The sequence below is a fragment of the Impatiens glandulifera genome, chromosome 6, assembly GCF_907164915.1.
Source record: "Impatiens glandulifera chromosome 6, dImpGla2.1, whole genome shotgun sequence".
NCBI classification, from domain to species: domain Eukaryota; kingdom Viridiplantae; phylum Streptophyta; class Magnoliopsida; order Ericales; family Balsaminaceae; genus Impatiens; species Impatiens glandulifera.
This window is the reverse complement of record NC_061867.1, coordinates 9,338,195-9,410,283: the sequence shown is the minus strand read 5'-3', so window position 1 is coordinate 9,410,283 and position 72,089 is coordinate 9,338,195. Positions and strand designations below refer to the sequence as shown.

The following is a 72,089-nucleotide window of genomic DNA, read 5'->3' as shown; positions in this document are numbered from 1 at the left end:
AAAACATGAGGAATTCCGTAGATTCATTGGGTACAAGAAATGATGCGGGATGTTTCATTATTTTATTTGAATTTGTCATATTTTATTACCGATTTCATTTTTTAAAAGAGAAAATAAATGATGTTTCTATATTTTATTTTATAATTTTAATTAATTTATTTCAATGAAAATGACTTATTATAATTTATTGATGTGTATTTATTATTTTTTAATTAATGTGAGCTTTTGGAGGTCTATAATAAAAAGTAACATATTTTTTCAATACCAAATAAATTAAATAAATCTCCTAAAAACAATGAAGGGGAGATAGTAAAGATGGTTGACAGCACTACAGAAATGGTGCAACTTTTTTAGGGTTTTAGGATGGTAGTGTTCGTGCGTACTATAATAATATTAATTACCTATTCTCATATAATTAATTAATTACTAATCATTACTTCATGATTGAACTTATATATTATTAAACAAACTAAAATTAAGTTTAAATAAATGCATTTATTGAGAAAGGTTTCAAATATGTTATAAACCTAACTTTTTTTTATGTCATGATTTTATCGGTTATCGTTATGTTTAAACGATTTTCTATTAAATGTATCATTTAAAAAAATAAAATTATAAAATATTTTAAAATAAAAATCAAACATGCTGTTAAAGTATGTATGTGATGTGCTCCCTTAAACTAGGAATTCCCATATACTAAGGCCTTTAAATTAATAATTCATTTGATATAAAACTTTATAGAGTCAACTTCAATAAGATGGTTAATCTTCTGTCATTAAAATTTTAATTATTATAAATATATTATATTATTTAAAATTTAGGATTTTATTTATTTGTTTTAATTTGGTTGACATTATTCTTCAATTTAATTTTCTTTTTTGTGTGTAACTCTTTTTTTTAATTAATGAAAATTATTTTATTTTCAAAAAAAAACTTTTTGGCTCAATTATTTTATGGGCTCAAACTTTAGACGGTTTTATCGTATGAGTCTCGAACTTTAATTTGAGATATAAGCCGAGATAGAACCAAAGTATGTTTTCTAATCTACTCTAATTTATAGCTACAATGATTTTTTGAATTAGATGTTCGGGTTATATATATATATATATATATATATATATATATATATATATATATATATATATATATATATATATATATATATATATATATATATATATATTATTGTCTTGTCTTAGTAAATTAGAAATAAATATGTTATTGTTTATACTTAATACTAATATAAATATTTTAGTCGCTTAGTATTAAATCAAGGATATTAAAATTTTATTTTTAAAATACTTTAATCTCCTATTCTTAGAAAGTTAGTAATTGATATGGTAATTATTAGATTCTGAGTTTAGAAATTAATATTTAAGATTATGCTATATATAAATAATGTCATTAACATGTTTGTTGAATTGCTATTGGCTAAATGTTATGAAAGAAACTTGTTTTAATATAGGTATTTTATGAGTTATATATGACGAAGAATACAAATCAAAATAGTGTGAGGTTTTGGCCATTTCGAAAACAAACTTCCGAATCTTATAATAGATGAATCAAACGACGAAATGATGTAATGGCAAACTCACTGGTGGTCTCAATTTCTAAATTATTCAATGAAAAAATCAAAGTTCTATTCTTTCGAGTTAGAGTCTTAGAAATGAAGACATAAGTGACAAAGAAAATGATACTATTAGAGATGAAGAAACAAGTACAGAAGAAAATGATGTCATTAGAGATAGATGAATGTGATAATGAAGAAGATGATACTCTTTAATATGAGGTTTTTAAACAACTTACAAATGATAATCTTAGAGATCAATGTGTCAATGAAGAAAATGAAAAGGAAGAAGAATGTATCGATGAGGAAGATGTTAACGCGGATTACGATGATGAATGTGTTATTAATGATGTGAACTACGATTTGGGGATGAGGGAAGTATTAATGACAAAATGAAAATAATGTTAGTTATTTGAGATCCAATTAACATCATAAAAGAAAATGATGCATTTCCAAAAGAAAGTGTTTGAGGGAGACACTTTTCATCTTTCTTTATGTATGTCATCTCCTAAATGGTGAAAAGAAAGAAAGTGACTTGTGTACTCAAATGAGTTGAATAAGGTATTTTGTTTTTGTTGCAAGTTATTCAAGGATAAACCAATGACAACTAGTTTGGCCGAATATGGAATTAATGATTGGCATAACCTTCCATGGCAAATTATTGAAGGATAAACTAATGACAACTAGTATATTATTTAAAACTAATAATTTTTATTTGTGATTAAAAAAAATGTTGGGTCTAGGGAAGCCCAACATTGCGAGTCGGCACTGAATGTATGAGACTCTAACTATCTAATTTTTTATGTGGTATTAAACAATGTTTGGTCCGTTTCTTCTAATTTTTTACGTGGTATTAAACAATGTTTGGTCCGTTTCTCTTACTTGACGTGATATTTTTTTTTCAAATTATATTTCACTTGAATATTTTTGAAAGAGATATAAAAAGGAATTACAAGCCCCCTCACTCTTCATTTCTCATTTGGAAATTGATATTTTTGTTGTCAAATCTCATTAAAAAATCCCATAGTATCTCATTTTTTGAATAATTATTTGTTACACAGTTGTGATTATTAGATCATGATCAACATGAATTTCTTTTGAACAAAATAGATGCTGTTTCTCTATTAGTTTTCATTGTCATTGATAACCACAAGTCTTGTTTATGTAACTTCTGAAGGAAAAATATAACAATAATCTTGAAATTCTGAGGACAAAGCTTGAATTAAGAAGAGTTCAGGAGGAGATGTACTGAATAACTGGAGGAGAAACATATTCATATGCTTGTGAGACACAATAGAGATGATCAAAAGCCCGTTTATTAAAGAAAGCCCTAAATGTCCAAAGATTTGATAGTTGGAACCTCGTATTACTCAAATTAAATTTCGAGACAGTTGGTCATTCAAGAAGCTTTGACTAGCCAACTTGACTTATGGAAAAAGAATAGAAGGAAGAGGGGAAATTTAACGAAATGACCCTAAAGATTGATGTATTTGCATCCGTGGTAACCCACTAAATTATATTACTCTGGTGGTCACTTTATTTTTTTGGACGAAAATACCCTCTTCGTGTAATGTGAAGGGCTTCGCGTTTCGCGAAGTGTATTAGGGTTTGTATAAATACTAAAAAAAAATCATTTCCTTTCTCTCTCTACTCTTGTTCTCTCTTTGACGGCGGCGGCAACGGCGACTGCGGCGGCGGAGGAACACAATACAGATCGATGATAAAAACTCTAACCCTAAATCGATTTATGTTCATCATATAGATTTATGTTCTTATTTCCATGATCTTCATTTCAAACCCTAACTCTAAATCGATTTATGTTCATGTTTCCATTTTCTTCATTTCAAAACCCTAAATCATTTTATGTTCTTATTTTCATTATCTTCATTTCAAAACTCTAACCCTAACCCTAAATCGATTTTGTTCATCTTATTATTCATATTAGTTTTACTATTTGTTGTTCATATTGTCGATGATGATATTTATAAATAATCTCGTCGATGATCATATGGGTTTTGTTTCAGGGAAGATTCATTTTTCGCGTTACGCGAAGCGGCACGGTCGTCACGCGAAGGCACATCGCGTTACACGAAGCGGCATAGAGTTGTACTTAGATTTGTGTAAAACATCAAATTCGATTCCTATTATTTTTTAACTGAATGAAGAATGTATAAAAAGATGATTTAATGAGTCACTTTCTTGTTTGTTATTGCATCATCAGGTAAAAAGAAAAATGCCCCTTTTTTGGGATGATGATTACAATTTGAAGGTTTCTTCATGAAAGGGCGATTATTGAGAAACACATGGAGTAAAAGAAGTGAAAGAAATTAAAAAATTATTCATAAGAGGAAGGATTGTTTGTCTCCAGTCTCCTGTTATGCTATCCAGCCCTAACCATTCTTATCACATTAACCGGGCTTAGTGTTTTTAGGCGCGGCAAATTTTTTTTGTTCTTTCTATTTGCGCTTGTAATGTTTTTAAATTTATAGTAGTTGTGAACCAAACCACATTCGAAGCAGAGATGGATCATTTTGGATTTGACATAGTGGGGTTTGAATGTTTTCCTTTTCAATTCATGTCATTTTTGTTCTTTTGAAAATGGTCAGAAGACTTCAACTCATAACTTCTTGATCGTGTAACTCTTGACTTTCTATTCATGTAACTCTTGACATAACTTCTTATTTGTAACTTGTAATAATAATTCCATGCCATTCTGCTCTATTTAACTCATGACAAATTTGTATTTATTTTGTTAAATTTTCAAAGAAGATTCAATTTTGTTGCTGACAATTATTGTAATATTGAATTTTTGTTGTATTTTTTTAGTTATGATTTTAAAATAAAATCAATTTTAACGTTAATTATCTTTATTTATCTTTTGGCTTCTTCTATCAAGATAAAAGAAATTATTTAACAATGTTAAGATAAGGTAAGAAAGACAAATATGACTGAATATGAGCATATGACAAATTCTTTAATCAAACAAAACAAAAAAATGCATTCTTCATTCAGCTGAAAAACAATAGGAATTGAATTTGATGTTTTACACAAATTAAGTACAACTATGTGTTTCTTCGCTTCGCGTAATGCGATGTGCCGCTTCATGTGCCGTTTCGCGTGCCGAACGTTCCGCTTCGCGTAACGCGATGTGCCTTCGCGTAACACGAAAAGTGAATCTTCCCTGAAACAGAACCCATATGATCATCAAAGAGATTATCTGCAAATATCATCATCGACAATATGAACAACGAATAGTAAAATCAATATGAACAATAAGATGAACAAAATATGAACCAATATGAACCAATAAGAACAATAAGAACAAGTTAAATCGATTTAGAGTTAGGGTTAGGGTTTTGAAATGAAGATAATGGAAATAAAAACATAAATTGATTTAGGGTTTTGAAATGAAGAAAATGGAAACATGAATATAAATCGATTTAGGGTTAGGGTTTGAAATGAAGATCATGGAAATAAGAACATAAATATATATGATGAACATAAATCGATTTAGGGTTAGAGTTCTTATCATCGATCTGTATTGTGTTCCTCCGCCACCGTGGTCGTTGTTGTCGTCGCCGCTGTCAAAGAGAGAACAAGAGTAGAGAGAGAAGAGAGAGAAAGAAAATGAAGGAAATAAAAAAAATGAAAAAAATTGAGTATTTAAACAAACCCTAATACACTTCACGAAACGCGAAGCCCCTTCGCGTTACGCGAAGAGGGTATTTTCGTCCAAAAAAAATAAAGTGACCACCAGAGCAATATAAATTAATGAGTTACCACGGATGCAAATACATCAATCTTTAGGGTCATTTCGTCAAATTTCCCAGGAAGAGTGGTTGACTGTGGTAAAAAAAATCCATGTGAAGTTTATACTTTAAATATATTTAATGAGTAATGGATATAATGACATTTAATTAATTTTGAAATATATTTCTATATATGATATTGTTTTAAATTACTTCTTATATATTTATACTTTTTGAAATTGTTTCTTGTACATTTATTTTTGTTTAAAATTGCTTCTTATTTATTTATTTTTGTTTGAAATTGTTATTTTATATTTATTTTTGTTTGAATTTATACTCTAAATATCTAAAATCATTTAAATGTTATAAAAATTATTCATTTTGTTAAAATATGCACAAAATTTTCTTATACATGATATATCCCTTCTTTTATTTTTCTAAGCCCTACTTTTAAAAAAGTTTTCACCTTCATTCTTAAACGTCAACGTATCTACACTTTTCTATTTTTACCAACAATGTTGCAGACTAAGGCGACGACGACGAGATTGTTACTCATTCGTCTCCTCTATATTTAGATATTGTGTATTTGTTTTTACTATTAAAATCATATCTTAGCAATAAATAATATTTATGTTGAATGAAGAATATATATATCCGATAGTTATACAAATAAAATATAAATAATATGATAAATATTACGAATATAAAATATGATATCGTAATACAAAACTTATAATACGTTTGACCCGACTAGACATGACTTACACTAAAAGACCAGTTATCCCCTCAATAAGACTGAGTTGAGAGTGAAAAGAATTTAATTTGATTTAAAGATTAAATAAGTTTATTAGTCAAAAATAAGCTCTATTTAAATTTTAAAAACACAATCTAATTGGTGATTATCCATTTAATGAGAATGAAAATAAATGTATTTTAATTTGTAGACGAAATGAGTTTATTATTAGAAACACAACTTAGTTGAAATTTTAGGCGATCAATAATCTTTAAAGAGAGTTCAAATTTCGACCCTATAATAATAATTTGTTATCCTTAGAGAGTTAGAGTTAGAGTTAAGTTCTTCATTTTGTAATGTTTGAAAGAGCATAATTATTTAAAACAAAAATAAAAGTACAAAGAACAATTTTTTTTGGAAAACAGCTAAATGTAATTTCATTAAAAAAACCTAAAAGTGGGAAAATAATTTGAGAGTTATGATTAAACCTAGACAAGCTTTAGCTTTTACAATGAAACAAACTGGAATTACAAACAACAAAGAGGATTACAACAAATAAAAATTGTCTAAAGCGTTTTGAATTTGATTTTGCTGGTGATTATTCCATAGGAGATATTTCATCTTTGGCTTAAGCTCTAATTTTCTTCATTCTTCTGAATTCCTCTCCAAATATGAATTAGTGCATTATCGTCTGTATAATCATGGAAATTCAACATACCCCAATTGATAATAATATTTATAATTATAAAATAATATTTTGAATTTTTTAATTCAAAATAACTTAGAGTGAATTAAAATCAAATAAGGATTAATTATTGTAATAATTAAACTATAATTAGAAAAATTATTCAAAAATCTAAAATAATCTGAGGTTAAAATATTGTATTTATTTTATCCAAATTAAACTCAAGAAGGGGTTCAAATATTTAAATATGATTTAAACCTAAATTATGTATAATTTATGGTTTAAAACAATTAAATAAATACTCCAAAATTTCCAAAAATACCAAAAAAAAAATTAAAATATGAACATAATTTTTATTATGTTTCCAAAAATATTTTTGTGTAACTTTCGAGGGTTAAAAATCTGATTTCAAATAACCTTTTATTAAATATATAAACTGACAATCCGGTGTAGCAGAAACTATTTTTAACTTTTGTCACAAGAATGTAGGCCATTGGATCATCGCTGGATTTTCATCCAGCGCCCAGAAGTAGCTACGCACCCCGCTCAACGGAAGTAGGCGCGCCCGGGCCACGCGGGATTGGCTAACGCCCGTTAGTCTAAACGCCAACGAACGCCAACAATCAAACATAATGCCAATGACGCATTCATTTGAGCAAAACAACGTCATTTTGTTCGTCTTCCTCGCGGAGATATCGTGAACGCTAGAGGTTCGCGATCGACTTCGACAATCCTTCTAGAAACCATATCGCATATGTTTATCAATCTTATCCCCTCGTTTTTTCACCCTCGTGCACGTCTCTTCCCCCACAATCATTTCCCCTATGATAAGATTTCCAGAAACCAAGAAGAACAATTTCAGAAGCCAAATTGAAGTTGAATTCAACTCCAACAACTAACCTAGCTCGAGTATAAATAGTCCCACGGTGTTCTTCTTCCAATCCATCAAAAAAAATCTGAATATCACAGTATGTACGAAGATCTCAACGGAGCTCCGGTGAATGGTTTTTGTATAATCTTCTCTGACGTTCTAAGCTTCGATCCTAAGTGCTGAAAATATTCTTTAAAGTTATTGGAGTGTTCTCCAATCACTAGTAAGCTTCAAGACCTACTCTAATTCAAGTTGTGATTCAAAATTGAATTTTTTTTTTTAATTTCAATCGAGTTGAGCTTATTTCATGATCAATTTCGCTTTGTATAATCGAAATTGATCCTAAGATGATTTCCAAGCTTTCTATCGAAAGAGATTTCATTAAATCAGACTTAATCGAAAAAACCCAAAATTGATTTGAAAATCTGGAAATTTTCGATTTGGTGTTCTTGAGCTTTTAAGCTTGAATTTGATTCAAATAGTTTCCTAACATGTTTGTAAACATGTTTGGATTATTTTTAAATTACAAAACATACATCCTGATCATGTTTGCTCCAACTAAATTTTTTGAAAAATAAAGTTTAAATTTCAATTTTGAAAGTTGTTATAGAGCTTGTATGATGTCCTTGTTTTGATTGTGTTCGACTATAAAAATCATATGCAAGCTGTTGGAACAAGAATTAGGCCTTGAGATGGCCTAATTCAAAAGTTCTCAAATCTTGCCCTAGAAATTAATTTGAAAAATTGATTATCTTCGGGCTTGATTGATGGATTTTAGGATTATGAGTTGTATTCCCTATATCCATATGAACTCATAGCAGCTTACCGATCACGATTTCGTGATCTGTATCAAAAAACTGCAAACCTGCAAGCCTCCTAAACTCTAGGACCGAGTTTCTTAAAACCTTATGACCGAGTTTCTTAAAACCCAAGACCGATCATCCAGCCTTGGGACTGAGCCTCCCAAGTCCAAGACCGATAAATCCCAACTAAGGATCAAGTCTCTCCCGCACCCCGATCTAGGATCTCCGGTCCCCTGACCGAGAGCTTTCTCGGTCTGGATCGAGCCCTTCCGATCTAAACTGGTGAAAATAAACCCAAGCCCTAGGACTCCGGTCATAAGGTCTGTTTGGTTCCACTTTTTAAAATCCAAAATTATTTTTGTAATTTTAGGACTCAAATTTATTTTCAAATAATCCCAAGAAGTATGAAAATGATTTCAAAATATTTCTCAAACATATATTTTGACTAAGACACTATTTTATATTTATTTCTAAACTCTAACATAGTTTTCAAAATATTTCTCAATGACTAAAATTAACATCTTACTCTACAATAAATAAATAAATATATATATATATATATTACAATCTTTATTAAATTGTTAATAATAATTTTTTATTTATGAATTTCATTTACAACATATTTAGCAATATTTTCAAAAATGACAATTATATTATTTGCAATATTATTTTTTATTTTTTCTGTCATAAAATTAACAATTTTTACTACCACGTAATTAGTGATATTATTTAAATTGACCAAATATATCTAATAGTTGTATTTTCTTTTTATAATTATTTCTCTGTTTAATAATAAATCATAAATAATCCAATTGAAAATTAGCCTATATAATCATCAAAAATATTAGTCAAACATGCACATTCAACCCATCACATTCCATACATTATTAACCATGCATGTTCAATTACAAAATCATTTCCAAACTGTCAACAAGTTCTAAAAAAAATTGAACTATATACCATAAAAATTCATCTACATTCATTTCAACTACACAAAAGATATGATATTTAGGGGTGAGCAAATGGGTAAACCCAACCCATATTCAACCCAAATTAAATTTACCCAACCCATAATTCAACCCATATTATTTACTAATATGGGTTGGGCATGGGTTGGGTTGAGTATGGGTTGGGTAACCCAAATTATTTTATTTTTATTTTTTTATTTAACATGTATTTTGACTCATTTAACACATTTTTATTCGTTTAACACGTTTTTCATGTTTTTGACATCTTTAATATGTTTTTCACACGTTTAACACGTTTATGAAACATTTAAAACGTTTTTGGCACGCTTAACACATTTTTGACACGTTGAACACGTTTTTCATGTTTTTGGCATGTTTAACACGTTTAACACGTTTTTGACACGTTTGACACGTTTTTGACACGTTTGACACGTTTTTTCACATTTTCGACACGTTTAACACATTTTGACACATTTTGGCACGTTTAACACGTTTTAACACGTTTGACACGTTTTGACACGTTTAACATTTTTTTCACATTTTTGACACGTGTCACATGTTTTTGGCACGTTTTGACACGTTTAACATGTTTTCCACGTTTTGACACGTTCAACACGTTTTCCACGTTTTTGACACGTTTTTTCACGTTTTCGACATGTTTAACACATTTTGACACATTTTTGGCACATTTAACACGTTTTAACACGTTTAACACGTTTTCCACGTTTTCGACACGTTTAACACATTTTGACACATTTTTGGCACGTTTAACGCGTTTTAACACGTTTAACACGTTTAACACGTTTTGACACGTTTAACATATTTTTCACATTTTTGGCACGTTTCACACATTTTTGGCACGTTTTGACACGTCTAACACGTTTTCCACGTTTTGACACGTTTTCGACACGTTTAACACATTTTGACACATTTTTGGCACGTTTAACACGTTTTAACACGTTTAATACGTTTTGACACGTTTAACACGTTTGTAACATGTTTAACATGTTTTCACACGTTTTGGCACGTTTAACACGTTTTGACACATATTCCACGTTTTTGGCACGTTTAACACGTTTTCCTCGTTTTGGCACATTTTGATACCTTTAACACGTTTAACATGTTTTTCACATTTTTGACACGTTTAATACGTTTTCACATGTTTAATGTCAAACGTGTGAAAAACATATTAAACGTGTCAAAAATGCCAAAAACGTGTTAAATATGACAAAATGTGTTAAAACTTATCAAAACGTGTTAACGTGCAAAAAAATATGTTAAACATGTCAAAAATATGTTAAATGTGTAAAATATGTTAAAATGTCAAAAACGTGAAAAACGTGTTAAACATGTTACAAACGTATTAAACATGTTACAAACATGTTAAACGTGTATAGAATGTGAAAAACATGTTAAACATGTCAAAAACGTATTAAACGTACCAAAATGTGAAAAACATGTTAATGTGTGAAAAACGTGTCAAATATGTCAAAAACGTGTTTAACATGCCAAAACGTGAAAAACATATTAAATGTGTGAAACACGTGTTAAACATGTGAAAAACGTGTGAAAACGTGTTAAACATATCAAAAACGTGTTTTAATGTTAAAAACGCGTTAAACGTGCCAAAAACGTGAAAACCGTGTTAAACTTATCAAAAATATGTTAACGTGTTAGTTATGTTAAAAACGTGTTAAACGTGCCAAAAATGTAAAAAAAATGTGTTAGATTTGTCAAAAACGCGTTAAACGTATTAAACATGTCAAAAACATGTTAAACATGATAAAAACGTGTTATTAGTATGAAAACGTGTTAAACATGTCAAAAACTTGTTAAACGTGCCAAAAACATAAAAACGTGTTAAACGTGTGAAAAACATGTTTTAAGTGTGAAAACGTGATAAAAATATTAAAAACGTGTTAATCGTGTGAAAAACGTGTTAATCATATCAAAAACGTGTTAAAATGTCAAAAACGTGTTAAAATGTCAAAAACGTGTTAAACGTGCCAAAAACATGAAAATCGTGTTAAACTTATCAAAAATGTGTTAAATATGTTTAAAACGTGTTAAACGTGCCAAAAACATGAAAATCGTGTTAAACTTATCAAAAACGTGTTAAAATGTTAAATATGTTAAAACGTGTTAAACGTGTCAAAAACGTAAAAAACGTGTTAAACTTGTCAAAAACGCGTTAAACGTATTGAACATGTCAAAAACATGTTCAACGTGACAAAAACGTGAAAAACGTGTTGTTAGTGTGAAAATGTGTTAAATATGTCAAAAACGTGTTAAACGTGTCAAAAACATGAAAACGTGCTAAACGTGTCAAAAATGTAAAAACGTGTTAAACGTGTGAAAAACGTGTTAAACATGTGAAAAACGTGTTAAACGTGTGAAAAACGTGTTAAACGTGTGAAAACGTGTTAAACGTGTGAAAAATGTGTTAAACGTGTGAAAAACGTGTTAAACGTGTGAAAAACATGTTATAAGTGAAACGTGTTAAAAATATTAAAAACGTGTTAGATGTGTGCAAAACGTGTTAAACGTATGAAAAATATGTTAAACATGTCAAAAACGTGTTCGACTTAAAGTTGGAAGATCATTAGTTTATATTGGATTAATAATAGAGAATTAAACTAAATTTATATAATTTGGGTAACCCTAACCCAACCCAAATTAAACTCAACCCATACTCAACCCAACCCATACTCAACCCAACCCATATTAACCAACCCAAATTAATATTTTGGGTTTGGGTTTGGGTTAGGGTTGGGTTTGGGTAAACCCATATTATGCTCACCCTTAATGATATTATTTCATTTCAAAAGTTGCACACATATCCATTCATACCTTTCACCAAAATTGACAATTAAAATACTAATTGATCAGGTACCTTACATCAACAATTGAACTTGACTAGCTAATTAAGTACTTATATATAGACAAAATTATATGCTACATATTAGCTGTAAATTTACAAGCACAATCAACATACCCAAAGTGTCCTATCCAAAAAAACAATTCAAGTCATATATAAATTGTTAGCCAAACTTTTAAAATTTATTGAATAACATACAATCAGAACACTCGTTTAATACTTCATAATTGAAATCATATAATTTTTCCGAACACAAGAATTAAATTATAATCCTAATTCTAATTCAAATTATACACATCCAAACATAGTCCAAAGAGAAATAACAGATCTAGGTTTGGTCTGAAGAAAACCATCATAAAAACTCGTAAGTCTCAACTGAACATGGATCCACATTCATACAAATTCTTAACATTAAACATCCACTGAAACACGGATCCACATTAATGGACAGATTGTCAAAATCTACCAACATATAGAATCTACCAACAACATTAAACATTCCTTGTTCTTATATCCAAAAATTAAAATTTGAAACTAATCATAAAGATAAAAAGCAGATAACTACATAAACATACATCAGAACTCTCAAGGATGGCAATAAAGATCTCAAAACTCTATTGTTAAAATCTAATTCATATTCATATTACAAAAGTGAATAACAGACAGAGTGCATATGGGGAGATGAATGAAGGAAAGAACGAAAGAAAAATCAAAAGAAGAATCATCTGGCATGCTTCTTTGAAGACTTGATGACTAACATATCAAGATAGAGGTAACATAGTTGTTGAGACATGATTATACATGGGGTCAAATGTTTCCCTAGAGAAATTTGATATTATTTAAGGAAGCTGATCACCTATTATTTTGGAAATTTCACAAGATCAAAACAAAAATCAGAAATCATTCATTAGTATTCACTTCATCTAAAAAAACATTGCATAAGCATACAAACATAATGTTGGTTCATAACACATTTCAGAAAGCTAAATGTATGCTAACTGTCATGATTGGCAAACATCAATTCATGTGTTTCACATCAATTAGAGCCAATAAAGTAATGATTCTTTCAGAAGCAAAGATAAATGTGTGTCTTAGTATAGGTTTGTTTCTGACAGCTATAATATGTCCAACTATCATATATAGATTCATGTGTTTCATATAAACCAGAGACCAACAAAAGTTATAATTCCTGCATATAGCTAGGATTGTATGGTGATCATCCTTGGACTTGGAAGCAGGCAGAGATGTATATTGCGACTAATATTGGAGAAGAAATTAGAGCCAAATTGTAATGGCTATAGGAAAGTACTTTTTACTCCAAACATAACAAGTCTAAATTTTATAATAATTTAGGACAATATATATGTAACTTTTTTTATATATAAAATTGAGTTATAGAATTGAGACTATATTGAACACAATATTAGAAAATATAGATTGTAATTATATTAAATGAAAAATTATTCACAATTGTGTACTATTAGAAAATAATTTTATAACAATGGAAATAAATAATTTTTAACACAAAAAAACGAAACACGTCACTGAAATAAATTTTACAAATTATTCACTCTTTACCAATATTTTTACTGAAAATTCAAATTTTCAGATTTGTATAATTTGTGTTGATAAATAAAAGGATAATATTTCTAATATTTTGCTTAAAAATTACTTAATTACTTGTAAATTGTTAAAATATGCATTAATCCCATTTTAGTTACAAAAATTAGCTTCTATTCAACTTTTTTATAATACAAAGGATGAATTGGTGTCGGTGATTATCTTAATAAAGAGCAATTTTAAACATAATTAAATATAAAAAAGAACAATTTCAAAATAAAGAAAGATATTAATTAAAACTTAATTAAATATAAAGAGAATCGTTATATCTATTGAACATTGATACAAAGTAATAATTTGGTGTCATGAACTTAAAAAATGAAATTTAACTCTCTTATTAGATTTTAAATCATTTCATGTTGAAACATCATTCTTACACTATAAAAAAATGTGGTCATCATTTTCACACTATACACTTGTAAAAAAATTGTAAAAAATTATTACCGTTTTATAATCATTCTCATTTTGTATTTACCTCATAACTTAAGGGACTTATTTTTTATTTTGTTAGTACTTATAATGAAAAAGCTCTCAAAGAACAAGTGTGGGTTTTCTAATCTCTCAAAACTTAATATCTAAAGCTCTCAACCATTCACCATTTTTGCTGATTGTTTAACATGATATTATAGCACGTTGGTGAAAAATTTTAATAGACAACTAAACTCACCATGACTGGAAGTGGAGCTGTAGGAGAAGGCGCAACGGGAAGCGGAACAATAGGATCGAGCAAACCAGAAAAGAAAGTACAGTATTGATCCTTTGATGCTCCATATTGTTGATAATTCGAACACCATTCTCTACTCAAAACTCCTAACAATATTCAACTACTTCAACTGGTGCAAATCAATCAAATTAGCCCTAAAAGCTAAAATTAAATTAGAGTTTTTGGATGGTTCATGTCCTAAGCAAAAAATTAAGCTGATGTAAAACAATGGAGATAGTTGATGCAATGATCCATTCTTGGATCGTAATTTCAATATCAAGTGAGATACAATAAAAATTTATAAGAAACTGAAACAATTCAAGAGCTATGAACTGAGATCAAAGGGCGTTATATAAAGAACAACGACCATAGAAAATTATGAGTAGAAAAGGAAATCACAAATATGAAACAAGGTTCGCTAACTCTAGAAAGGTATTACTCCAAGATCAAACTTTTAGTCAAAAGGGTTAAAATTAACATTCCACTGTCAAGATGGAAAATGCATAGAACATCCTGCTCAAAATGATGAAGATGACAAATTTCTTCAATTTTGATGGGACTCAATAATCGTTATGAGCACATCATTGATCAAATCCTTGTTATTAATCCATCTTCTAAAGTTTACAAAACATATACTATGCTTTTGAATGTTGAGATGAAACGAGAAATTGATGAAAATAAAATAGAGAGTTTTAGTGCTCTTCACATCAAAAATGAAGAGAATAAAAGTCTTGACTTTAATAAAAGTGTGTCTCTTGCCGTTGAAAAAATAATGACTACTGGTCAAGTAAGGAACTATAAGGTTGGAGCAGACAAAGGAAAAACTTCTCAAAATTCTTACAAAAATACAGTTTGCAAACATTGTGGATTGAAGGTTGTTTCAAACTTATTGGCTATCAAAATGGTTTAACCAATCCAAAGAGCAAAGGAAGAAAACATTTGTGAATGCTGTCAACACTCCGTATGATGTCAACAATAGCCCCGATAGTGTAATTGTTGATGATTTTAAGCTGTTCCGAGCTTTCATGAAAAATATGGAAAAAAATGAAAAAAAAAAACAACTTGGAATTTCAAGCAGATAAACATTCTAACATTGCATTAAATTTTAGTATGAATCTTAATAATGTTGATATTTAATATAACTTGGATTATTGATTCTGGAGTTAGTGCTCTTATTTACAATAATAAAAAAGTTATAAATAATATTCATACAATTGCTAAACCATTAGAATTATTTCTACCATATGGCAGTAAAAAGGAAATTAAAGAAATATGTACAATTATTTTAAATAAACATCTGCATCTCAAACATGTTATATTTTCTTCAAATTTTAAATACAACCTTATATATGTTGCACAATTACTAGAATCAGATAACATTAAATATTAATTTTCTTCAACATATTGTGTTTTGCATGACCTTGAGAAAGATTTAATATTAGGAAAGGGGATTAGGGTGAACAACTTGTACTATTTTGAAAATAATCTGGATGATTTCAATGGTGATCTTTTTGTCAAAATAAAAATCAATCATTCCTTTTGTAAACAATGTAGTATGACAACTTCTATTAATGCAAATGAAAAACTTTCATTTGTAATGAGTAGTCTATGACTAGATAAAATAAGGTTCAAGTTGATTGTAATACATTGTAATACATTGCATTAAAGACTTGGTCATCCTTTTCATAAGGTTTTATAAAAAATATTTCCAAATATAAAACATGAACTTAAACATTGTAAAGTTTGTCCTCTTTCTAAAATGACTAGATCACCTTTTTATACTAGTCAATACAAAACTAACTCAATTTTTGAATTAATTCACATTAATTTATGGGGACCATACAAAGAGTATTCAATTATTAATACTCCGTATATGTAAACCATTGTAGACGATTATAGTAGAACTACGTGGACTTTTATGTTTTTTGATAAAATAATGGTTTTAGTACAATAAAATTATTTTTTAATAAGGTTCAAACTCAATATGAAAATTTTGTTAAGATTATTTGTAGTGATAATGGATCTGAATTTATTAATTCAAAATGTTTTAAATTTTTTTTAATCTTGGCATTCAACATCAAACTTCATGTGCTTACACTCCACAACAAAATGGAGTTGTGGAGCGTAAACATAAACACATTACTCAAATGGAAAGATCCCTAATGCTTCAATCAAAATTGCTTGTTAAATTTTGGTCATTTTCTCTATTAATGGTTACTCATCTCATTAATAAGTTACCTAGTAGTGTTCTCAATCGGCAAACACCATTTTCCTTATTTACCAACAAAGAGATTGACTATAACTATATGCGAAGATTTGATTGTTTTTGTTACATGCAAATATTCAACCTTATAAAGGTAAATTTAAACCTAGAGGTAAAAAATGTATTTTTTTGGGGGATATCCTCTTAATAAAAATGGTTATATAGTTTATGAAATGACTTCACAAAAACCTGTAACTTCTAGAGATGTTCATTTTTTTGAGAATATCTTTCTACTTGATCAATCAGGAGTTTTAAAATCACAAGATAACTTGGATTCTCCACGACATTTCTTTAATAATAATAATAATGAGAATTCACCTTGTTTTGATTCTGATGAGTTTGATACTTCTGATGAAATTCAACTTCACGCCTCTATGGAAAATCAATTTAATGATTATAATATTAATCTGCATAATAAAGAACATGTTCAACCAACTAGTTTTGTTTCTAGAAAAGGAACAAGAACTCGAAATAAGCCACACTAGTTTGATGACTATATGATTAAGCAAACCATGGCTACACAAAACACAAATCATATGCTTCCATATACATTTCCTTTTATTTCTAATTGCACAGATACTATTTATAAATGTTTTCTATCTAACATTTCAAATAGTTGTTAACCACAAACATACAAAGAAACATCTCTTAATTCTAAATAGATCAGAGTTATGAATGGTGAAATTCGAGCCTTGAAAGCCAATAAGACTTGAGAAATGACCACTTTTCCACATGGTAAAAAGACTATTGGCAACAAATGAATTTATAAAACCAAATTAAATCCGGACAATCGACAAATTTGAAGCACGGTTATATATATAGGGTACAAATATGCCTAACATTTTTAAAATAAAGAAGTAAGCCCATTTTCCAATTTGAATTATATGAAATAATTTTCTACAATGAGCAAAACGTCGGGCCAATACAAAACCCTTTTGAGTTCCAATTCGCCCAATACCTTTAAGACCAACACAAGAAACCCGTTAATCGGCCCATCAATTTTGAGCCCAAAACAATAAACCCTTTTCTCATAAAGAGAAGTTGTATAAGATTATGGAGTCTAATATTTTTAAGAAAATAAATTTTGTTTAAAAAATACATTTATTACACGACTTGTTCAAATTTGTAGGTACTTTTTTTATTCAATTTTTTTTATAATATTTCAAACAGTTTTTTTTTTAATTTTTTAAAAAAAAGTTTATGCATATTAAAAATAGAAAAAATCATTTAAACATAATGGAAAAAAATGACATTAAAATTAAAAAAGTAAATAAATAAAAAGAAAAAAAAGTACTCAATAAGTTACATAGCTAGTAAATTTTCGAAATAACGACTAACTTCCGACAGAGTTTACTAGCTTTCTGAATGAATATAAAAAAGCGTCAAATAATTGTATTATGAAGGATACGCATCGAACGACTACGATCATTAAAAGTTCAACAATTTATCTTAGTTCACCAAAAAAAACAATTGGGATGTTAGACAAAATATGTTTATTTAACATATTAGCCGCATCTATCTAAACTTTCTACCAATTACCCAAATATTCGGTCATCTCTCAATAAATTTTAGTAATTTTTTTAAATAGTTAAATAATAAAAATATAATGAATATTGAATAAGACAGATTGTGAGAGTGGTTGATTTAAAAAAAATATATTTATTAATAAAAAAATATAAAGAATATTATTATATAATGATAAAATAAATTTTATTTTTTTTAAATAGAGAATATTTGTGTGAATAACTGAGTGACGAATTTTATAAAATTAAAAACAACCGAACAAGCTTTAAAAATAAAGTAATTTTTTTTTTAACAAATATGGCTAAATACAAAATAATTTTCTACAATGCGCAAAACCTTGTGGGCTAATACGAATACCCTTTTGAGACCAATATTCCAATCAACCCAATACTTATTAGCCCAAAATAAGAAACCCGTTAATCAGCCCAATAATTTTAAGCCCAAAACAAGAAACCCGTTAATCAGCCCAATAATTTTAAGCCCAAAACAAGAAACCCTTAATCAATCCATCGGCCTCCTTTATATATAAAGAAAATAACTCATCTATCTTCAGAATAAGAATTAGGGTTTCTACTCAGATTTGGATTCCGCCTCCCTCTCTACAGCCGAAGATCAACTTCAGATCTTACGATCATGGCCGAGCAGGTAATGATTCACTCCCCGTTCATCTTTCCCTTACATACTGTTCTTCCATTGCAATGTATTCACCTCCTATTTCTTAATCTTGTTTCAGACCGAGAAGGCGTTTCTTAAACAGCCCAAAGTGTTCCTATGGTACTTACTTTAACTGGATTTCAATCATCATTCTCTTTTTTATCTTGTTTTTTGTTTTAAATCGTTGTTTTGTTCTATGTTTTAGCTCGAAGAAGACAGGTAAGGGGAATAGGCCAGGGAAGGGAGGAAATCGCTTCTGGAAGAGCGTTGGTCTAGGATTTAAGACTCCCAGAGAAGCTATTGAAGGTTCGTTTAATTAGATTCCTGTAAAATAGTTTAAATTTGATATGTTTGCAAAATTGTTTATTTTGATATGTATTTTGGAGAATAGAAGTTGTCATATAGAATGGGTTTCATTTGGAAACACTATTTATGTATATATCTTGATGTGGATTTAGATTGAATCATGTTATAAAGCTGAACAACCTCATTCATTGAATCAAATATTTGTTTAGGAAATTATAATTGCTCAAGTAGTAAAATGTACATGTTTTCTGGAGAAATAGAAGTTGTCATATGTCATGGATTCATGTGGAAACACTATTTCTGTAGAAATCTCATCTTGATGTGAATTTAGATTGAATAATGTTGCAAATCTGAACAACCTCATTTAGATAGAATCTAATATTTGTGTGGAAATTTTAATTGATTTCTAAAATGGGTATGTTTTCTGGAGAAATAGAAATTGTTGTTTAGAATGGATTCATTAGAGACACTGTTTCTGAAGATTTCTTCATGTGCATTTAGATCGGATCATGTTTTAAAACTGAACATCCTCATTCATAGAATCAAAGATTTGTGAGCTAGTAGTAACAATAACATTTTTTCTTCATGGGTTTGTTCTAGGTACTTACATTGACAAGAAATGTCCCTTCACTGGTACTGTGTCAATCCGTGGACGTATTCTTGCTGGAACATGCCACAGTGCTAAGATGAACAGAACCATCATTGTTCGTCGTAATTATCTTCATTATGTCAAGAAGTACCAAAGGCAAGAAAGATACTTTCATGATCATTAATCAATAATTAATGTTGAAAAGAGATTGTTTTTAATTTTGTGTAATTTTTTTCATTACAGGTATGAGAAGAGGCACTCCAACATCGCCGCACATATCTCACCATGTTTCCGTGTCAAGGAAGGAGACCATGTTACCATTGGCCAATGCAGGTTTGTGAATCGAATTGGAATTTTGATTCATTATTACTTAACCCCGTTAATTTGATTGTATTATTTGTATAATTGTTTCAGGCCTTTGTCGAAGACAGTAAGATTCAATGTGTTGAAAGTGCTTCCTGCTGGATCTTCTGGAAGTGTTGGAAAGAAGGCATTTACTGGCATGTAAATGTTTTATTTAGCTCTTTTTACCTATTATGTTTGACTGAAACATTTATGTTTTTGAAAATTTGGTTATGGGTAGGTAAAATATTACTCTGTTTGATGAAGGATCTTTGTTTTGTCCCAGTTTTGAACTTATAATTTATTGAAATCTATGTTTTCTATTTCCTTTCACTATGTTCTTTAGTTAAAACATTTTTCATCAGCATCATAGAAGAACATATGCTAAGAGTAAGAATCTATTGCCATCACTATTGTTGGTGCTTTTTAATATTGTTGGCATATATTCTGTGTTTTGTTGAAAGCTAGTATGGATATTTCTTAAATTATTCTTTAATGTTCATGCTGGTTTTGTGTGTGAGAAAGAAGCATGATTCCTTAGAATATCATTGACCAATGAAAGATACTTGTTTCTTGCTTTACATGTATATAGTTTTTAATACTATATAATAGGTCTTCTTTATTAAAATATGTTTCAATTATTTGGTCTTAAATTTAGAGGGTGATATGTAGAATGGATAATAATTGGAAAGGCCAGTTCAATAGAATCCAATTCATTTATTTTAGGTAGAGTAAGTTAAACCATGTGGTAGTTATGACTACTTATATATTTTTATTGAAAATCATATTTGAGATGTTTGATATTAGATAAGATTATTTTCACTTTAGGTACCATTTTAACATTGGCTATAGAAAATAAGTAAGATCTATAAAGGTTTTATGTGTTGGTTAGCGATATAAGTACTTTATGACTACTTATATATTTGGTTAATCCTCCACGAAAAATAGTTAAATTTCTGAATTTATGGTAAGTGAAATATAAAGCATCAATTAATTATTTTCATTTTGTAATGTTATTTTATATTTATTTACTAACTTTGAATTGAGATAATTTATTTATTTTAAAAAATTATGGAATAATTTGCTAAACCAAAATCATAAATCTCAATTGAAAGAGAGTAACTCAAGATTTGAAACTCATGTGAAATTATGAGAAAAACATTTTAAAATTACATCTTACCTAAATTAAAGGTGAAACAAACAATTAGAGATACCTATAAAAGTTTAATTAAATTAAGTTTTAATTAAGTTTAATTATTTACATCTCATTTATTATTTATAAATTCATTTGTTATTAATAAGGGGATGATCTTTTAGTACGAGTAAAAAACAACTACTAAGAATATTATTGCGATAAAAAAAATTTGAGATGAAAAATTCAGTTCGGTTAAACATAATGTCGAATAGAATAAAAACAACATTAACTTAAATCTGAGCGGTAAAAAGAAAAACAATAATACTACTACTTAAAAACTATCAAACGGATAATAAATTCCTAATAAAAATTAAAATTTTACAATTTTTATATATATGTGAATTTATGTTTACACTTATTATTATATTTTATAGTTAATTGAGTTAGAATAACTAAATTGGTAAGAATCAAATTTTAACTTATTTTTCTTATTCTACTATTTGATAGTGACACACCTCCAACCGATGCTTCTAGTTCTAACTTCTAGGTCTGGTCTTGTTTTTAATTTTTTGTGTGATTGGTTTTAAAGATTACCCTAAAAAGAAGAAAACTTGAATAAGAATTTGTTTGATGATGATGATAGAAAACATGTATAACAAACTACCCAAGATGTCTATTATGCGATCCTTCCTTTGCCACGCTATTTACAGAAAAATCTGGAACTTAACTCCTCTTCCTCTTCCTATCTCCTCCACAATTTGTTTGCATATATACTACTAATATGCTTACGCTAATTGCCTTTTAGAGCAAAAAGGGGTCATCAATCAACAACCATTATATTCGAGGAATCTTCTTTCCTGTCCACTCTATCTCTCTTTCTCTTTTCCTTCCATACTTCTCTGCAAAACCCACCCACTGCAACTTGTTCAATCATGTGTGTACAAGACGCGGACCAAGTAGTTGTTCAATCAGAAGAAGACATGGAAAATCTTCAGGGTTTCTCAGGCCATAACATTTGGCCTTCAAATGCCCAACTTATTAATGATAATAATCAACAGAACTCGACTTCTTTTCATCAGATCGGTTTGCTCAATTCATTTCCTGTTAGTATTATTATTCTTCATTTCTGGGTTTTCTGTTAATTGTGTAATTTCTTACTTAACTTCTTCCATTCATGGCAATTATGGTCTGTTTGGGTTGTTGAAACCTAGTTTGTCTAAGTCTTGTTTGTAATTTGTTTAATTTGTTAGGATCTTTATGCTACTTAGACATAGATTATCATCATCATCACTTGGATAGTTTCTGCTACTTGTTTTCCTTCCATTTCTTTCTGGGTTTTCTGTTAATTGTTCAATTTCTTACTTAACTTCTTCCATTATGGTAATTATGATCAGTTAAGGTTTATGAACCCTTGTTTGTCTAGGTGTGTTTTGTAATTTGTTTAATTTGTCAGGATCTTTATGCTACTTAGACATAGATCATCATCATCACTTGGATGATTCAGATTTCCTTCACTCACTTTCCATTTGAAGTAAGATGTGTAATTAGTAAAACAGCCAAAGTTTGGACTTGAGAGAGATCTAAAGATAGTAACTTTTTGGAAACTTAAGAGGAGTTTGAGATTTTTCTCTTTTAATAAGATTATAGTGAAACCCTAGTCAAATTGCATGATTTTTTAGCTATTCTTTCAGATTCAGGAAACAACTATCCACCTTTGTTTTTTTTTTCACCATATTGGGTATTCATGAAACTGAAATGTCCTGGGATCGAGCCCGTTAGGTTAAGTGTGTTTGCAGGCTATGTGTTTAACTTCCTTGTGGCCACATTTTTATTTTTCCCAAAACTGAAATTTGTTGCTGAAATGGGTTATAAGTAAGAATCTAATGTCTCAATATTGACATCTTTTGCAATTACCTATAACCTTGTCCCATATTCCCATATTAGAATAGGTTAGTTTCCATGGTTTTACCAGTTAAGATGACTTCATTTGAAACTGTGTGCATCTACCAATTGCATGTGGATCTGTATTGAGAAATTCATTGTGGTTTTCGTCAAATTCTGATTCAAAATGTTTCCAAATTGAAGAGCTACCTTTTATTATGTACCAGACAGACAGACATACACCAATTATTTTCTCTTTTGTTCATAATTGTAGCTAGAGAGCATTTGTGAAGAGGCTACTGTTTCAGATAGAAGGCAAAATGTATCGAATGATTTTGTTCCTACCCTAAGGTCAGGTGATTGGGCAGATATTGGAGGTCGTTCCGAAATGGAAGATACCCACATATGTATTAGCAATCTAGCTAAGAATTTCGGTCATGATTTACATGGTAACGAAGCAATCTCCTTCTATGGTGTAAGTTCTTTTTATTCTGTTATCAATGGATTAATGAGATATGAACCAGTCTAGTTTAAATCTATAGCTGATTAATGAATCATCTTCAAAAGAGTTTCAAAAAAGTCATAGTTTTTGAATTGTCAGAATTTATTGGTGTCTACATCAGCAAATCAATGTGGATGGATATATAGGTGTTTGATGGACATGGAGGTAAAGGAGCAGCTCAATTTGTACGCGATCACTTGCCAAGGATCATTGTTGAGGATGCTAATTTCCCTTTAGAACTCGAGAAAGTAGTTTCGAGGTCATTCATCGAGACTGATTCAGCTTTCGCTAAGTCGTGTTCTCTCGAGTCCACGTTATGTTCTGGCACCACTGCCCTTACTGCCATGATTTTCGGGAGGTGAGATTCATTGGACCTTTTTCATCGTGCCTTTGCTGAATTTTAAGTGCGAAATGAGTTTAGTATCTTGTTTCATACGAACAGATCACTTCTTGTTTCAAATGCTGGTGATTGTCGGGCTGTGCTGTCACGAAATGGAATGGCCATAGAGATGTCAACTGACCATAGGCCATGTTCGAACGAAGAAAGAAAAAGGATCGAATCTCTAGGTGGTTTTATCGACGATGGTTATTTGAACGGTCAGTTGGGTGTTACACGTGCAATTGGAAATTGGCATATCAAAGGACTTAAGGAAAGTAGCGGGCAAATTGGGCCACTGAGTGCCGAACCGGAGCCCAAATTGATAACACTAACAAAGGAAGACGAGTTCTTGGTAATTGGAAGTGACGGAATATGGGATGTTTTTAGAAGCCAAAACGCAGTTGACTTTGCGCGGAGGAGATTGCAAGAGCACAATGATGTGAAGCTTTGTTGCAAAGAAATAGTAGAGGAAGCTATTAAACGAGGAGCGATTGATAATTTGACGGTTGTGATGGTTTGCTTTCATTCCGAACCGCCTCCTCATGTTGTCGTGCAAAGGTCTCGTGTCAAACGTAGCATTTCTGCCGAAGGGTTGCAGAATCTAAAGTTTTTGTTGGAGGGTCAAAACCAAAACTGATGATTGAAAGTCGAGATTCCACGATTAATTGATGTTGTGTAGAACGATTATTATTGTTTATTGAGATAATTTTAAGGAGAACGAAAGCGATCGATTAATTTTTTCGATTCTCTTTAGGTGAAAAACTTGTTTATGTAATTAATTTACATATTATTTATTGTTATAGAAGTTGAGACTTCTATCAAACTTGATGATTCTGTGTATATTTATTTGAATTTGTAGCTTTTGATACTCAATAATGCCATAATATGGACAAGGAGGAGAAATTATCCTTTATTTACAATTTGTTATAATTTGTCTTTTGAAAATTATGAAAGTATAATTGTTTTAGGTATATTTAAACTCAATTTTCTTTTGTTAGTATAGTCAAATTTTTGTGTATTTAAGTTTTATATATTTCAAAACATTTTAAAAATAATAATGTGTCGCAGCATCCAGATCGACTTCGAAGTTTTGTATTAACTGTTTCAAATGTCGTTAATTTATTATCTATATTATATTAATTAATAAATAAATAAGAGACAAATGTCACTAATTTTATTATCGAATTTCAGCGACAAGATTTTGAGTATTTGACCATTATTTGAAATTTGATAGTCAAACTTTTAATTAACTGAAATTCGATAATAAATTAATATTATGTATCTCTTATAATAAAGTTTAAAATTATTAAAACAAAATTTTGTTTGGTATAAATAAATAAGGTTTGAAGGAAGATTTGATATGTAAATAATAATTATTATATTTGATTGCTAAATAACGTAGGTTATAAGTTTGGTATTTCATTTATTTAAGTAACATATTTTAATATTTGATCTATTTTAATAGAGGAGTGATAGAGGAATGAATGTTGGGAGGGAAATAATTTGATATCATTTCATTAGTTATAAATAAAAAAAAGTGGAAGAAAAAAAAAGAAGAAAAAAGAAATTATTTGATTTTTTCAGTCAATCAAATTGACGTCATCCCCTCTTTTATTTTCTCACTCAAATTCTTTCCCCCAATCATTTCTCATTTTAATAATCCCTTTATATTATAAAAATAAATTTAGAACTCATAAAAAAATAATTATTATATATATATATATATATTAATGGTAAAAATAGTAAATATTTAAATAAATAAAAAGTGAATAAAAAGATTAGACACCAAATCTAAATCAATGACATATGGTAACAATAAAAATAATTAACTTACACTATTCCTTTTAAATTTTAAATATGATTAAATGTAAATTACCAACTATTTTTTAAGCAGAAATGTCCCTCTCAATTTGGCTATATGATTGCTTCTTTTACCACAATTATAAGAAATGTTGCATTCTAATCTAGAACTAGTTTGATGTTGATTTTTTGGAATAAAAATGGATATAATTTGATTTTTTTTAATTATTTAATATATATTATCTAATTATCTTTATCTTTTGATAAATAATAAAAATATAAAATATTTAAATAAAGAATAATTTAATATTTTATTTAATAAAATAATATTTGATTGATAAATAAAAAAGAAATATGATAATTGGAAATTTTGATAAAATCCTAAAATAACTCATAACATTATTTAATAATAATAATATATTTGAACATCTCCATTTACATTGAGATACTGAGTTTGAACTCGTAAAAAAAATACGATTACAAGTTCTGTATTTGATTAAGAGTGTTAGCAAGTCAAATGTTTAATTTAATCCGCGGGAAAGAAGGATTTGTCGACACTTCAAACTAAAAGCGGAATCCGAGTTTTAAAAAAGTAAAAATAAAAACAAACTCAATGTTTTTTTTTGTTATTTTAAAATATATTTATTTTAATAATAATATAAAATAAAATAAAATAAAATAGTAATTAATATTTGATATTTGTTTCTCTTTTGTTTGCAATGGTTGTCATCCATTATCATGGTTTTGGTTCTTGATCCTTCTTCCTTGTCTCTCGCCCTCTCTCTCTCTCCAAATTCATCAAAATTCCTCAAATCTCTATCGGAGGAGACGGATGGGTTCGGCCAGCAGCCGTCCGGCCTCCCGCCGACGTCGTCTTCCCCGGCCAAATGCATCCAAATGGACCATCGCTTCTCTTCTCGTTTGCGGCGGTGGTTCTCCCTCAACCGCCGCCCATACCGAGGTAATCTTCTTTCTCCATTTAGATCTACAATCGTCGTTTCATTTCATCTTCTAGTTCTGTTTCCATCTCTGATTGATAAAAAGTATTGCTTGGGCGTTATTTTTTTTTATGCATTTGAATCGATGTTCATGTTCATGTTTATGCAACAACAGATGGAAGATGATTCATCGAATTTGTTGGTGAATTCGTCTATACAAGGGGGAGAATCAACCGTTGTAAGTGGTTTGAGAACAACCCCTGTATATGAATCTGACCTAATTTCTGGGACCAGAGTTGAAACCGAAGCTTCCAATTCAAACACTTGCGGTGATATATGGTCAGGTTTTATGCATCATGAGGAGGAGCTTGAAGAATCGTGTTCAGATCATATCTCTGTGGAAAATCATGCCAGCGATGTTTCGACAAGTTATAACCATGTTCCTATTCGTTTGCCTAGCCATGAACATATCAATGTTAATGTTTCGGATACAGAAGAGGATGAAGAGGAAGACGAACAAGACATTGATGATGAAGGACAGACGGGGAGAATGGTTAGTATTTTGTCGAGTTCTAGTAGTCCTCCTGAAACTAGTTACAGATTAACGAGGGAAAACAGTAGAAGGCTTTTCTGGGATGCTTTTTCTAGACGGAATTCTATAAGAAGGCATAGAGGAGATTCAATTGCCGCTGCTGCCGCTGCAGATGGTTTAGGATCTCATGATAGATTCCTCTTCGACTTTGATCTTAGTGCTGATTCTTCTGATGATGATCAGGGTAATAGAATTCACAGCTCTAGCATTCAACGTCTTCAATCACAATCTGAGGTAATATTATGTAGAGCTTTTGGTTTTTCATGTTATCAAAGAGTTATTTGAATAATGGTTTTTTCGTGTTGTCAAATAATTGAACAATGAAAGTAGATGAAACCTTCAGAATTTATAGATCATTAGTAACTCAATTAGGGATGTTCATCCTGGTTTATAGATTATACTAAATTCAATATCCATGATTGGGCTTAAACTAAATTTGTTTCATGTAAATGTTATAATAAGGCTCTTTTTGACATAGTTTTGGGAAAGACTATATGCCAACCGAAGAAGGCGTAGTATAGATCATTAAGAGTTAGCAACTCAATTAGGGTTCATCTTGGGTTTCGATTCAATATCCATGATTGGCACTACATTTGATTTGAGTATAGTTAGATTTAAACTGAACTTGTTTAATGTAAATGTTATAATAAGGCTCTTTTTGACACAGTTTTGAGAAAGACTATATGCCAACTGAAGAAGAAGGCGAAGTATAGATCATTAAGAGTTAGCAACTCAATTAGGGTTCATCTTGGGTTTTCGATTCACTATCCATGATTGGCACTACCTACATTTGATTTGGATATAGTTAGATTTAAACTGAACTTGTTTAATGTAATGTTATAATAAGGCTCTTTTTGACACAGTTTTGGGAAAGACTATATGCCAACCGAAGATAGTGTAGTATAGATCATTAAGAGTTAGCAACTCAATTAGGGTTCATCTTGGGTTTTCGATTCAATATCCATGATTGACACTACATTTGATTTGGATATAGTTAGATTTAAACTGAACTTGTTTAATGTAAATGTTATAATAAGGCTCTTTTTGACATAGTTTTGGGAAAGACTATATGACAACCGAAGAAGGCGTAGTATAGATCATTAAGAGTTAGCAACTCAATTAGGGTTCGATTCAATATCCATGATTGGCACTACATTTGATTTGGATATAGTTAGATTTAAACTGAACTTGTTTCATGTAAATGTTTCAATTTGTTTCTGGGGGGCTTTAACCTTTTCTTTTGACACAGTTTTGGGAAAGACTATATGCCAACCGAAGAAGGCGAAGTAGCAGTCGTCGGACAAGAACGTGTCCTTCAGGGCTTCACGACGATGGTACTTGCTCGTGTGACTCGACTTCCGGGGGAGAGGAACCCGATACACGGGCAAGTGTTTCAAGAATCGTCATGTTGGCCGAGGCATTATTCGAGGTAATAATTTCTTCTTCATACTATATATATAGATAGATAGAATCATTTTTTTATCTGGATTTGGACGGGAAATCTGACATATGCAATTGACAGGTGTTGGATGAAATTCATCGACAACCCGTGTCGCTTTCTTTATCGGTTGTCTCGCTTCCAGCTCCCGGGTCTGTTGTCGATTCTTTCCCAACTAAGAATCACAGGAAACTTAACAACGCCCAAGATGGTGATGACATTCCACAGTAAGTCCCTCTTTTCTAAATCACTGGGGTCAATATAAATATTAGAAATCGTTTGTAACGATGTTCAGAATGTTTTTGAAATGAAATTTATGGACGAATGATTTTTTGATATGCAGGTGTTACATTTGTCTGGACGAATACGAAGATGGAGATGAAATTCGGGTCCTTCCATGTCGCCACGAGTATCATATGGGGTGCATTGATAAGTGGCTAAAGGAGATACATGGGTAAAAATCATATCTTGATCTTTTCTATTTGCGATTTTCTTTGGCTATTCTTCGCATGTTTATAACGCGTTTACATGTCTTTTGACCTTCAGTGTTTGCCCGCTTTGCCGAGGAGATGTTTGCCAAGGTTTGTCGGATAGGCCGATCACCTCCTCCCTATGAGACAAAAAAAAAATGAAGAGGAGAAAACTTCTTGTAAAGAAATGTACAGAGCATTCTCAATGTATGGCCAACTAAAGCAAATATTTTAGATGCCTGCAATTATTTATCAATTTTAAATTTATACATTAATAATAATATATTCAAAATTTTTACATCAAAATATCAAATATAGAGAATAGATGGAAATTATGATATATCAAGTCAACATTCTTTATATAACTCAAAATTTTCTTTTCAAAATAGTTCATGTAAATATAATTAAATTTGAGAGTTAGTTTAAACGAAATGACAAAAATAAATAAGAGAACTATAAAAAGAGAAAAAATAAAATAAAAATGCTTTAAAATGTTAGAAGTCCTATAAGTCTAGTTTGATTCTGCTTATTTGCTTCATCTTATTTGTTCAATGATCAAATATATTTGATAGTATTCAACTTTTTCGAAGTCATAATTTACGTAATCCCAATTTATTGACGGTTATAAGTTGAATCAATGTAGCGCCTTAAATTCTTAACTTGTCCAAGAATTTTTTTTACATACTTCTATTAATAATTTTGCTTTCAAGTTCTACAAATTATTTATTGATTCATTTATCATAATAATTTAAATATTGAAGAGTTATAGGGAAAAAATTTGGGAGAAAGAATGAGAGCATCAGCAGCTCACAATCTGTCCTCTTATTTTGTCAAATAAATATTTTCCACCTCAGCAGAAAGCGGGCACCGCCCTTAAGAATTTAAACCCACGATGTTAATATAATTAATAAAAAAATATATTAATTTATTTAAAATATATATTTATTAATTAAATATATAAGTAATATTTCTATATTATATATATTATATGAAAATTTGAGAATTTCACTCTGAATATAATTATAACTTAAAATATATTATAATATTTTTATAATTAAATATATAATTAATATTCCTATATCATAATAAAATTTTAGAATATATATTTATTTAATGTTATTATAATATAATTAAATATATAACTAATATATTATAGAGTATATTATATTATATAATAATGAAAATGTCAGAGTAGGGCATGATCGGCATAGAGGGCACTGCCATCCTTTTGCTTTTACCTACAATGCAAAAAATGAAAAAAAAAACAATGACCTGTCATTTTCCACGCTGTCTGATGCGGGCACAGATCATGAGTTGGAGATGCTCTGGGGAAAGAATGATGAGTCAACTATATAACTTTGGAAAAAGATAAAGAGGATGAGAGAGAGAAATTTTGTCATTTTTTGGGCCAATCAGAATACACCATGTTATCTATATATATATATAATGATGCTTAATTTTTAAAGTGTCCGGATTGCCGGGTCGAGAGCTGTGGTTAATTTGGTAATTTGGATACTTGGGTCGGATTGTAGGTTAACCCGCCTTTAAATTTAAAACGGTTAAAAATAAAATTAAAAATGTTAGAGGTATGTTTCGAACTTGTAATCTAACAAAACAAGTACAACTCTTTAACCAACTAGGCTACAAAGACTTTATATTTTAAATTCAACACCAACTCTATATATATATAATGATGCTTAATTTTTAAAGTGTCCGGATTGCCGGGTCGAGAGCTGTGGTTAATTTGGATACTTGGGTCGGATTGTGGGTTGACACGCCTTTAAATTTAAAACAATTAAAAATAAAATTAAAAATGTTAGAGGTATGTTTCGAACTTGCAACCTAACAAAATAAATACAATTCTTTAACCAACTAGGCTACAAAGACTTTATATTTTAAATTCAACACCAAATTTGATAAACGCGAGACATTTTAATATTAATATAAGTTCAACTTTTTAACTAACTAATCTATATATATATAATGTTGCTTAATTTTTAAAGTGTCCGGATTGCCGGGTCGAGAGCTGTGGTTAATTTGGATATTTGGGTCGGATTGTGGGTTGACCCGTCTTTAAATTTAAAACGGTTAAAAATAAAATTAAAAATGCTAGAGGTGTGTTTCGAACTTGCAACCTAACAAAACAAGTACAACTCTTTAACTAACTAGGCTACAAAGACTTTATATTTTAAATTCAACACCAAATTTGATAAACGCGGGACGTTTTAATATTAATATAAGTTCAACTTTTTAACTAACTAATCTATATATATAATGATGTTGAGTAAATGGATACTTGGGTCGGATTGTGGGTTGACCCACCCATAAACTTAAAACGGTTAAAAATAAAATTAAAAATATTATCCGTAATTTTTTTTCACGGTTTTTTATATTATTAATCGTGCAAATGCACGGACTAAATGCTAGTTTCTTTAAAATTTCTCTTTCAATTTCACTCCCAATCATTTCTCTTAAATATTACTTTTTTTTTCAATGAGCCTAAACTAGTGAATGTATCTAAATCAAATTTTATGAAAACATTTAAATATACATTGAATATCTTTATAACTACTATGAATTATTAAAAATAGTTTTAACATTTAAAAAAAATATATTTGAACTTTTTTTTCAAGTCTGGTAATATTTGGTGGATGTCAAGTAATTCCAAATAAAAGGTAGACAAGTAAAATGATTAAGATTGTTTGCTAAATATATAAAGTGCTGGAGGAGACACTTGTGAGAGGGAATGGGGAGGGAATGACGTGTCACCACATCACTGACTAGGAAAATGATAAAGGATGAGTAGAGGGAGAAGAGAGTGAAAATTTGTTATTTTTTTAGCGAATCAAATTATACCACATCATTTGCTTTCAAATTCTCTCTCCCAATCATTTGTCTTTCTTAAAATCTCATTTATATATAAATATGAAAACGATTTCGATATGTACAACGATTATCATATTTGTTTCGGAAAGTTGATGGAGATGGTCGATGGTTAATCGTTTTTCTCTACAAATATGAACTCAATGACCTAGTAGGCAATACGTTTATATTTCTTTTCTTCTTATTTTCATTATTTGGGACTTAATTTTAATTTTATTTTCTCATTTAAGGCTGTTATCATTTAATTAAAAAAAAATGAAAGCCTAATCAACTTTTGATAGTCATTAATTAGTGTGGAATACACTTCTTATACCCTGACTTTTTTTTAAGGTTTTCATGTATAAACTCTGAAGATAACAATAAATTATCTAGTCAATTATTTAATAATTGAAAAGGTAATCCACTTACATTTTAAGCATTCCTAGTTTTAAATAATTGAAAAGGTAACCCACTTACATTTTAATAATAAATTAGAAGAAAAATTGAATTATTCTAGTGGATTATCTATATATACATTCTTAATATGAAATAAGAAAATTAATCAATATAATATTTTTTTTACAATATTAGTATTTTAATTTTAAATAAACAAATATGTCTATCAAATCGAACCTACTTATTGCAAAATTATTTAAAATTAGAGTGTCCTTAACTTGTGTTAATTTACCCTATTTAGCCTAATTTATGGTATTCCTAACTTGTGTACATGTGTAAAAAAAATATAAGAAAATTTTCAAGATTATTCTCTCATTATTTCTGATTTTTTGGTATATTAACTTTAATATTTTGACATATAGCATGTTTAAATGATTTTTGACCTCAATCGATCCTAACTTGTGTACATACACTTTGACTGAATTTAAATGAGTTTTTTGCCTATTGAATTTCATAATTTAAATGTATTTTAGGAATGAAAAAAGTAAGACTCTTTTAGATCCTAAACTAGGACATAGAGACTTTTGAAAAGAAACGAAGTTAAATTTAGAATTTAAATTTATAAAAAAATGTGTAACATGCTAGGTTCAATCTCAAAATGCTAAATTTGTTTCTTAGTAGAGACTATTCATTTGAACGGGCGTGCGGGCTATAATGTCCATGCCCTTTTTCACACGTAACAAAGTCAATTATGTCAAGTTCTATTTCGGTTTCTCATCTCAATTTTGGTGAGGCGGCTCCCGAGTGAGTTTTTATTCACCTTATTTTACGAAATTCGAGAGGAAGTAAGCCAAGAGACTCAGCAAAGCCTAATTGACAAAACATTTTTTAAATACTCGATTTGAGCTTCCTATAACAATCCCCATCTTCTACCGGATGAGCATTCGAACGGAAGGTAAAACATGAGGCTGAAACTAATTACAAAGTTCGAACTACTCTTAAAAGACATGATCAAAAATTTTAAATTTAAACGAAGAAAAAAAAGTAGCGTAATAAATTTTTCGCCAGTAATTTGATAAACATAAGTAAAAAAAATGTCATTTTGTACCAATATAGTCAAAATAATGGTAAACTTGTCCAAGTCAAGATATTTGTAAGAATTAATGTCTACCAATCAAATATTTATGGCTAATATTATATATAAATAGAAATGGTCTGATATTAATTGAACTTATCCGACAAACTTTATTTTAGATACAGTATCTGTTTTTTTCTTAAACAACTGAAAGAGTTTCTCAACTAATATTTTAATATTAAACTTGATTAAAATTCGTGCTATATTCACAATTTTGTTTAATATTATACTGAACATGTAACTGTAAACGCATAAACTAAATATGTATTCATAGTATGAAATAAGAACAACTTATATAATTAAAAAAAAAAAGATATTTATATTATCATTATTTTGAATTTAATAAATAACATGATACCTACCGACTAACTATTATTATTATTCAAATATTCTTACCAACAGAACACCTCTTGTCTTATTACAGATCTTTCAAAATAGATATTTGTCTTATAATTTGGATATGTATATAAATATATATATTTTTAATTTGGGTATTTTTCATTTTGAATTAAGGAGATTTATCTTATACCTATACATCATAGCTCTCTTTCAACTCTCATTTAGGATTTGTCTAGAAATCGAATCAGTGACTTTTAGTCTCTTAATCCTTGAATCGAATCCGAAACATTTTGGTATTTCAAGCTGACTTCTACCATTAAACTATCTTGATGAGTTTTAAATATATTAATATTTCGTAAAATTATATAATTTAAGAGATTATTTGAAAATGAGAATAAAAACAAACATGTCACTTTCATTCATTTATCTTCCCGGAAATGTTAAAGAGTAGCTACATGTGGTGTTCTTAGTCTTCGTCGTCTTCTTCATCGTCTAGATATGAACATAGAAATTGCAGAGTTTATCTTCATCTTCATCATTCATGGAGTAACACCCATTCTACAGCAAGGACAGTGAGCATTAGCATCTAACCATGGAATCAAACATCCCGAATGAAACCGATGTCCACAAGCAATCTGCATAATCTCTCCTACCTTAAACCCCTCCAAACAAATCGCACACTCTTCCTGCTCTCTCCCTGAAGAACACGTAGAAGAAGACGAAGAAGAAGAAGCCACTTTCCTTCCCAATATTAACTTCCCCCATTTCAATCTCTTATTCTTCATCATTCCAATCACATCCTCTGTTCCATTATTATTCCTCACATCATTCCTATCAATCCATAAACAAATTAATAATTGGATAATCAACTCAGTCATAATTAGGTTAGGTTTAGGGTTTACCTTTTAGAATCAGATTTCCATTGAGCTTTAAGCCTTTCATCCAATCTATCTTTAGCAACCCTAGCTACACCTCCTAGCTCTTCAACTTGATAAATCTGATTCGTTGTGTTTCTCTGCTATACATACATATATATTATCCAGATTCAATCAATAACTATAATCAACACAACTAAGAAGAAATAGAATTAGAATTAACATTAAAATTAGTGGAATTACCAGGGCAAAGCTATTATGAGATGCGAAATTGCTCGAATACAAACAGAAAGAAGATCTCCTCGTGGATCCAACCGTTCCAATCGTAGAATCGGAGAAACCGCCTCCAGTCTGATGAAATCGTCGTCTCCGAGCGCTTTCAACTCCAGGAAGCATACCGGCCATTTCTTAATCGACGATGATGATGATACGAAAGAAGAAATCAAACAATATATACATGAAGTTAAGATTCGGATTTGAGATTCATGTTGTTCAAGTGGTGAAGCGGTTGAATCTAGCTATAACAGGAGGAATCATCAATATTTGACAGAGAGGAAATGAAGGAGGGGTCCAGTTCTTCTTCTTAAACAGTTCTTTCTTAATTGCCTTTCAACATCATTCGCTTTCTTTCTTTCTTTGTTTCTCTCTCTTTCTTTCTCAATTATTTGAAAGAAGAATTAGAAGAAATTAATGGTGGAAATCATCAGCCACGAACTTCATCGGAAGTTTCCTTTTCAAATCAAAGAAGACGAAATCAAAACAGGATCTGGCGCCACTGGACGATCTAGATCATATCTTCTTCTTTTTTTTCTTTTATCTAACCGCCATCATTTTATATATAAAATAAATCTAATTTCTTCATTTTTATCTTAAATACTATTATAACAAAAGAATATTTTTAATTAAAAGTGCTTAATTACTTTTTAGAAGATTGAAATTAATTTTTTATATGAGCAATTAAATTTAAGAGATAAAGATACTTGAGTGACCGTCTTTTAATGAACTTTATATTTAAAAAATATCCCAATGTTTTGAGGTAACCAACACTAAAAAAGAATATTTTCAAATTAGTACACTTCTCAAAAAATCTATATCATACTTTTATCTAACCGCCATCGTTTTTACATAAAAAAAATCTTATATTATTTACTAAAAAAATTTGTCCAATAGGCAAAAACAAATTCATCAAATATGAGCAAAATTTGTACTAATTAAGATAAATAGAAAGATATAATGACTATCAGCAACCTCTATCGTGGGGATGTTATTTCGTCGATTATGATAAAATAATCTAGTTCTAATTTGTGAAGTTTAAAGTTGTGACTAACTCGAGAGGGAAGTGACTTTATCGGAGTTGCGGTGGCGATGGCTGCCTACCTCTTGTTTTCTAAGGCGGCTTGGAAATATTAAACCGTCTCTAATGAAAGATCTGATCTCAAAATATTTTCAACGTGATTAGAAATTTGGTTGGAGGTAAGTAAACCCATGTACTTTTTTTTTGAGTATTTTTTAAATACAATGGTAAATGTCTATTTTTAAAATAAAGTGTATTCAGGTGTTTTTATCCATAAATTTAAATATATATTTTTTTTTCAAATTAAACTATAAAGTGAGTGGGAATAAATATTTTGTGAGTGAAATTGACATTACATGAAATATAACTTGAATAAATTTTTTTTATGAGAATTTATTTTGTTCTAAGTTGTTATCAAGATTCAAAAGATTATGTTTATTCTTGTTCCAATGCAATATAACGACTATACCTCATTTTTGAGTGGGAATTTTCAAACTCGAATCATTTAATTTGGTAATAAATGAGTTAAAATTCATAGTCTAATGATTATCCTCGAGTTTCGAGTTTCATGTCTTTCAGTTTGTCTCAAAATTAACTAATTCTAACTAGAGAAGAATTTATGTTAGGTGTTAAATTGTGCTTCAACCCACTCTAATTTTTTTAGGGTAAAAATATGACATGTAGTCGTAACTTCTTAATTTTTTTTCAATTTAATTAACTATTACTTCTCTAATTTTCAAAATAGGACAAAAAGCACGTTTATCAAATCGTTTTGCATAACTTTTTTTTTTAGTTTATCCAATTTTTTTTTCAAGATCACCTCAACTCTAGTTTCTAGATTCGTTCTTAATTATGATGTCCATATTTATTCCTCACTAATACTCCCGTTGTCATTTTCAAATTATTAAAGTAATTTAAGTGAAAATAGATTTATATATTATGATGACCCATGTTTTATTCATCACTAATATTCCGTTGTCATTTTCAATTATTAAATTAATTTAAATGTAAATAGATTTATATAATAAATTAAATATTTTATGGTTGAGAGAATAAACTTCCATCCAAACAAATAAATAAATTAAAATTCATTTTTACAGAGAAATAAATATCTTTTTAAACCAGATCAATAATTAAAAATACAATTTTGTCACATTGGTATAAAAAATGTGGATAAATTTATCAGGGATTGACCTTTCCAATCCTCATAATCCTTTACAATTGAAAATGGTTATGTACTCATGTTTATTATAGTTATTTTTACTATTAATTCTTTGTTTGTTATACTAATGGGCCTTTGGATTACTTTCCAGTTTAATAATAATTACAAATGGGCTTAATTATCTTTAGTCTTGTAGTTTTTTTTTTTTTTTTTCTGTTTTATTTGACTAAACTATTTTTATTGGTAATAGAATTTAAAGTTTTGAATCTCTTAAATATATATTTTTTCAATAAAGATGTATGAGTTAACTGTATAAATATTTTAAACTTTTTTAGTCAGATAAATTTGGTGTTTTGCTTTGCAGTAATTTTATTATTTTAGAATGATATTTATTCTCTTCAATTCATATATCTTTCAAAAGTGAAATGAATTGTCTTATTATTCGTTTTAATTCCTATTAGTGTTAGTCCTCGATCATTTTTGTTTGTCATTTTTCATATGTTTTCGGTTGACCTTTTCTTTTATTTATTTTTACTTTTGTCGCTATTATTTTAATGATTTTTAATACAATATTCTTGTTTTAAAAAATAGCTCTTTGACACATTTTAAAATGACTTGAAACTTAATTATTTATTGAATAATGAATATTAATATGTCAATTAATTCCAACCAAACAATTAAAGATGAATGGTCCCAATTTATGGGGATAACAAAACAAAGAAAGTTACAATCAATCCATTTTTTCCTTTCATAATTATTTACAAATGTTTTTTTTTTTTTTTTAAATTTACAAATCTAACACATTAAAGCAATTTTAATAAATTCGACTTATTGGTTTCTTGAACAAAGTTTTTTTTTTCTTTTTGAAAATTATAATAATAATTTTGATAATCAAATATAATTTTCAGTACAAAACATTTATTTATTTTTGTTTTGGTTAGTTTCGAATAGGTTAGTGTTAGATTAGTTGTATAAATTAAGAAGTATTGTCATTTGAAAACAAACAAGTATATTAGAAATATAATCACCAATATGATGAGGTTGGAAACAAAACATAATAAGATTGCATATTTAAACATTTGTGGTTGGTTTCACCACTTGTAATTGATTGTTTTGGATTAATATACGGTTGTATATATTGTTTAGTTTGAACCGAAATTATTCAAATGCGATCCGTTAGATATATATATTGATAATAATATATTATTATATTATATTATATATTATTCTATACTTATTATATCGTTAACAATATAATTATATTATATATTATTTTATACTTATTATATTCTTATTATATTTAGTAATATAATTTATGTATAAATATCTATCTCATCTTAAATATATGTACAATATTATCTTTTTTCTCTATATTTTAACATGGTATCAGAGTTTAGACAAATTCTAGGTTTTATGGTTGTTTATGGTTTGTATATTTATTTTTAATACTAATATTCACATTGATTCAACTTTAATGAATACGTCTTTCAAATTTGTATTCTCTACCGTTGCTGCTGCCACATGTACTTCATTAAAGAGCACTTTTTCCAAATTTACTTTTAAAGACCTTCAATTACTTTTACAAAAACTTCAAACGGAGAATAAAACTTCAAACGGAGAATGATACTACATCTTCTCCAATCTTATCTTCTCCGGTGTTATCTACACACCAAGTACTTCTACCTCATAGTTTTTTATTTAGAATGTTGTAATCTTATGACTTTTAATTTTTTTCTAACATCCACTAGAAAGTCTATTATTCTGCATGTTGTTAATACTGCTGGTAATATTCTTTTGAATATTCAAATTATTGGTACCGTTCAAATTTTTATATTGTCTTTACCTGAAACATTTTTGTTCTAAAACTCTCGTTAAATATTATTTCTGTTGGACAATTATGTGATCTCGATTTTAATATAACTTTTTCGAGTAATGGTTGTACTATGCAAGATCCTCAAACAAAGAAAATCATTGGAACATGACATAAGGTTGGACGATAGTTTAAATTCACTTCTCTATCTCTTTCATCAGAATTTTTTGTTGGAGCTATCACTTATCAAATTTGGCACTCTCGAGTAGGTCACCATTTTATAGATCGTTTGAGTTCTTTGGTTCTTTAGTCTCTATTAAGACCGAAACTTTTGATTATGTTTCTTGTGAGTTTTCTAAAGAACACGATTTACCTTTTTTCCTAATGATTCTAATTCCTTGGCACATTTTGATATGATTAACTCTAATATTTGGGATTCTACACCACATATGAATATGAGTAGTTTGAAATATTATGTGATATTTATTAACGATTTTTTTGGTTATACATGGATCTATTGGATGCGTAATATGTCTGAATTATCCTCAATTTACATACAGTTTGCTAATATGATTCATACTTAGTCTTCCTCCAAAGTTAAAATCTTGCAAACTAATAATTCAATGGAATACAAAGACACAAAATTCATAGAGTTTTTAGCACAAGAGATCACAATTATTCAAAAATCTTGTCTCGGAACTTCTCAACAAAATGGTCGGGCATAATGAAAACATAGACACATTCTTAATAATTGTGTCCGGTTATTTTGTTGAGAAGTTCGAGGACAAGATCTTTGAATAATTGTGCCCTCTTGTGCAAGAAACTCTATAAATTTTGTGTCTTTGTATTCCAATGCATTATTAGTGCGCAAAATTTTAATTTTGAAGGAAAATTGAGTCTGAATCATATTAGTAAACTGAATGTAAATTGAAAGAAATTCAGACATATTACGCATCCAATAAATCCATGTATAACGAGAAAAATCGTTAATAAATATCACATAATATTTCAAACCACCCATAATTTTTGTGCATGACCTAAATATTAGAGTGAATCATATCAAAATGTGCTAATAAAATAGAATCATTATGAAAAAATGTAAAGCGTGTCCTTTAAAAAGCTTACAAGAAACACAATCAAAAGTTTCGACCTTAATAGGCCTAAAGAACTATTGGAAATTAAAGAACTCAAACGATCCGTAGAAGGGTGACCTAATTAAGAGTGTCAAATTTGAGAAGTGATAGCTCCAACAAAAAATTGTGATGAAAGAGATAGAGAAGTGAGTTCAAAAAATCGTCTAATCTTACGTCATGTTCCAATGATTTTCTTTGTATGAGGATCTTGAAAACGCAACCATTACTCGAAAAAGTTATGTTAAAATCGAGATTACATATATACTTTTTCAACATAAATAAGATTTCACGAAAGTTTTGAAACAAAAAATATTTCCGGTTAAGTACAATATAAAAGTTTTGAGCGATACCAATTATTTGAACATTCAAAGTAGTATTATTAGCAGTATGAACAACATGCGAAATAATAGGTTTTCTAATATTTCTAGTGGATGTGAGAAAAGAGGATTTTGAAGTCATATGATTACAACACCCTAAATAAAAAACTATGAGGTATAAATACCTTGTGTGGTAGATAACACTAGAAAAGATGAGATTGGAGAATATGTAGTACGATGATTCGATTGAAGTTTTTATAAAAGTGATTTAAGATCTTTAAAAGAGAATTTGAGAAAAATATTTCTAATGAAGTACTTGTGGCAGCAACAACGATAAGAATGTAAATTTGGAAGACTTATTCAATAAAGTTGAATCAATGTGAACATCAATATTCAGAAATCACATGTAAGAGAAAAGCTTTGGAGATACGATCGGCACGATCGACACAGTTGACACATCACAATCGACGGCACGATCAACACGGTTGACACAACACAATCGACGGTACGATCGACACGAACGACACGATCGTCACGAACGACACGATCGTCACGAACAATACAATTCACAAAAATGGCACGATTGACATAGCCACAAAATCCCCTATTTCGCAAGCGCTAATAGGGTTTCAATCGTACAGATCGCGCTTCGTTATATTCGCCGCGGCACGAGCGACACAGTCAATACCGCACAATCGAAGTCAAGATCGGCACAAACGACACAATCGCCACGAACGACACGATCGGTAGTGTCGTGGAAACCCCGGTTGGATCATTCACAAGCGGCGCTAGGGTTTAAACCGTTCTAATCGCGCATTGCGATAAATGTCGTTGTTTGAATCCGTCTGCTTTTTCCATTTAGAATCAGAAAACATGAAAGCTTCTGCAATAGGGAATCTTTCTTTTTTGTCAACCTTTGGCTCAAGCCTGACCAATTCTCTTAAACAGACACCTAAAGTATCAAATTTCTGCTCCACTCACCCAAAGAAAGTCTAGGATGCAGATAACCAACAGGAAGGAAATAGGGGCACATACCCCATTACGTTTCATAAAAACAAAGACACGCTGGCTAAAGAAGGAAAAGATGACACTCCTGAATTCGTGAGCAAGAGCATAAATGTTAACTCTGGAAAAATTTCAGGTATGCCTTCTTCCACTATAGCATTCGATAATTCTATTAAGATGAATGTCAACGAAAATAAGAGCAAAAATGAAATACATACTGATTGTCCAAATAAACAAACTTTTTCAAATGAATTTGTTGCTGATTTTTTTGGGAATCAGAATCAAATTGATAAAACTAGTAAGTCATAGAGGAAAAAAAGAAAGCAAACTAAAACAAAGGTGGCCAGAAAGAAGAAGGAAATTATAGAGGAACAAAAGGAAAATAGTGCAGTCTTGAAGAAATCAGGGTTGGAAACAACTGTCAAAATAATGCAATAAACAAGAAAGCCGGGGAAATAGGGGAAACCGAAGAGAAGGCAAAAGGCAAATGGAGGGTTGATTTTAATGAGAGGGAAAACCTCAAAGGGTTGAGAAATCAAATTTTAAGGATGCTGATGCAAGCTAAGAATTGAGAAATGATTATCAACAAAGAAAGGGCTCAACAAATCACTATTCAGGTAAACATGCACTACCTACAAGATTGGAACCTTCTAAAAAGAAGTAGTATGATATTATTGTTTTATATGAGTAATTAAATTTAAGAGATAAAGATACTTGAGTAGTGTCCCGTCTTTTAGGGAATAAATACTTTACTTTGTATTTAAAAAATATCTCAATGTTTATCTTCGACCAATTTTCGTTAACCCATTCTAAAAATATTTTCAGATTAGCGTATTCTACAAAATCTAGATCCTATTTTCTTTTACTTTTATCTAACTGCAAAAACATAAAAAAAAATCTTATATTATTTGTTATAAAATTTGTCCAATAGGCAAAATCTAATTCATGAGTAAAATTTGTACTGAGATAAATATAAAGATATAATGACCATCCAAATGAGCCTCACAATCTCTATCACGAGGGTTGTTGATTCTGCTGATTATGAGAAGCTCTGGCTTGTGAAGTTCAAAGTTGTGGCCAACTTGAGAGGAAAGTGACTTTATCGGAGTTGCGGGAAGATGGCTGCCTGCTGCCTCTCATTTTCTAAGGCGGCTGCTGGTGATCAGAAATTTAGTTGGAGGTAAGTAAACACATGTACTTTTTTTCAGTATTTTTAAAACATGAAGATAAATGTCTATTTTCTAAAATATAGTGTACTCAAGTGTTTTTATTCATAAATTTAATTTTTTTTATTTTAAATTAAACTATAAAGTGAGTGGGAATAAATATTGTGAGTTTGAAATTGACATCACATAAAATATAACTTGAATAAACTTTTTTTTATGAGAATTTATTTTATTCTACTTGTTAAGTTGTTGTCAAGATTTAAAAAAGATTATGTTTATTCTTGTTCCATTCTTGTTCCAATGCAATATGACATTATACCTCAATTTTGAGTGGAAATTTTCTAACTCGAATAATTTACTTTGGTAATAAATGGAGTTAAAATTCATGGTCTAATGATTATCCTCGAGTTTCATGTTGGAAGTTATTCAGTTTGTCTCAAAATTAGTTAATTGTAACCATGGACGAATCTATGTTATGTTAGGACTTAGGACTTAAGTGTGCTTCACCCTATTCTGATTTTTTTTATGGTAAAAATATATAGTTATAATTTCTTAATATTTTTTTAATTTAATTAACTATTATTTCTCTAATTTTTAAAATATGAAACTCACATTTATTTACTCGTTTTGCATAATTATATTTTTTTTATTTTCTTAAATTTATCACATTTCTTTTTCAAGTCCATCCCAACTCTAGTATTTAGATTCGTCCCTAATTGTAATGACCTATATTTTATTCATCACTAATATTTCCTTTGTCATTTTCAAATTATTAAAGTAATTTAAGTGGAAATAGATTTATATATTGTGATGACCCATGTTTTATTCATCACTAATACTCCGTTGTCATTTTCAACTTATTAAAGTAATTTTAAGTGGAAATAGATTTGTACAAGAGGTTAAATGTCTTATTTTTGAGAGAATAAACTTCCATCCAAGCAAATAAATGAAATAATATTCATTTTACAGACAAATAAATATCATTTTAAACCAAATCAATTATTAAAAATACAATTTTGTCACATTGTTATAAAAAATGTGGACAAATTTATTAGGGATTGACCTTTCCAATCCTCATAATCTAGTAAGCATGAGTGCTTCGTTTCTGTAGCGCACTGCGCGCTTCGGGGGTGCGGCTGGGAGTGCGTACGGGGTGCGCCACTTGGCGTATCCCAGAATCGAAGGTGAGGGGTGCGGGGTACAAGAATGGGGTGCAGGAATGGCATATTCAGTAAATATGAGTTCCAAAATATTAAAAAAAACCCAAATTAAAAAAACCATCAAATATTAAATATGACTATGAGTTTCCAACCCCCAAATTAAAAAACTTAATCTCTACGGTGCTTCTCTCTCGGCTGTCTATCTTCCACTATTAGGTTAGTTCTTCTTCTTCTGCGTGAGAGGGAGATTATAGGCTATAGCAAATAGAATCAATGGCTTCCTCTAACTCAGTTTCAAGTACGACAGCCACTCCAAGCCAACAAAGTTCAGCATAATCCTTTACATTTGAAAATGGTTAAGTCTATTATAGTTAACTTTACTATTAATTCTTGGTTTGTTATGCTAATGGGCCTTTGGATTACTTTCCAGTTTAATAATAATTACAAATGGGCTTAATTATCTTTAGTCTTGTAGTTTTTTTTTTCTGTTTTATTTGACTAAACTATTTTTATTGGTAATAGAATTTAAAGTTTTGAATCTCTTAAATATATATTTTTTCAATAAAGATGTATGAGTTAACTATATAAATATTTTAAACATTTTTAGTCACATAAATGTGGTGTTTTGCTTCTTGCAGTAATTTTACTATCTTAGAATGAGATTTACTCTCTTGATCTTGTTTGTCATACGGTAGTAATTTATATATCTTTCAAAAGTGGAATGAAGTTGTCTTATATTTCGATTTAGTTTATATTAGTATTAGTCCTCGATAAATTTTGTTGGTCATTTTTCATATGTTTTCGGTTGGCCTTTTCTTTTATTTTTTTTACTCTTGTCTTTATTATTTTAATTATTTTTAATACAATATTCTTGTTTTAAAAATAACTCTTTCATAAAATGACTTGAAACTTAATTATTTATTGAATAATGAATATTATTAATATGTCAATTAATTCCAACCAAACAATTAAAGATGAATGGTCCCAATTTCAACAACATGGATAACAAAACAAAGAAAGTTACAATCAATCCATTTTTTTCTTTCATAATTACTTGCAAATGTTTTTTTAATTTACAAATCTAACACTTTAAAGCATTTTTTTGAGCCAAAATATAATAATAATTTTGATAATCAAATATGATTTTCAGTAGAAAACATTTATTTATTTTTGGTTAGTTTCGAATAGGTTAGTGTTAGATTAGTTGTATAAATTAAGAAGTATTGCCATTTGAAAACAAACAAGTATATTAGAAATATAATCACAATATGATGAGGTTGGAAACAAAACATAATAAGATTGCATTTTAACATTTGTGGTTGGTTTCATCACTTGTAATTGATTGTTTTGGATTAATATACGATTGTAACATTTGTGGTTGGTTTCATCACTTGTAATTGATTGTTTTGGATTAATATACGATTGTATATATTGTTTAGGAGTAATGATATATACAGAAACCTTATACAGCACCTTCGCATAGCACCTAACTCATTTGGAAAGAAAGAAAAAATATATCTTAAAAAAAATAAAAGAGAGAAAAATATTTTCTCTATCTTTCCAAATAAGGTAGGTGCTATGCGAATGTGCTGTATAAGAGTGCTGTATATATCATTACTCATTATTTAGCTTGAACAAAAAATATTCAATGTGACCAGTTAGATATATATTATTAATAATATATTATTATATTATATTATATATTATTTTATACTTATTATATTGTTAACCATATATAATTATATTATGTTATATTGTATATTATTTTATACTTATTATATTCCTATTATATTTAGTAATATAATTTATGTATAAATATTTATCTCATCTTAAATATATATATAATATTATTCTTTTTCTCTATATTCTAACATGGTATCAGAGTTTAGACTCTAGGTTCTATGGTTGTTTATGGTTTGTGTATTTATTTTTGAATACTGATATTCACATTGATTCAACTTTAATGAATACGTCTTTCAAATTTTTATTCTTTACCGTTGTTGTTGCCACATGTACTTCATTAAAGAGCACTTTTTCCAAATTTACTTTTAAAGACCTTCAATTACTTTTACAAAACCTTCAAACGGAGAATGGTATTACATCTTCTCCAATCTTATCTTCTTCGGTGTTATCTACGACACCAGGTACTTATACCTCATAGTTTTTGATTTAGAATGTTGTAATCTTATGACTTTTGAATCTTTTTTTCTCACATTCACAAGAAAGTCTATTATTTTGATTGTTGTTCATACTATTGATAATACTATTTTGAATGTTCAAATTGTTGGTACCGTTCAAACTTTTATATTGTCCTTACCTGAAACATTTTTGTTCTAAAATCCTCGTTAAATCTTATTTCTGTTGAACAATTATGTGATCTCGATTTTAACATAATTTTTTTTAGTAATGGTTGTGCTTGTGCTGTGTAAGATCCTATAACAAAGAAAATCATTGGAACATGACATAAGGTTGGACGATAGTTTGAATTCACTTCTCTATCTCTTCCATCACAATTTTTTGTTGGAGCTATCACTTATCAAATTTGACACTCTCGATTAGGTCACCATTCTATAGATCGTTTGAGTTCTTTAATTTCTAGTGGTTCTTTAGTCTCTATTAAGACCGAAAATTTTGATTATGTTTTTTTGTGAGTTTTCTAAAGAACACGCTTTACATTTTTTCCCAATGATTCTAATTCCTTAGCACATTCTGATATGATTAACTCTAATATTTGGGATTCTACACCACATATGCATATGAGTAGTTTGAAATATTATGTGATATTTATTAACGATTTTTTTTGGTTATACATGCATCTATTGGATGCGTAATAGGTATGAATTGTCCTCAATTTACATATAGTTTGCTAATATGATTCATACTTAGTCTTCCTCCAAAATTAAAATCTTGCACACTAATAATTCAATGGAATAAAAAGACACAACATTCATAGAGTTTCTAGCACAAAAGAGCACAATTATTCAAAGATCTTGTCTTGGAACTACTCACCAAAATGGTCGGCATAATGAAAACATAGACACATTCTTAATAATTGTGTCCGGTTATTTTGTTGAGAAGTTCTAGGAAAAGATCTTTGAATAATTGTGCCCTCTTGTGCAAGAAACTCTATAAATTTTGTGTCTTTGTATTCCATTGCATTATCAGTGCGCAAAATTTAATTTTGAAGGAAAATTGAGTCTGAATCATATTTGTAAACTGAATGTAAATTGAAAGCAAATCAAACATATTACGCATCCAATAGATCCATGTATAACGAGAAAAATCGTCAATAAATATCACATAATATTTCAATCCACCCATAGTTTATGTGGTGCATGACCTAAATATCAGAGTGAATCATATCAAAATGTGCTAACAAAATAGTATCATTATGAATAAATGTAAGTGTGTCCTTTAGAAAGCTCACAAGAAACACAATCAAAAGTTTCAGCCTTAATAGGCCTAAAGAACCATTGGAAATTAAAAAAATCAAACGATCTGTAGAAGGGTGACCTAATTAAGAGTGTCAAATTTGAGAAGTGATAGCTCCAACAAAAATTTGTGATGGAAGAGATAGAGAAGTGAGTTCAAAAAATCGTCTAACCTTACGTCATGTTCCAATGATTTTCTTTGTTTGAGGATCTTGAAAACGCAACCATTACTCGAAAAAATTATGTTAAAATCGTGATTACATATATAGTTTTCCAACAAAAATAAGATTTAACGAAAGTTTTTGAAACAAAAAATATTTCAGGTAAGGAAAATATAAAAATTTGAGCGGTACCAAATGTTTGAACATTCAAAGTAGTATTATTAGCAGTATGAATAACATGCGGAATAATAGGTTTCTAATATTTCTAGTGGATGTGAGAAAAGAGAATTCAGAAGTCATATGATTACAACATACTAAATCAAAAAACCATGAGGTAGAAATACCTGGTGTGGTAGATAACACTAGAAAAGATGAGATTGAAGAAGATGTAGTACAATGATTCGATTGAAGTTTTTGTAAAAGTGATTGAAGATCTTTAAGAGAGATTTTGAGAAAAATGTTCTCTAATGAATTACTTGTGGCAACAACAATGATAGCGAATGCAAATTTGGAAAACTTATTTATTAAAGTTGAATCAATGTGAATATCAATATTCAGAAATAAAAATACACAAACCCTTAACGATCATAAAACCTAGAGTCTAAGATCTGATATCATGTTAGAATATAGAGAAAGAGAATAATATTGTTTTTTCTTGTCACATCTCTCATTTCATGGAGAAGTAAGAAACAAACGATTGTTTGTCGCTCTAGTACAGAATTTGAATATCGTGTTTTTCAGATACTACGGAGCTTCTCTGGCTATGATAGTTACTCCAAGATATTAGTGTTCATTCATCCTCTGGTATTTCTATCTTCTGTTATTAATAGTGCAATGCAGATTACTCATAATGATATATTTCACGATCGTATTAAACACATCGAAATTGATTGTCATCTAACACGATATCATGTCATTAATGGTACCATACAATTGATTCTTTTTTCTTCGCAAACTTAGATTGCCGACAATATATTCGGTCTAAAACTTTTATATAAAAATGAGTGAATATTAGGTAGTGATTTAAGAAAAAAAAATGGTGGACAAGCCGAAGCATAAGTTGCATATAGTGTCAAGTCGAACTGAAAATATCCAATCAACAGTTGCATATATGATTGGATATAAAATTTTGATTTAAAAAGGTAATGAATATTATGGTCAAATATAAAGTATATTAAAATGATCAAACCAATTTACTCAAAATATTTTAACTAATATGTTATAAACAAATTTTATTTAATAAAAAAATTATGAAAATATTCTTATTTTATAAAACTAATCAATATAATCTAACTTATTTGAAACTATCACAAATATAAAATGTTTTCTAAAAATTATATATTTCATTATCATTATTATTTGAAAGAAGACAACCAACGAAAACAACATCTCATCAAAATACAATTAAATACAATTTCTAGATCATATCTTTCTTTTTTTTTCTTTTAACCAACCGCCATCATTCTACATAAAAAAAATCTTATTTTTAAAACCTTATTATACATTAAATTAAATATATTACAATGTAAGTGGTTAATTATTTTTTCAAAGATTGAAATCATTGTTAACAAACAGTTACATATGGGTAATTAAATTTAAATGATTTTTTTTTTTGCTTTCAAATTAAGCTTATAAAGTGAGTGGGAATAAATACTTTTTGAGATTGAAATTGACATTACATAAATATAGCTTCAATTAACTTTTTTTTATGAGAATTTATTTTACTTTACTTGTCAAGTTATTATCAAGATCCAACCGATTATGATTATGTTTATTCTTGTTCCAATGTAATAGGACAACTATACCTCAATTTTGGGTGGGAATTTTCCAATTCGAATAATTTGTTTGGGTAATAAATGTTATTAACATTCATGGTGTAATGATTATCCAAGAGTGAATTCTATTTTGAAAGTGTTCTTGTATCTTTTTTTTCAAAATGAGTTGTGAGTAGGGTTGGATCTATGTTATGATTAGGTTGGTTTCAGTTCATTTGAATATTTCGTTTACGGTAAAAATGTGACATTCTTCCTAATTTTTTAATATTTTCAATTTAATTAATTATATATTTCTTTAATCTAAAGAAATAGCAAAACTCAAATTTATCGACTCAAATTTATCGACTCGTTTTATCCATAATTTTATCTTTATTTTTGTAAATTTATTTAAAAAAAAAAAATTCAAATTCACTCCAACTATAATTGCTGAAATTCGTTCTTAATTGTGACGATTTAGATTGTATTCATCACTACTGATATTCTTTTTTTTTTTTTTTGTCATTTTCAACTAATTAAGGTAATTTAAGTAGAAATAGTTCTATATAAGAGATCAAATGTTACGATTTTTATTAAAAATGTCTTAAGTAAGAACAGTTGTGCTTTTTTAATAATAATTTCGTATTTAGACAAATTAATTAATTAATCTTCATGCTGGTTAATAACTCTTTCTTTGTTGTGCTAATGGGCCTTTGGATTACTTTCCATGCTTGTTAATAATTCCAAATGGGCTTAATTATCTTTTGTCTCATAATTCTTATAGTATTTTTTTCTATTTTATTTGAGCTAAACTATTTTTATTGGTAATTTAATTATTATTTTTTTATCAATGAATCTGTATGAGTTATAACTATATTTAAACTTTTTTAGTCACATAAATTTGGTCTTGAAGTAATTTTACTATATTATAATAAGATTTACTCTCTTAATCTTGTTTTTCATAGACAACCATTCTTATATCTTTCAAAAGTGGAATAAAGTTATCTTATTATTCGAATTAAGTGAAAAATATTAGTCCTAATTAATTTTATATGTCACCATTCATTTGTTTTTGGTTTGTTTTTTATTTTATTTTTTACTTTTTGTTCGTTATTACTTAAATGATTTTTAATACAATATTATTATTTTAAAAAATAGTTCTTTCATATATTTAAATAAGGTTCCAATAACCGAATACTTTTGTCTCAACAATGTTCAAAGAATTTAGGAAGAGAAGTATGAAAATTATAAAGAGTTGAAAGATCTTAATGATATATTTTGATGAATTTAATCCACATAGTTGTTAGATAAATGAATTGAGGTCTATGCATCTAAACCTACTCCACATGGTCTTTATTTATTTATTTATTTATTTATTTGGATGAGTACATTTTAATTTAAAAATGTTTTAGATTAGTACTAACAATGATTAAAAAGTACGGAAAAAATGTGAGAAGAAGACATTTGCATTAGACTAAATAACATTTAACAATTTAAAAAGATATCATGAAAGATTTAATGACGATATTAAGTTTATTTTGGGGAGAAAGTTTGAAATGAGTAAAATATTTATAATAAAAGTCAATTCTCGACAATATATATAAGGTCTAGCCACGATATGAATTAGTTGATGTCATTCATTCTTGTATAGCTTGTGACGAACTCTTATAATAATAAAATTAAAAAATTGATAGTAATAATTTTGAAAATAACTAAAGTTTATCAAAAATAACCCAAAACGAAATTAGACCTAAGAACTTGTTGATTTAATTTTTAAAAATTAAAATAATTATAAAATTGTTTTTGGAGAAAGTTATGTGTGTTTAACAACATTTATTACCTTCTATTAAAATAACTTTAAACTTAATTATTTATTGAATAATGAATATCAATATATCAATTAATTCCAACCAAATAATTTGAGATGAATGGTCCCAATTGTAATTATATATGTACAATTGATTTTTTTTTTTTTTTTTGAATTTTTCAAGCATGAGAAAGCATTCTTAGTAAACTCGATATGTTGGTTTCTTAGAGACATAAACTATTTCATATTTCAATTTTATATTTTTCTAATTTCAATTTAATAATATTAATTATGAAATAAGTTTGTTTGACTATGGATTGTGTGTATTTTATCTTTTGCACCGGTTAACAACTTTTAAAAATGGTGAATAAAATCAATTGAAAAGACATGAAAATAAGAAAATAAACACCTAATTTAGGTTAAGTTTTAAAATAATTTTTATTAAGATATGTGGTCGAAACTATAAAATAAAAGTCATAGTCGACTTATTACTATATAATCAATTAATGAGGACCTGCATTGTACATAACACATCTTTATAATTATATATTTAAATTCAACCCATGCTATTCTTTTTCAGGAGACACTTTATTTTTTTTTATTAGAAATCTTATCAATGTTAGCCTGTATATTTTATTTGTCTATTTATAAAATAATTTGTTATAAGATATTTTTTTTATAGTTTTATAAAATAACTATGAAAATGTCTTCTTCTTTTTCATGTAATTATCCTATTTATTTTATTTTTAATTTATGAAATTAATACAACCACTTTTAGGTATGATCTCATTTTGTTTTTTAGTAGAAATCAAAGATCACAATAAATATTGATAAACTAGTTTAAATTCATTTATTAGTATTTTTATTTTGTTTTAGTATACTCTTTCCTACTAAAATATATCTTGTTTTATTTTGGTCAAATAGACTAAAGCCACCATCTATTACCATGATATATTTTTCTTAATATATATAAAAAAAAAAAACTTGTTCAACAAACAAGCTATTAATTGATAATTCTATCTATTTTATTTTCAAATAACCTAAATTATTACAACCTCTAAAGTTACTAAAGAGAACATTGAAACCACCTACACCCTTATGAGATTTTATATTTTCGATCAAGTACAAATTTTTTAAGAAGATTAGAAAAACTTCATTTAAATCGGAACGTTCTTAATGAGAATGAAATATAATTTTTTTATTAGTTCACGATACCTAAAAGGTGTAAATAAACTAATTATATGATGTTTGGGTTTGGTGTGTTGCAAAGAAACCCAAATAGGGTTCCTTTGAAGTTATGTGTTTTGACTTATTAATTTTCCAATGATTTCAGTTTATCATATTCACTTCATTTGCTTAGGTCCATTCTATATACATCTTCCATTGGAATTTGGAAATAATATATAGTTTGACTATCCAAATGTGTGCATCTTAAATATTCTTCATAGATTTAATGAATTTGAATTGATTTTTTTGACAAATAAAAAGAATTCTTTTATAAATTAGATCAATGTGAACGGAGGCTTTCTTTCACGTCCCTAATATAATTCTTCAATTTTGATGGCTTAATTGGTCATATCATACATAATCACACGTGAATACATAATTTGAGAACTTAATTAATGACGATTTCAATTCGACTAAATTAATTGCTAAAATTTTGAAAATAAATCTTCTGTAATTTAACTATTTGTGAGGATGATGTATGAACAAGAAATATCATCGTCTATTGAATTATTACTTGGATCCGAAATTATTTGATTTAAATTTTTTTAAAGATAAAGAACGGGGATTTGAAAAGTTAATTAATTGAGTAAAATGGCTTCATTTATTAAATATTTGGCGAAAAACATGAAATTAATTAAAAAAATAAAATCATAGTAAAGAAAAGTGGTAATACATACCATGCCAATAATTTTTCTCTGAACAATACATTTTATTAAAATGGTAGAATTTATTAGATTATTATGGGAGAAATGTAAATTTATATCATTGTGTAATTAATTGCATCTTTCATTTAATATCTACAAATATACATAAATTGTGTAAATTGTTAAACTTAATGCTTACTTTAAAATGAAATGTCACAAAAAAAATATGTAAAAAGTAAATGAGATTTTAAAGATATTAGACAATAGGTTTTCACAATTATTTGATTAGAACTTATTTTTTAGATAGATCAACATTTTAGAATGAAATAATTCATTTCTTAAGATCATGGTTCAAATTTTCACACACAAAAAAAAAAAAAATTATTTTCAATATACTAATTCAGGTTGAGTAGTATCCAATGGCTTATTTTAATATTGTTAAAATAAACATTAGAAATTAAAAACATAAGACAACCTACCTATATACATTTATCAATTGACTTTCAATTTTTATTTAAAATTTTCTAAATGAAAAATGAAAATAGAAGTATCATGATATTTTTGACCGATATTTTATTTATTTTCCCAAATTTAAAAACATAACTCAAATTACTTTATTGGTTAAATTTAATAACTTATTTATCTCAATAATTAGCTAAACTATATTTTCTTTCCAAATTAAGTAAATATTAAAAAACAATATTGACAAAGTTAATTAACAATAAATTTATTTATTTTTATTTTTTAATTAAGTAGACCTAACATGACACCCCACCGTCATGGCTTCACTTCAAGTTAAAGCGTTTTCAATTGGTATCAAATTCGTAACCTGTTGATCTCTTAAACCAACTTTTTTAGCATTATGTTATCTTAATCCGTTCTAATTAACAACAAATAATGATAATAGAATCGATTAAATAAGCCTCAATATTGATTATTGAAGCAATTAAACAAACTGATAAACTAATAATATTATATTTTAAAATTAGTACGGACCAAGCAAAATTGAAACCATAATTTTCTTAGTCGTTCTAAGTCATTAATCCATTAATCACGTGTCATTAATAAGAAGAAAACAATAAAACTTAAAAAATTCATATTAGTCATTTTCATAGAAATTGTGAGCAAATTTTATATTGGGTTAAAATTTTATGATTATATACTATTTTATATAAACAAAATGTATTTACTTTTTTTTTTTAAAACAAATAAATTCATATAGCTAAGTTTGTAAATATGATTATTTTAATATCATTTATTAAATATAATTTTTAATTATATTTATTTTTAATTATGTATAATTAATTTTTTTAAATAAATTTTTGGATCTATTTACTAATATACAATTAATTAACAATTTTAATACACTTACAATTGTAAAGATCTTATTATTATTTTATTACACCTTACATTATATTATTTCAAATTTTAATTTTGTTTGAATTTTAAAATCTAGAATAACTTAAATTATAATTTTCAGGCGTTTCAATAAAAATTGAAGCCATAAATCTTTTTTTTTTGTCTTTTTTCTATAAAAAATCATTAATAAACTTTTGTAAGTAGACAACGTATGCATTAGTTTAACTATAATAAAATTATTATAAAAAGAGTATGTAAGAGTTTGATATGGGTTTGAACAAAATAATATTAAATAAATTTATTTTAATTTTTTAATTTTTTATTAAGTATATATCTCTTCTGAGTGATTTAGATAATATCTTAGTTACATGTTAATAAATATATATAATAATGTTTTCAAACAAAACCAATCATGAATTAACCGGCTTTTTTTTTTAAATCCTGATTTGATATGAATTTTAATTTTGACCATATAAAATGTAAAAAAAATTAGCCATTAATATAATTTAAGTATAATTGACTATATTTTTGGCACTACATTATTGAAGTTATATATATGTGAATATGAATTATAGTCTAAGAACGTGTGTGGAATTAATGTCTAGTTTGGATCATTAAATGATTACATCATTAATTTATAAGATTATATTTTATTTTAATGAAGGACATCATGTATAGATTAACTCGTTAATTAGTATGAACGTTATAGTGGAATATTTAGGTCTAAATTTATTTATATGTTATTATTATTGTTCAAATAGTCATATTAGGCTACTTAGTGAAATCTAATTGAAATATTATAGCTACACAATTTAAAATTTTTATTATTAAATTATACAAAAACGAAGTTTTGTGTTAAAAGTTTCAAACGACGTTATCTTATTATATACGTGACATTTGTTAATAGATAAAACATCAATGTCAATAATTTAACTATCAATTTTCAGCGAATTTATGTTTTTGACTTTCGATACTATGATATTTGATAGTCAAAATTTGTAATTCACTAAAATTAAAATTAGACAGTTAAATTATTGACATTAATCATATATAAATTCTACGTAGATACTAAGTTAACGGTGTTTGAAATCGTTAAAAAAACTCGTTTTGTATAATTGTAATAATAAGAAACCCTAAATTGTGAGGTTTGAAATTAAAAAAATTCGAAATCTCAATTGGTTTCCAATAAAGAGCCCTGGACAATTTGACCTAATATTATTATTAGAATTTAAAAAATTAATACGGCTTCTCACTTTAACATGCATTTTAATATAATTGAACTCGAAATATTTAATTTTTTTAAGTTCGATTCTTATTATTTTAGTTATTTTAATATGTTATTTATGTTTAAAATATATTATAAAAATCAATTATTTTATAATATATTATGATAGCTCAAATGATAAAAATTATATCAACTTGAAAATGATAATAACTTCTAAAAACAAATCAATTATTTTGTATGCCTTCTTGTTACTATTATAGCAGATTATAATAAAATATAAGTAACTAAAGTTGTCAAAAAGATATATAAACAATTCAATGAAAATTTCAATTCTCAATCGAATAATAGATGTTAATATTGAATTACAATTCTTTAGTTATAAGAAAAGAAAATTCCTCCAATTGTATCTTCGGACTTGGGAGGTCTTTGTATGAACTTTTTTTTGTATAACTATAATATATGTCAAAATTATTTCTTTTCTAAAATATTATCTCCTACTTTAATTTAATTATATATAAATTTTAATTAACATAAAATTCGTATATACAAACATAAGAACTCAATATGAAAAAGTTAACTAATTTAGACCACACAAAAAAACCAGGTGCAGATTCAAAGCACCTCAAATTAAAGGAACAACAATTAAGTGAATTCAAACTTGTATGACTATTTAAAAGGAAAATTAATAATAAGATTTCTAGAATATATATATGTATTAATAAAAAAATAAAAATATAACATGTGTGTAAACGAAAATGGTGTCATGTATATGTTGTTTTCTTTTTGATTAATGAAAGATATGTTTGTTGACAAAATTATATATGTCATAATCACAAGAAATATTAATTATTTTATGATCAATATATTATTAATTTGTCTAATAGAATATTCATATGTTTTTTTAATTTTAACTCTATCTACTTTATCAGTTATTATGAATGAGTCTTAATATGTTTGGATCAGTGCAAAATCTATTTTAATATAGTAAATCTATTTTCAATTCATAAAGTTTTTTATCACTTAAAAATGAATTTAATTATAATAAACCGACTCCACTAATATGTCAAATCATAAGTTTTGAAATCTGGTGTTTCTGCTAAAAACATCCTTTATAAAATGGTAATTTTACCCATAAAAAAAAACAAACTATAATTTTGCTTAAATCACTTAATTATAATATCTCATTTTCTTAGACTATTTTTTTTTTTTATATTGGAAAGTCTGTGTAATAACCGGCACGAATTCCTTTCCCAAGTTCGAGAGGAAAAGGATGATGCTTTCTGGGTTCAAAAAAGAACTCGTTTTTTTTAAGAAAGAATCAGGGCCGGAGTTCTTCAACTAATTGTCAATTTTGAATCCCATCTTTATTTTTCGAAATAAATGTCTGAATTTTGTATCTGTTTTGATATTATTTATTTTTAAAGCTAACTTTTTCAAATTAAAAAAATATGTATTATTAAAAAATGATAGTCACTTCCAACCTCTTTTTTTACTTATGAACTTTTTAATGAGATAATGTTAAGTTGTTTTTTTAAAAAGAAAAAAAAATTAATATTATATACTCTTCTTAACTACATATATCTAATTTTTGCATAATGCCTATTAAAAAATCTTTTACTTCTAAATAAATTCATTTTATATATAAAAGAGAAATGCAATATTAGTTTTTAAGAAATAATCAACATATTAAAGTTAGAATGAGAAATTATTGAGTGAGAATGAGAAATTATTTTTAAAAAATAATCAACATATTAAAGTTAGTTAATTAATGGATAAGTGAATTGCTTTTTATTTATTTAAATAAATGAGAGAAATATGTGGTAATGTCTAATTTATTTGGTAGCTTACTAATCATATGATCTTTAAACTTTTATTAAAAATTTCAAATCAAATGATTTTATGTAACAGTTTTTTAGCTTAATATGTAATGGTTGAAAAAAGAGAGTCAAATTTAAACCACTAAGCTAAAAAATATTTTAGTAAATGTATCTTATGTTATGATTTTTGTTTTTTTAATGTAAATAGTTATATTTCAACTTGTGTTTTAGTGATTTAAATATTTTTTCTTTTTATTATTTGTAATTTTGTATGAAATGAATTTATGAATTGGGGTTTGAACGTGTAAGTAAGAAGTTAAAATGTATTATTTTAATTACATGAATCTCTAAATCATACATTTTGGAATATGATTTTATTCTTTTACTTTGTTGATAAATATTTTTTATGTTGAAAAGATTCTTCCCTTTCAAGATAATATTTTTTATGTAAATAATTATTAATATGAGAAAGTTTTAGATAATAATATTGATGCAGTCAAATTGTAGATTCATTTAAGTTTATAATAATGTTAACATTTTGTATAAAATTTAAATTATTTCCTTTTCAAGTAAGTATTGTTTAGAAAATTTTATTTTTTTCTAAAACTTTAAATAACATTTAGTTAAACCAATATCATGTATGGCGACCATATATATATATATATGGTAGTCGTTGTTATTGATTTATCATCGACCCTCATTAACAATTGGAAAAAAAAGTCATTGATTTTAAGTCTTTGCTACAATATTTCTTCAAAATGAAATAGAAAATTTACTAGTTAGTACAAAGTATTTATATCAAAAGATGGTCTACTATATTTAAAGGCTCAAAGTGTTATAAAGTTTATTAAAAACATTGGTCCCATATAATTAATAGCCTAATAAGGAGGTACATTTAATTGTCACGCGTTTGGAAAGTCTAGTGTTCTAACACTAGTGTGTCATTAAATTTTAAATTTGTAATATATCATATATTAAATTTTATTCTTATTCAGAATGAGGTATAATTTTTTTTTTTATAAAAAAAATGACTTATTTTAATTTTATTAAAAATATCCTCAAAAAGGAAAAAACGGACATAATTTCGTCTATTTTTCTAACAACCTAGTTCTAGATAGAACTAAACTTCAAAAAAAAAAAAAAAAACAATCCAAATAACAAGTTCATGACTTTTACAAGTAAATTACAAAAACAAACACATTAAACTCTTAAAGGTATATTTAATTGTTATGTGTTTGGAAAAGTCATGTATTCTAACACTAGTGTATCATTAAAATTTAAATTTGTAACATATTATTAAATTTTAAATTTGATTCTCATTCATAACCACTTAAAAATTATGGGTCAATTCCAAATAATAATAATTTCAAAATTTATAATCTATATTTTTTACATTTTTTTAAACTTGTTTCTATAATCAAACTCTCAAACGTGAGTATTACATGACTGGGGATGGCAACGGGTACCCTACCTGTTGGATTATGAAGTATTTATTCTCGAACTCGGTTTTTATTTTATTACCCGATTTTGGAGAGAAGGTAAAAAATAAACTGAGTTTGAATAGTAAATTAGATTAGTTTAAGAATAAATGAACAAACTAGGTTAGTTTGGGAAAATAAAGGTCAAACAATGTTACTTTGGGAAACCATCCCATCCCATCCCATCCTCGACCCCGAACCCGACGGGTATATCTATTTGTATCCACATCCCCGATTCACCGGGTACCCGATACCCGACGAGTACCCCATTACCCGATTAAAATATGAATTTTTATTTATTATTTTTTAAATATACTAAATATTAAAAATACATATAAAAATATTACTTATTTTATAGTTATATTGTAATAGTTGAAAAATATACATACATGAAGTTCAACCAGAATTAGAGAAAAATTTAACAAAAATTAGAGAAAATGTTGAAAAAAGAGAGATAAAAGATGTTAATCTTGAAAATAAGAAATAAATAGGGAGGGAAATTTTTTGTTATTAAAGAAAGGAAGATTAAGAGTCACGGAGAATATTTAAATTAATTATGGCGTGGAGAATGGGTGATTGAGTGTTGATATAACTAATTAATTAATATATTTAATTAAATTTATAACGATGGTATTGATTTGAAATTTGAAAACTCAATTTAATTTTTAATAAATATATATTTAATATTAATATTTCGGATATCGGGTTTGGGTTTTGCACACTCTCCATCCCTGAATCCGAACTCAATCGGGTAATCATTTTCAATCCCCATCCTCGATTTAAAATATCCGAATTCAACCATCGGGTACTCACGAGTATCGGATATATGGGTACCCATTGTTATCCATATACGTTATTAATTGGGAAAATAAAAAAGTGAAAAAATAAATATTTTATTTTTATTTTTGTAGTGATTTCATTCATTTTCAAATTCACTATTCTAAATTCTCTATTATTTTATTTTTCAAATTCACTCTCGTACCAGCCAACATTATTTCTGATACCATTTAAATTTTCCTAAACTATTTAATTATCTGTCCAGCCCGGCCCGACCCGATAAGTCTCTTCTAATGACTTTGTCAATATTCGGTTATTGACCAAAAGTCTCTTCTCCATTATTTATTAAGACTTGTTGGATAAGACTTATTTAAATATTTTTCTAAAACTAACCAATTTCCAATCTCACTTCATCCAACAAATATTAATTTATTACCTAAATATTATATATATATATTATTAAATATTAATATAATTCTTTTCAATAATAATATAAATTTTTATTACTCCAAACTAAAATAAATTATTTAAATAACCTAATAAATTATCTTCAATGAAACATGATCAGATTTTAGGATTTTTATGTATTTAACACTAAAGAAAAATCTATAATATATTAAATAAAAATATCATCCTAAAATAAAATAAATGAAGGCATAGGCAATGACCCATTTATTATGAAAAAGAATAAAAATATATATTAATAAAAAATTGTTATTTTATTAATTAAAAATATATTAATTATTTTTATCTCATAGTATATTTAAATTATTTTATTTTTTAATTATATATATTAATATTATATTGTAATATAATATTTTAATAATTTTCAAAAATATAATTACATATTATTTTATATTTTTTTCATTAATAAAATATGAAAAAAATGGTCTTATTTTATTTTTATAAAACTAAAAATTTAAATATAAAATATATTTTAATAATTTAATCTAAATAATCAAATTTTTATGAAGATGATGCATAAAAAAATAATTTTTTTTAAATAACTCAAAATCAAACCATTTCAAAAGAATTTGTACCAAAAAATAAAACAATAAATGTGGTAAGTATTCAATTTCTACACTTTGAATTTTATACTTGTTACTTTATCGAAATTATAATAGTAGCCTCGCATCACTTATATATATCAGTGGGTGGATCACCTAACGGGCTTGCGCATACGGATTAATGACAATATGACATAGACGGAACACTAGACCGCAATAACGGTTTGCTCGCCTTTCGCTTCGAGGTCATCTTTTCCTCCAGCTCGCTCCAAAACACTTTCAAATCAACCAACGACTCATTTGATGGATTAATCCTTAAAAGATCCATTTTATTCCACCCCTTATATATAGGATATAAATATTTCATTTATATTATTATTAAATAATATTATTTTTTTATAATTATTAATTATATATATATATTTAAAAAAACTTTATATCCTTTATACTCTTATATATATAGATGAGTCGTATCCTTTCTTTCTCTCATTAAACAAAATAAATTATCCTTCCATTATATAAGGAGTTTAATGGTCTCTCAATCAATAACATTGTCAAAATGGAACCAAAAAAGTCTCCACCAAATAATCTTAACCGGATAATGGTCTTCAAGCTCATTTATAAATAAACATATGAAGGTTTCAAATTTGAAGTCATCTAATGAATTTTACACGGGATCATTTTGTTTTACGGCCTCTCCAGCTCCGAGTTATTTGCCCTTGACGAAGTTCTTGTCGACAAATTAGAATAAGAGATTTGTGTTCGAATCAGATTTTTCAAGATATAGTTAAAAAACATGTCTATATTCTTAGGCAAGTTTGGTATATATATGAACAATCTTGATTGATATTTGTATAAATTTAGGGTGTCGTGGAGTTTGTATAATTGCTTACATTGTAAAACCCGATGCGAAGAAAAATTGTAATTTCGTGTTTTATCTATTTTCTCTTTAATTTAACATTAACACAACGAACATGTTTCAAATATCTTATATACATAGTCGACCCGAATAGCTTCGAAATTTGAGGTTCTATGCGGAAAAAATTATTATTCTTTTTTATTTAACTTGTTCTATTTTATGTTATATTGTAAATATTAATAATTTTGTATTATATTTAACATAAATAGTTTGGTTAAATAATATTATACTTTCTAAGAGGTTTAAGTTCAGAATTTGTGAAGGTATTTTATTTTTTATAAAAAAAATTAAGGAACCTAGGCGGCTGCATTGGTTGTTTTAACTTAGGGTCAGTCAGGTCTTTAATGATTCAACCAAACAAAGCAACGTAAAACCAAAACACCCAAATTTGTATAATTTGAAGTTTCGGTTTTCGTTTTGTTCTTGACCTTCGGATTAGCTGGACTAGCCCAAGGTGTTTGGTGGTATTACTGGAACCATGTTGGTGATAACCATGTGAAAAGAAGACCTTTTGGTTGAGATTTTAGAAATAAAAATGGTTTGAACTTGTTTGATTTTCATTTTTTTAGTTCATCTGATCAATAAATCTACCGTTGATGTTATGGATTTAAGTTGTATAGGTAAAAGGATTAAATATAAAAATAAAACTTTAGTTTGTTGTTTTGGTTGTTGGACTATACGCGATCGAGAATTCTTGACTGTCTGGTCTTTCCTTCTATCGAGGATATTGGCATGACCTTATCCCGCAGGGCCGCAACCCTGTCACCATTGACCGAGAGCCTTGGCCACTTAGCAAAATAAATGGATATGGATATACCACGTATAAGTGAAATTTGTACGTTCTAATTTTCAGCACAAATTAACATTTTAAATGATTTTAGATATTTAAAGTATAAAATAAAAATAAATATATAAAGAGAGATTTCAAACTAAAAAATTAAAATGAGTCATTTAAAACAATTTCAGTCCAGATAATGTATAATTAAAATTTGGTTTAGATGTATATATAACAATTACCCTATACTAATATAACAGTGAAATGGTGAGTAAAATTGGACTCAGTTGACTGCATAAGTCTAATTATTTTGATGGATTATTAAAAGAGAGTGATTTTTTTTTACAAAATTTGTTGATCAAGTTAAAAAAAAAGAATTTAGGTAACAACTTTGTACCAAATGATTCTAAACCAATTTGAAAAAAATAACTAATAAATGAGTATTAGGACTGTTATTAATGAACTATATGTTACTTTTAATATTTTTGTGAATAATTAATTAATCAAGTAGCTCAAAATGTCAAGTTTAACCTAATTATTCAAATATATTATGTTCATTTTTTTCTTTCTAAAAACACTTTTTAATTTAAAGGTGTCATTAACTAACTTGGCTAAAAAAATTCCTTATAAGACTAATGTTTAATTAGATGGAACTATTTTTGCTTCCTGATTAAACAACTTATGTTTAATATTTGTTTGTTCTTATGTATCTCCAATTATTTATTTACAAAAGCTTAAATTTTCTAATAAGATTGTTTAATAGAATTTTTTTTTAAAATATATAAATTATTACTAATTAAAACTTAAATAATCTATAAATCCCTAAATATTGCTTAAAACGCGTTTTATTTTAGTATCTAAATAAAAGTGACATAATTAAAAGTAAAGAAATGATCCAAATGATAAATATGGAAAATATCTAGACTAAGTTAATTATTAATTTGAAATGTTTAGAGAACTCTTCTAATCATTTTCAAAATGAGAATTTATTTTGTCTAAATAATAATATGTGTCTATGTTAATTGAGCCTTTGATTCTATTTTGGCTAGCCTAGCTAAAAGTATAGAACCATCAAGATCTAAAAACTATTTTGTATATAAAATATTTTTTTTATTTATAATAAATATATTTTGTGTGTGTTCATTTTTGGGTGTGACCTACTTTTCATTTAGCTACATATAGAGAGATGATAGTCACTACCAAAATCAAAGGGTTTCAATAGAACTGAAAATTGGATCTTTAACTATGAAGTTGTATTTGATGTAAGATTATTTGAAAATAATATAAAATTTAAAAGAAAGAAAAATATGGTATTATTTGAAGTTATTTCGGTCAAAGTTATACAAGTTACGGGTAAATAAACCGACCAAACTATCAAAATTGAACCGAAATGAATTATAGAAAAATGTTTCTCCTTTTGAATATTAAGAAGCTACAAGACAACTTAACTTCTTAAAGATTTTGTTAGTGTGAATCAAATCTTAATACTTTAGATATTTTAAGTAAAACTTTTAACATTTAAAACAAAACACTTTTTACTTATAATATGTTAATGGATTACTATCATGATTAAAACTATAAAAATGCACAATTCATTTACAACAAAAAGTTGATTCATACACTTCTTTTATAATAATTATTTTTTTCAAGTTAATGAATTATTATAATTATTTAAAAATTATAAATAATAATAGTAAAAAGTATATATTTTAGCTATATGTATATAGAGAGATGATAGTCACTACCAAAATAGTACTAAAAATTGGATCTTTAACTATGAAGTTGTGTTTGATGTAAGATTATTTGAAAATAATATAAAATTTAAAAGAATGAAAAATATGGTATTATTTGAAGTTATTTCGGTTATGGTTATGGAATCAAATCTTAATACTTTTAATATTTTAAGCAAAACTTTTAACATGTAAAACAAAAACACTTTTTTTACTTATAATATCTTAATGGATTAATTACAACTATAAAAATGCATAATTCATTTACAACAAAAAGTTGATCCATACACTTCTTTTATAATAATTAATTTTTTTCAAGTTAATGAATTATTATAAATGTTTAAAAATTATAAATAATAACAGTAAAAAGTATATATTTTTTAAATATTTTTATTTTAAATTCTTTAAATAAGAAAGTTGGTTTTTACTCCAATTTAAGTCGTATAAAGTGAAAATTGAATCCATCACATTTGATCTATTATTTATTATGAATTACTCTTGTCATATAAGTTACGTTACTAAAGTTTAAAATGTTTTTATTCTAAATCGAATTATTATGGAATGTATTATTATTATTATTCATAAAATATATTAGGTAAATGAATAAAATTGATCTAACCAATATTATAACTAAGCAATAAATCGAAATTGTTTTTTCAAACCGACATCAACAATTTATTTGTGTATTTTGGTACGCAACTGACTAATCGAACCTCTTAAACATCATAGTTAAAAAAATAATAATTACTAAATCATTTTATTATACTTGCATCTCACTCAAAAATATATAATTTTTTTTTGTTACAAGTCAAATCATAAATAAATTCATATTATAACGCGTTACTATTTTAGTACCAAAGAAGAGAGACATAATTACTGATAAATATGGAATATCATAGTTGTATAAATAGTTAAATTGCCCAATACATTAATTAATTAATATTGAGTTAACAAAATGTTTATTTCTAGAATTTAAATTATTTATTTTTACTATATATGTTTTGTTTTTGTTTTTTTGTTGGAATAATATATATTATATTTTATTGGAGAAAGAAAACAACAGAATATATTTCCCGTCACTGAGGTATTTGCTTACGTGAACGTTTTCTGTCCATTTTAATAAATAATAATATTACCAATATCCCGTTCACACTATAATATAATTATTTTATTTATATAAACAAGTAAAGTTGCACAACTACTACCAAACAAAATTATATTATATTTATATAATTCTAATTTGTATTTATATCAAAGAAAATCACATTATATAAAGATAATGATGTAGAAAATAACTAACTAATTAATATTGAGTTTAATTATATTTATTTTGAGAAGTAGTTTGAGTTTATATAACTTGTATGATATTTAACATCAAGCAAGTTTTTGTTTGTAAATGAGTTAATATTTTAATTGTTGATTAGTAATAGTCGGTTTAATTATAAACTGAAATTGGGTTAGATGAGAAATGAAATTGAAATTCCATTTAAATCAGAAGTCGAAAATGAGTAATGATTAATAATCCGTCTCCGAAAAACGTCCCTATATATCATCTCTACTTCAATTGAATAATTGTAGTCAATAATTTGAATGATTTACATTTATTTTCCACAATTTTGTATTCTTCTCAAATTCATCACTTTCATAGATAATTCATCAATCAATCTAGACATCACTTCTAATATAAAACTAAAATTATTATTTATCATAAATGTGTGAAATTATTACAAATTGCTATCAAGTTTTCGAAAAGAAATTTTAAGATTGATGGGAACAGCCTTGTTCGGTCATTTAAATAACTTGGTGAGAGAATAATATAATGATTGTGATGATTTTGAGGGTGTGTTTTTTAAAATAAAATAAAAATAATAGTTTTTATAAAAAATGACAATGAATTAAGTAAGTAACCCGCAAACACACTTAAACATTTAAGACAGGAGTTAAATAATCGTTAAGCATCATCTTACTATATTGTTTGTTAATTAAATAAGATATAATTAAATAATTGTTTCTCCTTATTTTAATATTATAAAAAATGTACAAGTTAATTAAAAAAACAAGTAAATTAAGATAATATAATTAACTCAAACATTTAAAACCGATATTTATTACAACTACAATAGAAAAAAATTACAAAATCGGTTTAAACACAATTTTTTATTTAACATAACCTTATATATATATATAACTGAAAAAACTAATAAAATTTTGCTTACATTTTATATTTTCAAATAAAATTCAACACTAAATTTAAATATATTTTAGAAAGAAAAAAAATATAATGGAGATCATATATTTTTAATTATACATGTGTAAATAAATTAAACTAAATTGGACTAATGTAGACGGAAATATTTATACGAATAATTTTCATATATTTAGGAAAATGATTATATTATTTTTTATTTTTATAAATAATAATAATAATAATGACTTGCTAAAGAAAGAAAGAAAAATAAAGCAGGATTCGATGACGTACATTTGAATATTCCGCACCTTTTCTAAGAAGAATTAATTAATTTAATGAAAAAATAAATTTTCTCTCTCTAAAACGCGTACGGCTAGATGAAACGCCGTCGTTTTCCAAACGACTCAGTAAAGTCAATCTCTTCTCTTTTTCCCATCTACGGCCTTCTCCTTCCGTCTCTTCTATATATATATTTACACTAATCATCATTTTCAAATAATCCATCTTTATACAATTCATCATTTTCAAATAATCCATCTCTCTTCAATTTCAATTATACAATTCATCACCACCATTGTTGATTATGCCAAGAAAAGGCATGAGAAGTTTTTGCTTTTCCCCCAAGTCATCTTCATCATTCTCATTCTCTCATCATCCTTCTCCCGGCGCCGGCGATGGAAGTACTTACTCAATAAGATCAAGTTTCTCCGAATCATTCATGGACACAACAATAACTTCAGCAGAAACAATCATCGAGAAATGGAATCCAGACACATCAACCTTCGCTAAAGTCACTTCTCTATTCTACGAAAACAAACGCGAAGCAAAGGATTTCATCAAATCTGTATACGATTTACGCAAGGCAATGCACTTCACCGTCACAGAAGATTCAGCATCAGAGAGACTCGTACGAGCTCAGACATTAATGGCGATCGCGATGAAACGGTTACAGAAGGAATTCTATCAGATTCTATCAATCAATCGTGCTCATCTAGATCCTGAATCTGTTTCCGCTAGATCGTCACGGTTAAGCGGTTCAACAAGGTCAAGCACTTCTGATTACGATCAGGATGATGATAGAGAAGATGAAATCAGGATCGCGAATGAATCCGAAACTGACGATGCTTCTGCTATAGCCATAGCCATGGCGGATCTGAAAACTATAGCGGAATGTATGATTGCTTCTGGATATGGAAAAGAATGCGTGAAGATATACAAGATCATCAGAAAATCAATCGTTGATGAAGGTATATATAAACTCAACGTTGAGAAATTCGGATCTAATCATATACATAAAATGGATTGGGATATTCTAGAGATACGAATATCCAGTTGGTTAAATGCAGTTAAAGTCTGTGTAAACACGTTGTTTAACGGAGAGAGAATCCTCTGCGATCACGTTTTCTCATCATCAGAATCCATCAGAGAATCATGCTTCACAGAGATCACGCGAGAAGGTGCAAATACTGTTTTCGGCTTCGCCGAAAACATCGCCAAGAACATAAAGAAGTCGCCGGAGAAAGTATTCGCCATGCTCGATATGTACACCGTCATCGCCAAGAACTGGCCGGAGATCGACTCCATTTTCTCATTCCAATCAACTTTCCATATCCGATCGCAAGCGGTTAACGCTCTAATCAAGCTCGCGGAGACAGTTCGTATAATCATATCTGAATTCGAGACCTCGATTCTGAAAGATTCAAACAAATCGCGAGTCGCCGGCGCCGGTGTTCATATGTTAACTCTCCATGTAATGAATTACCTATCAATCATCGGCGATTACAGCAGCGTTCTAGCTGACATTTACGCCGACGAACCACCGCCGTCAAAATCATCCTTACCGGAATCATACTTCAGTTTAACAGATCCAGATCACGAATCATCATCATCACCACCGCCAATAACTCTACGAATCGCCAGACTAATCCTCGTTCTCCACTGTAAACTCGACGGAAAAGCAAAACATTACAAAGACGTATCAATTTCCTACCTATTCCTAGCGAACAATTTCCAGCAAGTGATAAAAAAGGTAAGAACATCCAATCTGAAATACCTTCTGGGTGACGATTGGTTATCAAAGCAAGATAATAAAGTGAAGCAATTTGCTGCGAACTACGTACGTCTGGGATGGAGACATGTAATCGAAGCAATACCGTCAGATTCATCGGCGATGTCGCCGGAGGAAGTGAAGGATTGTTTCAAGAGATTCAATTCGGCTTTTGAACAGGCGATTCTTAAGCAATCTGTTTGTGTTGTAATGGATAATGAACTTCGGGATGAGATTAAAGTTGCGATTGGTCAGAAGATTGTGCCGGTTTATAGAGAGTTTTATCGACGAAATAGGTTTGTGATGATTAGAGAAAGAAATTTTGCTCCTCTTCTCCGATTTGCTCCTGAGGATGTTGGAAATCAGCTGTCGGAACTTTTCTTTGCCGGCGCCGGCGCCGGCGGTGATTCGCCTGCTTGGTCTATTCATTCACGGCCGTCGCTGTCTCGTTGAAACTGGTTTGTTTGTTTTATTATTGTTATTATTAATTGTTTTGTGTAGATGTTGAAGAAGATGTTTAAATAATAATAAATAGGATTATTAATATAGGTTGTTAAATGGTTAAGTGGAAATTTTGATTATAAATAAATGCAATCCATATTATGATTGGATTTTATTAATCTCAATTATTATTATAAATTTGGAGCTTTTTATGGGGTAAAATGAAATGATGGAATTTAAAAAAAAAAAAATCGGTTAGAGACTACTTATTGTTAAAATTAAAATTAAAATAAAATTTTGTTTTAACGTTACATAAATTTTTAACTTATTATTTATGTGATATTTATAAATAAGTTATCTATATTAAAAAGATTAATATCACTAATTTAATTATATAATTTTAACTAATAAGGAGTTTTGACAATTAAATTTTAGAGAATTAACTGTCAATTTTTTTTTTCTGAAATTTGATAATTAAATTAATGATATTATTATTTTTTATTTTTTTACAAGTTTTATGTAAATAATAAGTTAATAGAGTTTAAAACAATTAAGAAAAAAAATGATTTTCTTGTCATTTTAACAATGAAATTCTCATGTTCATAAGGTTTGAAAAAGGATATTCAAAATTTCATTTAATTACTATAAAGTGTTTCATTTTACAATTCAACATCTTTAACAAATATTACTAGGTTATCACTCAAATTTATTTAGTTGGATTGGTATAAGTTTATTTGAATGTATAATTTTTTTTTATTGATTTGTTATATATATATATATATATAAAGTCATTGTCTACTTTAAGAAAATGTGTATTAAGTTCAACTTTGCACTGTCAATGTTTATCTATGTACTAACCTAATTAAAATGGAACCTTAAACTTAAATAAACAATCACAAAAATGATAAATATAATATAAAGAAGATGAATGAAAAAGAAATGTAATAAGATATAATAAAGCCTTATTTGGATTTGACTTTTTTTTTCTTAATTTGGAGAAAATAATAATAATGATTGATAATGATTTTTAGTCGCGGTAGATTTGATTGGTAAAATGATTAAACGATATTAATATTTGATTAGTTTGAATTATTTAAATAAATTCAACCCAACTCTAACTTTGAATACGTTTGTTTTTCGTTTATTCCTTCATATTTATTTGTATTGTTTGACCAAAAAAATAAAATAAAAAATCAATAAATATATTTGTGGACAAAATTAACCACATAGTCCATACCCTAAATACACCCACACAATTTAAACATATCTACCTACTATTAATAATATTAATGAAACATGAATTACAAGAAATTAAATCTTTCACAATATATAGAACTCTTGATCATCAATTCATCATCAACTTCTTTTGGTTTAACTTTATTATGAAACTGTGGGTGACACTGCAATAAAATTTAATGTATTATATTATAAATAGAGTTTTTTATTTATCATTATTATTTTATAGTTACAATTTCTTAAAATATATTTAAATATACTCTTACAAACATGAATAAATATAGAATATGAAAAGGATATATTATACCTTTTACTCATTTAGTAAGATTATAATAAATTTATTTTAAGCTCAAGTTTTGTTTTCTCTTTTCCTTTTTTTTAAACCCTAGTTCATAAATCGTTATCTTCATCGTCGAAACTTTCTTCGGTTGAATGACACCATTAAAAACTAATTTCAGACACAAACCTCATTGATGGTCCCTCGATATGAACATTGATATATGATTGTAATAATTCCAAAAGATCATTGAAAATGAAATAAATGTGACAATACGGGGACCAAGAGGGGTCATACATGCGGCTGAGAATAAATGTAATATATAAAAATCAACTTCAAAATTGTCATATTTAGTTATTAATTCATATACTTTAAAGGACTAGGTTGATTCAGTCTTTAAATGCAATAAATTTTCATGATATTTAGTTTATTTGAATGAGAATCAAATCGCTAGGTGTGTTTGATAAACTTTTTTCACTAAAAATAATTTGCTAAACATTTATGTTTGATTTTATTTATACGCGTCAACTTATTCGTAATCAGGGTGAATCTATGTTAGCTTACCCAAAAAGAAAAAAGATTACGCTAAAATTTTAACATATCCTTTTAATTTCTATTTTTTTAATTATGAAGAATTAACATTACACTCCACTCTTATTAAAAACGCTTATAGTAAAAATTGAACCCGTAACATTTTATCATTTAAGTGAATTATTTCCACTATAATTTAATTCTTTTAGTATTTAATTCTCAAAAATAGATAATAACTTACGTTGATCTACAGGTTCATTCATAATTTCCCCCCAAAATATCATGCCAATTCGTCATTTTCATAATTATTATGCAATCGCAGTTTATTTGTACGTATTTATTGGACAAAACAAACTAACCCTAAAATATTAGTCAATTGTTAAATTAATCCCCCATTAAACAAATGAAGTCAAGAAGCTCTAGACCGCAACGTTCTACACATTTGACCATAATTTATTTATTTATTTATTTTATAAAATAATAAATAAGTGGAACATTTCAATTATAAGACAAACCAAAAAAATATAATTTTCTAACTATCCCTTTCTTTAGGGAACTATACAAGAAAAAAAAATGAAAAAAAAATAAATCACCACGTCATCATCAATATATATTCTATATTCACATTGAGATCATTAATAGATATATATTAATATTTAGTATAAATTTATAAGTATTTAATTTAATCTTGCGTGTTTTATTTTGTCTCTTTTCATTGATATTTTTTTATGTGTTTTGATGGTAGGTTGTTTTTCTTTATTTGTTCTTATATTAATTAATCCATGGGTGTATTTTAAATAATTTTATAGTAATTCATGTCACAGTTTGACTTATATTTTGTTAATTTTTCAAATGAAAAAATTAGCTATATTTTGGAAATGGTATAAAAGTTTGTTGTGATTATTGAAACAATTATGAAAATAAACTAGCTAACAAATGTATTGTTTAAAAAAATTATTAGATTAGTAATATAAGAATTGAAATTAAAATTAACATACACTTACATGTTTAATTTCAATTTATATGTTTGTTGGACTATTTAAAAGTAAAATTTAGAATTGGAAATAAAAATTCAATAAAATTCAAATTAATGTGATTATATAATTCTTAATTTTACTTTTCTTAACTTGTTTTCAAATTTCAATTTCAATATTATTATTTTTATTTATTTCAAACCAAACGTATTAATTTATCATTTATAATATTATTAACATATA

General features: G+C 27.5%; 4 protein-coding genes across 5 annotated transcripts; 3 read left to right on the top strand and 1 right to left on the bottom strand.

The window, feature by feature from the left end:
* The first annotated feature begins 22,027 nt into the window (after positions 1-22,027).
* On the top strand, positions 22,028-25,004 carry LOC124942082 (probable protein phosphatase 2C 27). Its single transcript, XM_047482496.1, has 4 exons — positions 22,028-22,493; positions 23,546-23,746; positions 23,920-24,131; positions 24,216-25,004. Exons 1-4 carry the CDS (start codon positions 22,323-22,325, stop codon positions 24,787-24,789), a joined length of 1,158 nt encoding a protein of 385 aa, XP_047338452.1. The 5' UTR covers positions 22,028-22,322; the 3' UTR covers positions 24,790-25,004.
* A 1,676-nt stretch (positions 25,005-26,680) lies between these two features.
* LOC124942175 (E3 ubiquitin ligase BIG BROTHER-related-like) lies at positions 26,681-29,688 on the top strand. Its single transcript, XM_047482629.1, has 6 exons — positions 26,681-26,913; positions 27,066-27,716; positions 28,732-28,911; positions 29,005-29,147; positions 29,264-29,374; positions 29,467-29,688. The coding sequence occupies exons 1-6, from the start codon at positions 26,785-26,787 to the stop codon at positions 29,534-29,536; spliced, it is 1,284 nt and encodes a 427-aa protein (XP_047338585.1). The 5' UTR covers positions 26,681-26,784; the 3' UTR covers positions 29,537-29,688.
* Positions 29,689-34,471: 4,783 nt separating this feature from the next.
* Positions 34,472-35,643, bottom strand: LOC124942068 (probable E3 ubiquitin-protein ligase RHY1A). Of its 2 annotated transcripts, none has more exons than XM_047482479.1 (3): positions 35,241-35,643; positions 35,025-35,140; positions 34,472-34,953 (listed from the first exon to the last, which is right to left on the bottom strand). In XM_047482479.1, exons 1-3 carry the CDS (start codon positions 35,400-35,402, stop codon positions 34,662-34,664), a joined length of 570 nt encoding a protein of 189 aa, XP_047338435.1. In that variant the 5' UTR covers positions 35,403-35,643; the 3' UTR covers positions 34,472-34,661. The 2 variants fall into 2 exon arrangements, with proteins under 2 accessions (XP_047338435.1, XP_047338436.1); XM_047482480.1 differs by having other exon boundaries at positions 35,025-35,137; positions 35,241-35,641.
* A 31,188-nt stretch (positions 35,644-66,831) lies between these two features.
* LOC124944008 (exocyst complex component EXO70H1-like) lies at positions 66,832-69,013 on the top strand. The gene has a single exon (XM_047484468.1). The coding sequence runs from the start codon at positions 66,924-66,926 to the stop codon at positions 68,838-68,840; it is 1,917 nt and encodes a 638-aa protein (XP_047340424.1). The 5' UTR covers positions 66,832-66,923; the 3' UTR covers positions 68,841-69,013.
* Positions 69,014-72,089: the final 3,076 nt, after the last annotated feature.

What these genes read in the sequence shown, in the direction of transcription:
- LOC124942082 (XM_047482496.1), top strand. Translation starts at nt 22,323, where the DNA reads ATGTGTGTACAAGACGCGGACCAAGTAGTTGTTCAATCAGAAGAAGAC. An exon ending in AAGCAATCTCCTTCTATGGT is followed by an intron (nt 23,747 to 23,919) that starts GTAAGTTCTTTT and finishes ATGGATATATAG; the next exon opens with GTGTTTGATGGACATGGAGG. An exon ending in ACTGCCATGATTTTCGGGAG is followed by an intron (nt 24,132 to 24,215) that starts GTGAGATTCATT and finishes TCATACGAACAG; the next exon opens with ATCACTTCTTGTTTCAAATG.
- LOC124942175 (XM_047482629.1), top strand. Translation starts at nt 26,785, where the DNA reads ATGGGTTCGGCCAGCAGCCGTCCGGCCTCCCGCCGACGTCGTCTTCCC. An exon ending in GTCTTCAATCACAATCTGAG is followed by an intron (nt 27,717 to 28,731) that starts GTAATATTATGT and finishes CTTTTGACACAG; the next exon opens with TTTTGGGAAAGACTATATGC. An exon ending in GATGGTGATGACATTCCACA is followed by an intron (nt 29,148 to 29,263) that starts GTAAGTCCCTCT and finishes TTTGATATGCAG; the next exon opens with GTGTTACATTTGTCTGGACG.
- LOC124942068 (XM_047482479.1), bottom strand. Translation starts at nt 35,402, where the DNA reads ATGGCCGGTATGCTTCCTGGAGTTGAAAGCGCTCGGAGACGACGATTT. An exon ending in CTCATAATAGCTTTGCCCTG is followed by an intron (nt 35,141 to 35,240) that starts GTAATTCCACTA and finishes ATGTATGTATAG; the next exon opens with CAGAGAAACACAACGAATCA. An exon ending in TGGAAATCTGATTCTAAAAG is followed by an intron (nt 34,954 to 35,024) that starts GTAAACCCTAAA and finishes ATGGATTGATAG; the next exon opens with GAATGATGTGAGGAATAATA.
- LOC124944008 (XM_047484468.1), top strand. Translation starts at nt 66,924, where the DNA reads ATGCCAAGAAAAGGCATGAGAAGTTTTTGCTTTTCCCCCAAGTCATCT.